The following is a 60,948-nucleotide window of genomic DNA, read 5'->3' on the forward strand; positions in this document are numbered from 1 at the left end:
TCAGAAAAGGCATGCAAACTTAACCAAACAAATCCAAGAGAATTATCATAGAAACTAGGCATGAAAACAAAGCTAACAAAACTGGTTTCACCATTTTATCACTTTCCATCAAAAAGTTATGCAATAAACCACATTTTGGATAGCAAGCACGAGATCGAGATAAAACCCTAAAAAACAGCAAGGAAACATATGAGAAAGTCGCACCACTGGGACCTAACAAAAATTTAGTTTGGAAATTTTAGAGCAATACCCAAATACATAATCATTTTAATCACTTTTGCAAGATAAAACTAAAGATAAATTCACAGCAAGGTAACATACAAAACAATATTTTTCTTGAATAGATCTAAACTAGAGGAATACAATAAAACAAGTTTCACATTTTTCTGAGCTATACACGAATTTCTATGAATTTTGCAAAATTGCTGCTCAACTAAACACACTGAAAAAAATGCTAGATGCACCCACAGTCGGCCAGCCCAGCGGCTGATAGGCGGGGCCCACGGGCCAGCGGCCCACCAGGCCGAGTCAAGGCAAAGCCGGCCTTGACTGCGGCATGGGCGCGGCCACGACGGTGCGCGCGTCGCGCGGTGCGCGCGCGTCGCGCGCGGCGACGGCGAGCGGCGGCGGCGCAAGACGACGCGGTGAGGCGAAGCCGAAGAGAGGCCGGGGGTGCGAGCACGGCGTGGAAGGATGGAGGCGAGCCTCACCAGCTATGACACAGGCGGAGAATGGCAACGAGGGGGCGGCGCAATGGCGCCAGGCGGCGGCGGACAACGTGCTCCTCCGGCGGCCCAGCAGAGAGGAGGAGGAGGCCGGGTGAGGGCCCAAATCGGTCGAGGATGGGGAGGGCTAGGTGGCGCGCGTGCTAGATTGGGGAGGACCTCACCGGCGGCGGCGAATCACGGCGGCGGCGGAGCTGGGGGGCGGCGGCCATAGGGAAGCAGAGCTAGGGTTTGCGGGGAAAAAGAAGGGGCCGGCTTCGCGGACAAAGAGAGGGCGAGGGGAGGGCGGATAAGGACGCTCGTGGCACGAGGATCGCTGGCACGTGGCACGAGGTTGACCGGCGGCATGGCGACGCGTGCCGCGGCAGAGCAGAGCAGGGAAGAGGAGAAGAGGAGGCTGACGGGTGGGCCCGGGCGAGGAAAAAAAGAAAACAAGTTTGAAATTCAAAACGGAGATGTTCCCGGGTTCCAAAATTCTCCAATTTTTTACAGGAAATAGATAAAATCAACAAGAACACAATGCATCAAGAATCACTCGAAAAGCTTTTGTAATTTGGTTGCAACAAAAAGAACAATGAGACTACTTTTGAAATTTCCTAGAATTTTGTGTCTCTTTTGAAAGGTCACAAAATTATGCAAAATATTTTTAAATCAACATTTGAAATCTAGTATTTGAATAAAATTTTTGGGGGCCAAGTTGTGTAGAAAAATTTAAACTTTCTTCACAAGCATTCATTCAAACAAGCATCAATTTAAATTTCAAACAAAAACTCACATACACATGATGCTCCATTATGCCTTGATGATGCTTACGATGATGTTATGTAAATGTTAAGCATGTTTTTACATTTGGACCTAAATTAACACTGGGGTGTTACAGTTATCACTACCAAGTTGGATTTTTATGGTTCTTATCCAATCTTTCACAAATGGTCTTAATGGTGGATAAGCAACATAAAATCCAAACCAAGTTAGCAATTTATACTTGTATAAAGTGCTAACTTGGAATTAATATTTAATTTTCATATCTTTGTAGAGTTGTCATCAATTACCAAAAAGGGGTAGATTGAAAGGCCCTTGTTTGGTTTTGGTAATTGAGTGACAACTTAGATGGACTAATAAGTGTTTATGTTGAGATACACAGGTGATTAGTCCACACAAAGACATTAGTATGAGCAACATGTGCCATGGAGGAGAAATGGCTAAGGGTTGATGATATGCTCATATAGTGTGATGGAGGAACTCATTGCATATGAGACATGACATGGAGTCATGTGACCAAAGTAGAGAAGATCAAGACAAGGCTTGGCTTGATGGATCGGTTGCGATGGTGAAGGGCAAGTCAAGGCTTTGAAGTGAGGGACCGCGTGGCGGTGAAGCTTGGGCAAGACTTGGCGCCGATGGACCGAGGCAACGGTGAAGAGCGAGCAAGGTCAAGATCGATGGACCAAAGAGGTCATGTGATGATATGGAGTGGATCATATCATTCAAGGAAGATCAAGCCAAGTGTTGACTCATGATGATGATCAAAAGGCTTGATGGAGTTTGGTGCTTGTGTGGCATCAACATTTGGGAAGATTAAAAGGAATGCGCAAGGCAAAGGTATGACTTGTAGGGCATTTCATTTCACCAGTCAAAGGTTGTGTAGAGAAGTGCATGACCGGATTTAGGATAGATGGCCGTGCTATCAAGAGGGGCAAACTTGTTTGCATATCGGTCATCTAGTGCCACTTGAGCGATCTAACATTGCGATGTTGCTAGGATCGAGTGGCATGGTGAGATCAAGTGAAAATCCTTTGAAAATGATTGTGAAAATGCTAACACATATGCACATGGTGTTTTTCACTTGGTGTTGTTGGCACATTTGCAAAGGAGAAGGTGTTGGAGTTGATGTTGATCAACTTTGAGAAGCAAGAAAGGTTTTTCGATGTTCTCCGGAAACTAGGTCGTCTCTTGGAGTAGAATACTGCTTTGATCCATTGTGTTTTGGATCAAGTATTCAGTTGATTTGTGTAGCCCTCTGAATTAGCTTTCCATAGAGTCCAAAATCACCTATTTTGGACATCGGAGCTCAGAGTTATGGCCGTTTTACCGAGGTACATTTTTGCTGGAAATGTACTTGAGGACGGTCCGCCCCTGGGGGGAGGACGGTCCGTCGTTGTCTCGTTTGAGCTCGAACAGAACCATTCTTGGCTCTGGATGGTGGTCCAAAATGAACCGCGGACCGTCCGGTCCTTGGGGCGGACGGTCCGCCTTTAAAACCTGAAACGGGCGTAGAAACTTGGTAGTTCTTTCTTGGGTGTCCAAATTGTACTGTGGACGGTCCGGATTTTGGGGGCGGACGGTCCACCTCCTACTGAAATTTCTGGGACAGAAACCTTGTAGGTTCTGGTGGTTTGCACGAAGTGAAGGGCGGACGGTCCGCCACTCAACTTTCAGTTTGCCCAGAGACGCTGTCTCTCTAAGTGTTCGGAGTATCTGAACGGCGGACGGTCCGCCCCTAGGTCGCGGACAGTCTGCGAAGGGCTCTAACGGTCGACTCTGTCACGTAATCATTGTGTTTCTAGCCGTTGGTTTTGAATGGCGGACGGTCCGGTCTCTGTGAGGCGGACAGTCCGCGAAACCTCTGTTTTCACGGGATTTGAGTGTAACGGCTAGTTTGGGGCCTCCCTCTATAAATAGAGGGTGTTGCCGGCCATTTGAGGTTGCTGAGCACCTTGGGGACTTGGTGTCCATGTGTGAGAGTGCTTGAGAGCCCTCCAGCTCACTTGTGGTTAGTGCTAATCATATTCGCTAAGTGAGAGAGCGATTCTAGTGCGTTGCATTGAGAGATTGCAAGAGTGTGGCACTAGGTGATCGAGTTGCAAGCTCGTGGTGCTTGTTACTCTTGGAGGTTGCCACCTCCTAGACGGCTTGGTGGCGTGTCTCCGTCATGAAGCCCGCAAGAAGATTGTGCGGTGCTCCGGAGAAGTAATTGTGAGGGGTATTGTGCTCACCCCGCGGGAGCCGCGAAGAGCAACTCTAGTTGAGCGAGACGTGAAGAGCAACAAGTGGTCTGGCCGGATCATGTGCTAGAGCTCGGTGTGAGCACTCCACATGGGAGAGTGTGACTTGAGAGTCACCACTAGCAAGAGGATCGGCGGCAACCTTGGAGCTTGTCTCAACGGGGATTAGTTTGGTGGCAACCAAGTGAACCTCAGAATAAAAATCACCGTGTCAACGTGTTCATCTCTTCTCGGTGGTTTGCATTCTCCAAATCACAAGCCTTGTATTTACACTCATATATACTTTGTGCTTGTGTAGTTGCTCTCTAGTGATAGCTTGTGTAGCTTGCTAATCATCTTCTTGCTTGTGTAGCTAGAAGTAGAGATCCTAGTGTAACTAGTTAGCTTGTGTAGCTTAATTAGTTGCTCTTGCTTAGTTAGTGTAGCTAAGCAAGTTGAGCTCTTGGATTTCGATTGTGTATCCTTGTCCTTGAGCATCTAGTGAGCTTAGGTTTGGCTTTGTGCTTTTGCTCATTAGAATTGTGTAGGAGCTCCCCTTGTTTGTGAAGTACTAGTGCTTAGGCTTGTGTGGCTTGGCATTAGAATTGTTAGGAGAGCTTTTGCTAGCTTGGCACTCTATTTGCTTTGTGTAGGATCTTTTTAGAGGTGCCTTAGAGTCATAGTTAGAGGGGTGAAGTCTTGGCTAAGTGAATAGTTTCAATTCCGCATAAGTTTCGGTTAGCCGGCACAATTAGTTTTAGAAAGGACTATTCACCCCCCTAGTCCGCCATCTCGACCCTACAGATACCTAATGGATCCTTCTACTTTAAAGTTATTAAAAACATATATAGAATCCTCATTTATTTGTGGCATGTAAGTATTTAATAGTCCTTTCCATATAGTAGAATGGATTGTATCATTCTGTTCAAAGATACAATAATTAAGCAAAATCAGGATAATATATACAAACAAAAAATAAATTGGTAAAAAAAATTACATGTTCGTCCATTAAAATGATATCCATGCTTATAAATTCATCAGGTCTCTTGTTGATTGAATCCCAAACTCTGTTAACTTTCACTTTAATGCTTCACATTTGTCCTTTAGTTGTAAGATCACTCAATTTTGTGTATGTCATATCATCAATACTCTACTTGAAAAGAAACCATATATATTAGCTGCAAAATCATATTAGTTGAAAATACATGATATTTTAATAATTATTTTTGCAAATTTATTCATGAAACAAATTTGCATGGAAGTGTGATAATAGCTTACGGAGTGATCTAACAACTAAAGGACAAATATGTAGTATTAATAAATTTGCCTACTATAAAGTTAAAACAAAAAAATATAGCATTAACTCTGTTGCTGCCTGATATAATTAATTGTAGCTACTCTGGCTGATGCCGCCTTGCACAGATCGTTCACTGAATATTAGAGTTTCATCGACAAAGATGCTTTGCTTTAATAAATTTTATTACTTAACTCATCCCCATATATTCATGATGACCTATGGACGAAAATGCAAGCATGAGAGTACCTTTGTAGGGGGGTTTTGTTACGCTGACACCGCAGCACATGGAGAGGCCAAGAACTTCGAGCAATCTGATGTTCAATGGTTTGAAGATCTCCGGCGAGGTGTAGAGATCGTAGAGGCGAGCCACATTGTAAAAAATAGCGCGCTATAGCGTCAAAATAGCGCCGCTATAGCGGCCAGACGTAGCTGTCGCGATGCTCATTAGCGCCCTATAGCGCTCTATAGCGCCGAATAGCGCCGCTATAGCGGCTAAATAGCGTTTTGGCCAAGCTCCCGATAAATTCTATAGCCCGCGATTTTAAACGTTGATTTTTTTTAAAAAAAAGTAAATCTGTCTTATTTATGAAAACGTGATGATGACGTCAACCAGCTTTCCTCGTATAGATTCTGTTTAGATCTATGATTAATGTATTCATGTGCCGCACATTACGTATATTGGTTGCGGTGAGCCTGGCTAATAAGATAAGGGGTATTTTTTACTAACTTTATTATAATGGTAGTGGTGGGTAATTTAAATTTCTTTTATTTTCTCATTAAGGGATAAGGGGTATTTTTGACTAATTTTATTATATTGGGAGTGGTGGGTAATTTAAATTTCTGTTATTTTCTCCAATTAATGTTGAAATTTCTAGGTCTTGAGAGCAAATGTGGAGGCTCCGTTTGTTGCCAAATAATAAGATAATAATTACATTGGTTGCGATGAGCATGGCTAATAAGATAAGGGGTATTTTTGACTAATTTTATTATAATGACAGTGGTGAGTAATTTAAATTTCTCTTATTTTCTTCTATTAACGTGGAATTTCTAGGCCTTGAGATCGGACGTGGAGGCTCCGTTTGTTGGCCAAATAATAAGATAATAATTACATTAGTTGCGGTGAGCCTGGCTAATAAGATAAGAGGTACTTTTGACTAATTTTATTATAATGGCAGTGGTGATTAATTTAAATTTCTCTTATTTTCTCGATAAGGGGTATTTATTACTAATTTTACTATAATAGCAGTGGTAGGTAATTTAAATTTCTCTTATTTTCTTCTATTAACGTGGAAATTTCTAAGTCTTGAGAGCAAATGTGGAAGCTCCGCTGGTTGACTAAATAATAAGATAATAGATAGATTTAGTTTTTCCGAATGTATAAATAGTCTATTAATTTGGTTGGCATGGCAGCCTCGACCCTCTCTCACCATCACAGACGCCCAAGAGGGAAGGGGCTAGGGATGGGGCTCATCTCCATGCTGCAGCTGCTGCTGCTGCTGCCATGCATTGTGGTGGTGGTGCTAGCAGCGCTGGCCGCCATTCATGTGGCATACGTCCTGCTCCGGCGTCGAAAGCCCAACCAGACAACGCAGTCATGCCGTTCATCTCTCCCGGCGGCGCCACCAGGCCCCGCCGGGCTGCCGCTGATAGGCAACGCCGTCACCTTCTTCGGGCTGCTCCGCCGCAACCCGCACCGCGCGCTCGCGCGCCTCGCCGGGACCTACGGCCCCATCTTCTCCTTCCGGCCCGGCAGGACCTGCACCTTCGTGGTGCTGTCGTCCCCGGCGCTGGCCCGCGAGGCCCTCGCCGAGAAGGAGGCCGCGCTGGCGGCGCGGTTCGTGCCCGACAGCGTGCGCGCCCTGGGCTACGGCGCCGGGTCCATGGCCTTCGTCCCGAGCTCCGACCCGCGATGGAAGCGGCACCGCGCCACGGTGGGCGCCTTCCTCACCTCCACCAGGGGCCCCGCCGCGACGCGGCGCGTCCGGGACCGCCACGCGTGCCGGCTCGCCGCGCGCCTGAGGGCGCGCTCGGGCCGGCCGGTCAGGGTCGGCGAGGCCGTGTTCGCCGCGGCGAACAATGTCATATCCAACATCCTCTTCTCCGAGGACGTGGTCGGCGGCGCTGGCAACCTGCAGTCCGGCGTGTTCGAGCGCGTCGTGGGGGCGCTCTTCGAGGAGTGGGCGAAACCTAACGTGCCCGACGCCTTCCCGTTCCTCGCGCCGCTCGACCTCTTCGGCTCCCGCCGCCGCACCTCCAGGAACCTGGCGCAACTCTACGAGCTGTTCCACGGGGTCATTGACCGCCGGCTAGCCGGCGGCGAGAGGCACGGCGACATGCTGGGACGCCGTCCTCGAGTGCCACGCCAAGTCGCAACTCACCCGATCAGACATCGCCAACCTCTTCACGGTCTGCGGCTTGGGCATGCTACATTGCTACTAATGATCATCAATTCATCATCGAATTCATCATGCGCCGCATGATGAACTCTGAACAAATCATCTTATTATTTCATGTTTTCATGTTCCCACTTCCCAGTAGTGAGCTTTGTTTGTGATACAATTTCCGTCACATTAAATCAGGACATGTTCATCGGCGCGAGTGAGACGAGCAACATCACCGCGGAATGGGCCATGGCGCACCTGCTCCGGCGCCCGGACAATGGAGAGGCTGCGCGCGGAGATCGCGGCGAGCCTGGGGGCCAAGGAATTCGTGGAGGAGGGCGACCTCGGCAGCCTCCCGTACCTCCACGCCGTGGTGAAGGAGACGCTGCGGCTGCACCCGGCGGTGCCGGTGGTGACGCGGGAGGTGGCCGCGAGCGGCGGCGTCTCGTTGGGAGGGTTCCCCGTGGCGGCCGGCACCTGCGTCCTCGTCAACCTCTGGGCCATCGGCACCTGCATATCAACTGATGATGAAACTGTGCATCCCAGAATTACTATGGCAACGCGATCAGATGCAACTACATTGACTAACAGTAGTGAGCCTGCCCATTTCAGAAATAATACAGAATACTGATACATCGCGGAAGTGCATCTCACTGGAAGCTATCCATCTGGCGTCATGGAAATATGCAGAAATATAAGACTGGCACGCTCATGTCAGGTACATCGCAAAATTGTGATTTTAAGCAGTGGCACAAGTTAAATCTAACAACAGCTTCCACTCATATCCCAGTCTTCTAGTCCTCATGCAGGGCCTTCATCAGGTATAGCCTGTTGAAATTCTGACCAGCAACCCTGCCATTGTGACACAAGTGACAATCAATAAGAGTGCAGTATGAAGCTCATGAAATTTTTACTATCTGTTTTAGGGATGGACAGAAGGGAAACATCTCAAGGCAAAATTATCAGTGCAAACCCCTTCTCGGTGGAAAATGTCTCATTTGTTAGTATAAAACACTATTGACATAAGCGAGGTGAAGAAAATGCACCGCTTTATGCTACTAAAAATGAAATAATCAACCCACCAAGTCATTATAGTTTTTACATTTATAACCATTTATGCAAAATAAACTACAGAACGAAACTCCAATTCAGATGAGAATGAAACATCTCATCCCTGTATATTATCAAACAAAGCATGGTACATTTAGCTCATCGACATCAACTACTGAAGGAACGTGCAAACTATTTTGTTAAGACGTGGATCATTTAGAATGCAGATTGTAAGATATGGGGTAAGTCGGACAAAGAAAAAAACAGGTGGCATTTGGAAACTTTGTATAACATATACTGTTTAAATATAAGAGGAATAGACCAAACTTCTAAGAGCATTTTTTTCCTTAAATAGGAGGGATGCTAAGGCCCTCCACAGTGTGGAGTGAAGCCTGTAAAAAAATGGGGTCCCACAGCCAAAAGTGAGCATCACTCCTCAAGAGTTGCAGTGGGCAGCGATACAAGCATCACTAGTAGGACCCACATAACTGCCAATGAGTCTTGCCGTTTGCTGTTCTTTCCTATGCCATGCGAATCAAAGAAATAATTTTTTAAGAGATAGCATCGGTGAATCTACTTGCACCGCTCCTAGTTTTTCTAGCACAAGCATCGGTGGCCGCAGTGGTGGGAGTAGTGCCAATTTCTTCTCTCTCTATTTTGGGCACCACTTAAGCCACACACTGTGGAGGACCTAAGAGCAAACTTTTGTTAGATGATGACTGTAAATGGAAGAAAAATTGGGCCAAAATTGGGTTGTGAAAATCATATCACTAGAAGATTCATACATCTAACAATGATTACTCCAGTACAATAGAAACATGCAAGAGCTATGAAACTCACTAAAGGCAGGTGTAAATGTAATAGAATATATACCCATTGATATGGTTGCAGTAACTGGAGATCTGATTGGTAACAAGATAGCCTTCCAATCGTGATGGCTCAGGAATGGGCTTGAAAATAGGGTTGGAAGGATCTTCTTCTGGCAATGGCTCCTCACCAGCAGCTTTTCTTGCCATGTTTTCTTGCCTGTACAAGCACAAAATACCAAGGAGTCAATGTGAATGAAAAACAAACATGCATTCAAACAACTAAAAAAGTAACTTCATTAAAACTACCATGGTAAAATCCTAAAGGATATGAAATAAATGCATGAGTTAACAATGTACTGTGAATATTGACAACAAAGTAGGCAGTTTCCTACCTTCTCTTTTGAAGCCATGCCTGCTGCTGTGACTGCTGTCTTGAGAGGTTACGGTAATAATATTGGAACTGAATTGCGAGAAAGGCACTCAGTCAAACAAATAGATTATAAAGACTTGGATAAATTATGGAGAAGCTCTTTTGTCAAAAATAAAATAATACCTTGTTCTGCTCTGATGAAAGATCATCCATGCAGCCAATTAGGAATTCCAAATTCCTTTCCATAAAGGGAGCGGTAGACAATTTAAGTCTGTCGAAGTCACACTGAAATACAAAAAAAAAAAGTAATGTAACTCAAATAGCTCTTAATAGAACAGGTGGGGAAAATGTCATACAAGAGTTTTTGCAGGCAAAAAATATGAACCTGAGTAACAGGAGACTCAGGTTCTAGCTCCTTCATGAAGGCACTAACAAGCGCTGAGTTGGAAACTTTAATCTGTGACACAAATAAGACAGAGCATGTAAGGGGTCTACATCCATATAACTCAAATGGAAAATATATGAATGCGTACCGGTATCTCCTCAAAAATATCAACCCATGACAATTTCTTCTCTCTTAACCTGCAACAGTAAATGGACATTTGTATAAAACACTACTTGTATATACAATAGTACAATGACAGTGTATGGATAAAAGAGTTCATACTTCTCTCCAGTTAAACCATTGTTACGGTAAAGATCCATAAATGAGTCCGTAAGCTTCAGGGCTTTGAGAGCTAGCACTCCTTGACTAGACCTAGATGGGTCATAGACAATGCACACACATCTCCTGATGCTCTCCTGCAACAAGCAAATGTAATGTTCAGAATGGAAAACAGGAGAAAATAGGAAGGCATATGATAATCAGAAAGTGGGAAACATTCCAAGTGGGAAATCATCATAAAAGTTCAATCAGAGCTAAATTGAACTGGAGAAGATGCAGGGTCAACATTACTATGCCATCATGAGAGAAGTGGCAGATAGTCCCATAAGCAATAAAATCAGGATTGTTCAATCCTTGTAATGTTAACAGTGGTTAGATGTGGCAAAATATAGGATCATAGATCTTTAATCTACTAGTCAGAAGCATCAAGTTACAATCAACCATAAAGAATGAAATGAAGCAGTGAAAATAGAATTTCTCAAGCTGGGGAACATCAGCGAAAAAGGCTGGATAGGTAACGCAACTTATTTATTTGCCCGTACAGCCGTACCTGATAGTTCATAAATGTTTCAATCAGTTCCACGGTTTGAAAAGAACCAAGCAAGCAAGATTGATACCTGTAAGCATAGACAAAAAGTGCAAATGATTGGCACAGAGAAACATGATTAGCATTAGAAGCCACCATAATAGCAATCTGAAACAAAATGCAGAGCTCCTAAAATGCGGAGCAGTAACAACATCACAGTTGCATAGTGCGTGGTTGATAGCATGGAGTAGTTAGAGATTGTATTTGTTAACACACAGCAAGTAGCATTTGCTGATATATCAAGAGAGTAAATATAGCATATATGCACTGCACAGGAGCCCATCAATGCCGTTTGCCAGTTCCTCAATAAAATACAAACAGCAGCAGCAGCAGCCTGCATACCGCCCCCACAGCACAAACAAATTTGCATTTTTCCACTAACTAGTTCTTCCAACATATGACCATATTCAAAAGTCAATTTCAGTACAAGGTTCCAACAATTTTCACTAAGAGAACTTGATTTAGGCAAAGATAAATCGATGAAATGAACGGCATTTAGATGAACAAATTTCAAAGGATAAAATCCTACACAGAAAACATATCTCAAATTTGTTTAAAACCTCCTACATGCCCATACCCAACAAATAGTGAAATACAAGGAATTATGAAAGACTCTTATTGCTGAGAAAGCTAAGGTTTTCATCAATTACAGGCGAACAATAAGTGACAAGCATATCAGTCATAAATACTCTAAAGATTTTTAGTTGTGCAAGCACGCAATCATTTTGCCAAGTATACAATTTCTGTCAATGTGCATGTTAGAAAAACTCAAAACCACCACTGACTATTTCTGGATTAACTGATATTGCTCAACTTACCATCCAATAGTATTATTGTCAACATTAACTTCTCTCAAGCATCTCATCATCTCAAGCTGGTAATTTGCACCATCAGCATCTGCTTCATCATCCTCTTCTCTGATCTGCAGTAAAAATAATAAGGACAGTCATTAGCCTATGAAAATAAAACACAACCCACCCGGAAGAATGTCACAGCAGAGGAATACACATGCAACTGCTAAGAATGTTAAAGACTCACAGGGAAGGGGAAACAGTTTGTCACTTCGAGCACGCTGCCAACATCCAAACCAAGAAGTTGACCTGTAACCAGAGCAGGCGCAAACTCCTCACAGTGCTTAATGATCTTCAGTACGGCCTGTGTAAAAGAGCAAAACAGCGTGACTGTGACTACAAATTTACCCTATGTTTGTGAAATTAACATTAGAAAGAAAAAATCTTGTCATTATGGGAAAAATTTCTAATACATGGGATCGAAACAGACTCCACACAAACAGATCCATCCCCCGAGCATGCCCTAGCTCCTCAAATCTCAGCGCTCTAACTACCGAATTGAACGAGCAAACAGCAAACCGGATTGGGTTCGGCAGCAATTCTCACCAGGCCTTCCATCTGGACGACGCGGAGCGGCGTCGGCGCCTCCTCGGTGACCTTCGACACGGCCTGCAGGAACGACCTCGCTCCTCCCGGCGCCGCTGCTGCAGACCAGCCAGCCAAACCCCAGGGTTAGAGCGCGAGATGGGATGCGAATCGGACGAGACGATGAGAGCGGGGCAAAGGATAGGGTTCGGGAGCCTCTTACGATTCGCCATGGCTGCTGATTGATCGGTGCTCGACGGCGGCGGCGGCGGCGAGCAGGCGAGGCGAGGGCGCTTGGGAGGACGGCGCGAGCTGGGGGGAGGGGAAGGAGAAGCGGCGGCCGGGGAGTCTAGGGTTTTTTTGGCTGCGGGAGAGCAGAGTCGTGCGAGACCGATTGATGTGCGGCGGGGATGCACTCCTGCCGTTGTAATTTTTCTTTATGCTTTATTAACGGTTTTTTATTAGGACTATGCTGTGAGCGCGCAAAATAAATATAAAAAAATCATAAGTAAGAACTAAAATATTCGGCTTAATCAACCTTACAAAGTTTAAACTGACATAACAATGCATTTTTTTACAAATTGTAGTGGTTACCTTGGCTAAATATAGACTGTGTTCGGCTGGCTGGCGCTAGTGGCTGGTGCTGATTTTTTGTGAGAGAAAAGTATTGCTGGCTGGCTGGTGCTGGTTTTATGTGTGAGAGAAATACTGTTGGCTGGATGCAGCGAAGATGAAGCGAACAGAGTGAAAGAAACGCCTCAATCATTGTCATCTGGTTTATAGTTATTTTATCTCGGTTTGTGAAATGGTTTCGCGCTACTATACCTTAATTTATTAAAAAGTAAGTGAAATTGAAGCCGGTAGAAATCCTCTCAATCTAATCCTAAATGTAGTCTATAGAAATATTTTCAGTCTTTCCAACCACCCCCTCCCTCTTCTCTAATTATTTAATAAAATAGTTTTTCGGTGGAGGTTCAATTCTCTTTTCCCATGCTTACAGATGGCCAACGGGCCAGCTCGACACGGCCCGACACGACGTCGGGCCGGCACGGCCCGAAAGTGGTCAGGCCATCATAGGCCGACGGGCATCATGGGCCGTGACGCGTGGGCTTCGTGCCTAGGCCGATTTTTTTGTGCCGTGCCGGCCTGTGAAGCACGGCCCAAATCACGGGTCGTGCTAGCCCATGGCCCGAAGCCGCCGTCGATCTCGTCCTCGAAACCCCAGATCTGGCCGTCGAGTTCGACGGACACGTCCGGCGCCCCGGCGACGCCGGCCTCCTCCGCCGACCAGCGGCAGCCCTAGCTCGTCTTCTGAGGCCTCGAGCAGGAACCCCAGCTCCGATTGGTGCGCCGGCGGCGGCGGCGACCTCATCGAAGCTCCCTATCTCCTCGAGGCTCTGCATGATGGACGCCAGATCGCCGGCGACGGCCGCATCAGCATCATCGTCGAGCAGGTCGAGCAGGTCCTCCGGTCGCAGCCTCTTGGCGCCGGCCTCTGGCAGCATGCCGTCGCCGACAGACCCGAGAGGCGAGAGCCGAGTGGAGTGAGCGGCGGCCGGGGTGGGCAATTTTAGGGTTTGCTGGTTAGGGTTTGTGGGAGGGGCACAGTAGTTTTATATGAGGGGCTCGGATTCGTGGGCTGGGCCGATGCTGGGTTGGGGGAGCCGTTGGGAGCATCGGGCCGCCGACGGGCCGACCGTTTTGAGCGGGCCGTACCCGTGGCGGGCCTCGTGCCTGAGGTGAGGCCCAAACACGGCCTGCTCCACTGGGCTTGTGCCAGTCCGGGCTCGTAGGTCACCGAGCCGGGCCGTGCTTGGGCCGGGCTAAAAAAAGGGCCTCCGACCGGGCTATCGGGCTCGGGCTGCATGGCCATTTATACTCATGCTCAAACTTTTGCAGCTGAATGTTTTTTTCATCCCATCTTGTTCCTTCACCGTGTACTTGTATTATTATTGTTGTTGCTGCTGCTGCATGCAATATTTATTCCAAGTGTATAAGATTTACATCTGGATTTTACAAATAGACTTTTGCATAATTTATTGCATGTGTATTTTTTTTTTTTGGAGTTTGGGTGCAGGTGCGCATTTGGGCCTAGGGCCCAAAAGACATCTTATATCCTCTTGAAACCTTCCTAGTCCAATTCTTTTCACCATGGACCAGCCCTATCGTCGGCCCAGCAACAGCAAAACAGACAGGCAAAGAGTCGCGGCCCACGCTCGCGCCACCGCGCGTGCCCTGTCCGAGCTCAGGTTGCCTCGCGGCTCGCGCCTTGCTATCCTGCCGTGCGACGTGCAATCGGTTGGTTTTTACGAATCCTTACATCCTCCTGATTTCTTTTTTGTTGCTCGCTCGTTAGTAATTGAGTGATTACTCCATTGATCTTAGGATGGATTATTCATCACATCAGTGTCCTTATTGCTATAGATCGATCTCGTGTATATGCACATGTATGTATAAGTTGATCGGGAGTAGAAATGATCTTAATTTCGTAATTATCATGCTACTAAAACGCAGCTTGTGCAATCAATTCATCTTGCTGAAGAAACTACGTTGTACAACTTTAGGGTTTTACCTATTACCATGGCCCATGGGACACACCAAATAGCGTAACTCAGCAACAACAGCAACCCACCCAAACCCAAGTGGGTCGAATCGTCAACTCAATACATTTGTTTGCATGTACATTTGTTGATGGTGAATCGTACGTGGGTGACTTCACAATCTCAATGGCCTTTCACAGGTATTCATACGAGCAAGCGAGTATTCGTACGTAAATATACGAGTGTTCATGTGTACTGCAAAAGGAAAGAAAAAAAAAACTTGCATCTGTGATGTGTGCCATCGGAACAGTCAACCGCACATCTCGTGATGGATCGGAACCAGATCGGTTGGACCATTGCAACTAATGGCGTCGATGTAGCTGCACAACTTTGGTCCCTCCACATTTTAGGTCACTAACGCGTGAACTCAGATCTACGCGTCAATGACTGTGTTGACACTCAAAATTGGCACGATGTAGGTTTTCTGGACAATATGGGTAGGACCGGTCAGACCTCTCTCTTGAACCGGTCAGACCGGTCTAGACAAGTTTGTCAAATTGCAAATTGGACTGCACCATTGCGTAGATCTCGTCGAGACGATCGAAATGCATATATAGAACGTCTAATTAGGAGTCCGGATGAGAGAGTTATGCCTCCCAAAAGACCTGCACCCCGGTCAGACCGGTCCAGAGCGGTCAGACCGGTCCGAAACGTCCAGTCCGAGTTAGGAGTTGTATTTTGACACGGGATTTGATAGGGTTCCGACTCCTAACGGGTACAGACCTCCCCACCCTATATATATGAAGGGCCACGGCCGATTGAGGGTAATCCCAATCGATTCACACAATTACCTTTATCTTTTATCCTCCAAACCCTAACTTCTCCAACCCCATCTTCTGTTCTTCGCTCGTCTCCATGGCGTTCGATGGCGTTCTGAGTGGCTTGCCGACCTCAGAGCAACCCTAGATCCACGAGCTCCGACGGGGTCCCTCCCGAGCTCGAGGTTTTAGGTTTTCGCGGCGTTCTCTGTAGAACCGGTCTGATCGGTCGCCATAACCGGTCTGACCGGTCTGTGCGCAGGGAGCTCGTTGGTGAAGATCGTGTCGACGATCAACGCGCGTTCTAGCGCATTCGAGTGTGTTGGCGCAAATTAGTGTCAACACACTTTTTGGCGACTCCACTGGGGACAGATTAATCTGGTTTTTAAACCGATCTAATCTAGTTCTCAAAGAAGATGGGCGTCATCACCGACCTCGACGAAGGCAACATCTCCACATCTATCGAGGAACTCAGCGAGGAGGAGCGCCAAGAGTACTTGGTGGTCAGGGAGCACTTCAGAGCACAATTCTTGAAGGGATTCAAGAAAAATCAGCAAGGCCAGGTCACGAGAGTTCAAGACTTCGTGATGCCCTCCTTCACGCTCAAGAATAAGCAAGTCGAGGTAATAAGCGATGTAAGCACTTCATCTTCCGACTTGTTTAGCCAATTATCATCTATTATGGATAAGAAAATTGCTGATATATATAAGCCCATGAATGATTTAAAAGATCAAATAGATATCATGAAAAAAGGCAAATCCGTAGATGATAATTGTGCTTTCCAAACTGCTAATTCATCGGCTACGCCAGCATCTGTTCAAGAACCACTATATAGCATGCCGATGAACTATTCTGCAGGGCAAACATCACCATTGCAGCTGGTACAGCCGAATGTGGCTGGACCGGTCAGACCGGTCCAACAGACCGGTCAGACCGGTGCGATGGTGGTCAGCCCAGTAACATCTACACCGAACACGTCTACTCTTTGCTTGGCAATCCTTAACCGAACCAATGAGATGACAAATTGTGTGCAGCCTTCTCCTTCACAAGAATCTGGTTCTCCACATGAATCTATTCTTGTTAATGTACATGGAAATTCTACGGGGCATGCACCGATAAGTTCGGTTCAGACGATGGTACAAAATAATTCTATAGAACATCGTCTTACTTCTGTAGCACAAGCATCCACGAGTGGTAGATGCAAAGCCGATCCCGCTAGGTTAAAAGAGGATCTGGCTAGTGCGATGAAAACTAAATTCGGTGTGGATATAGGTAATTCTACATTATACCAAAAGCCATATCCTGCTGAATTTGATTTAGTTTCTTTTCCTGCTGGTTGGTGTGTTCCTAATTTTGTGAAATTTAGTGGTGATGATAATAGAGCACCTTGGGAGCACATTGACCAATATATCTTACAACTGGGAAAAGCTAGTTTTCATGAGGCTTTGCGCATTCGCTTATTTTCATTATCTTTGACTGGAACCGCTTTTTCTTGGTTTTCTTCATTGGCCCCGAATTCTATTCAATCTTGGAATCAGTTGGAACGTAAGTTTCATGATCGTTTTTATAATGGGCACAATGAAGCTAAACTGTCGGATTTGGCATCGGTTAGGCAAGGCCAAGATGAGCCTGCTTCGGATTACTTCCGATGGTTTAAAGATATAAAGAACCGATGTTTCAATTTAACAGTTTCTAAAAAGGAATTGGCTGATTTGGCTTACAATGGTTTGTGTTTTTACTTGAAAGAAAAACTCAATCGTTTTGATTTTATTACTGTTAATCATTTGCAAATGAGAGCCATTGGTTTAGAATTTAAATTTAAGAATGCAAAAGATACTTTCAAAACTCATCAGTCCATGCATGTTGATTGTAAATTTGATTCGGACGATGAGAAAAAGGAAGTTGCTGAGTTTATATGGCCATCAGAAGCTAAGCCATACGCTTGTTCATCGCTTAAGCCGATTCCAAAGAATCGGCAAGAACAAGCTCGTTTCACTTTTGATGTTTCTAAGTGTGATCGTATATTTTATGAATTGCTTAGAAGCGGAAACATCAAGTTGTCACATGTCATACCGCCACTTGAGGAGCTGAAGCGGCATGCATATTGCAAGTGGCATAATACTTTTTCTCATGCAACTAATGATTGCAATATCTTTCGTCGAAAAATCCAATCGGTCGTTAATGAAGGACGATTGGTAATGCATGAGACAAAAGATGACAAAGCATCATTCCCTGTCCATATGATTGATTTGGATAATGTCAAGGTACTCATTCGGCCGGAACAAGCCGAAGGAGCAAAAGGAAAAAATATTATCATTGGTGAGCCAAGGCCGAAAAATATCAATGACAAGATTCAGACTAGGGAAGTGACAATGGAGAAGACTCCTGATGGAAAGGAGTCATTGAAGATCACTGTCAAAGCTTCAAGGCCCGGGGGGCAAGAAAGTTCCTCTCAAAAGACGAGTCGGCCTGCAACTCAGGCACGACCGGTCAGACCGGTCACCTCAACCGGTCAGACCGGTCAGACAAAAGGCCGGCCCAGAACTTTCAAACCTAAGCGCCCGGAAGGAGGTACTCAGAAGGTTAATGAGTCAAAGGTGCATGGGAGTTTTACAAAGCAGAAGCTCACCTTCGCTCAGCTACTGCACAAGTACACAAAGGCCGTTCCAAAAGATCGGCCACTAAAAAAAGAACCAAGTTCACCTCCGCGTGAAGGAAAGCGTTCTTCTCCTAGGGGAGAATCCAGCAAGCGTAGGGGTGATAGCACTACAGTATTGCCTCCTCAGAAGGTGTATGCTGCTACGTCGTGGGCGTCACCGGCAACGGGTTTTTCTTGTCCTACATGGGGGCATGAAGGAATTTGGATGTATTGTTATCCGATGCTATACCCACCATCTCACCACAGGGAGGAGGATCACAGAAGGCCTGTGTTCGACAAGGTTGCACGACCAGTGCATGACCGATTGAGATCCAACCAATCAGGTCAGAGGCGACAGCCTGCACCGGTCAGACCGGTCGCCGCTGACCGGTCAGACCGGTCTCATCAGAGGCCGGGCAAAGCTCATTCTCCGAGACAGGTTTACCGTGTCAAGGAGAAAAAGGAAGAGGTACAACCCACTATTGATCCAGAGAAAGCTAAAGTCGATGATGTTGTGCAAATTGGCAATATCAAAGTGGTTGTCAATGATGCGGGTACAAGGCCGATGATTTTTGGTAAATCGGTCAATCCTTCTATCCAAAGGCCGATCATGGCCAATGATCATGAGGCCAGCAGCAGTAACTCGATATCAAAGTACTTTCAACCAAGATGGTGTCCTTCAGGGTTGACTCGTACTCAAAGAAGGAAGCTGCAACGTCTACGTGCTCAGGAGAAGAAGGAAAAAGAGTTCAAGAGGCTGAGGGACAAACAATCCAACCACTACAAACCAATGGTCCCTCAAGGCAAGGTATGGAGGGTCAAAGCAGTTGACCAGCCAGCACGGCCGGTCAAACCGCCTCAGGAGACCGGTCTGACCGGTACGAGCGACCGGTCTAACCGCCCAGAGCAACCGGTCAGACCGGTTGAGGTTTCAGCAGAACAGAAAGCCGAATTGGCAATGCCCGTTTCGGTTCCTTGCGATGGAGAAACACCACTAACATTCTCGATACAAGGCAATGAGGAGCTAGTGGATCATGAGGCTACACCAAAAGAGCAGCAATATGGAGCTCGACGACATTTAAGTGCTCGGGGGGCAAAATATTGGCAAATGATAATTTACCTCATGAAATTTCTATGCAACAGATCAGTTTGCAAGGGGCTCTCAAGACTTTGATCAAGTATTTGAGGTCTTGAGCTGGTTGAAAATTGCAACAACAGTGGATAAAAGCCGAATTAGAAGTTTTACAATTCGAGCTAGAAAATTGGCAAACTATTTGTAATAAGGCATATTGATGCTCTTACTTCTATTCTTCGGTTAAAGAATGAAACCGAATTTACTTGGGGGGCAGAACAGCAAGAGGCTTTTGTAAAGATCAAGGTTTATTTGTCTTCAACACCTGTGCTCAAGGCGCCTAGGAGAGGGGTTCCTTTCAGGCTTTATGTGGCTGTTGAAGATAATGTCATTGGGACTGTTTTGACTCAAGAACCGAAGACAAGGAGTATGTCATCACTTATATAAGCCGACGACTTATTGATGCAGAGACAAGGTATACTCTTACTGAGAAGTTATGTTTGTCTCTCTATTATGCTTGTACCAAATTGAAGCATTATCTACTATCTAATACTTGCATAGTAGTATGTCAAACCGATGTGCTCAAGTGCATGTTACAAAAGCCGATTTTAAGTGATAGAATCGGCGAGTGGGCTTATGCTTTAGTTGAATATGATTTGGCTTGTGAATCCTTGGAATCTATGAGAGGCCAAATCATAGCGGATTTCGTTGTTGAGTATCGGATTAATGATAAGCATGCTTTGGAAATCGGCTATGTTATTTGCACACCACGGAATTATATTTCAATAGATCGGTTTGTGATGATGGTCAAAGAATTGGTGCTGTCTTGATTTCTCCAAGTGGTGGTATTTTGAGTTCTCAAACCGATCAAAGGAGGATTGCATAAATAATCAAGTTGAGTATGAAGCCCTCTTATTTGGCTTGGGATTTTTTGCAATCTACGGGCGTAAAACGTGTTGAAGCCTTTGGTGATTCACTTCTGATAGTGCAGCAAGTATTCGAGGTATGCTAATGATATAATGGATATTTAAATGCATATCTTGACAAGTGCCTCAATATTATTTCTTCCTTCAATGAATTTGTTATAAGATATATACCAAGGGAAGAGAATGGATAGGCTATTGCTCTGGCTAAGCAAGCATCTGGCTAATCAATTATGAAGAAATATTTTCATATTCGAAAGCCGATGCAAGCAAAGGCCAAGTTGCAGGTTCTGGACGAACCGGTCCGACCGGTCGATGCAACCGGCCAGACCGCCCAGACTGGTCTGACCGGTCATGAGACCGGTCTGACCGCCCAGATTACTGGAAATACCAATTCGGCTATGAAAGGTGATTCATCACTAAAGCCGAAGATCAGGACTGGAGGGTTCATATGGTCTCCTATCTAAAGATCCTGGTCGTGATGCAAAAAGGGATATTCGGCGGATAACACTCAAAAACATTTTAGTCAATAATAAGCTCTATCGTTGAACAGCCGAAGTTTTATTTCTTAAATATTTAAGCTCGGATCAGGCCAGAGTTGCCATGAAGAAAGTTCATCAAGACGTTTGTGGTACACATCAATCGGCTCCCGGGATGAAGTGGTTGTTTGATAGAGCTGGTTTGTATTAGTATACCATGAACTTTGATTGTTTCAAGAAGTATAAAAGGGTGTGAAGAATGTCAGCGGTTTTCCTACTGTGTTGATACATCCTATTATCAAATCATGGTCGTTCTGAGGTTGAGGATTGGATTTTATTGTTAAAATTAGTCCTCTATCTTCAAAAAGACATTGCTTCGTGGTAGTTGCTATAGATTATTCTACTAAACGGACCGAAGCAATTCTTTTGAAGAACATGATTCACAGCCGAGATAATTTATACTCAGGCTTATTCTACTTTGCACCAGATGACATGGCCATATACACTATCGTCATTGAAAACAAGACATGATTGGTGCGTAGGTGCTTCTCGTTGTTCAAGTACATTTTTGGGCTTGGAGATTTGTTTCTTGGTACGCAAACTTTACCAAGAAACAGGGAGGCATATGTTGACACTCAAAATTGGCACGATGAAGGTTTTCTGGACAATATGGGTAGGACCGGTCAGACCTCTCCCTTGAACCAGTCAGACCGGTCTAGACAAGTTTGTCAAATTGCAAATTGGACTGCACCATTGCGTAGATCTCGTCGAGACGATCGAAATGCATATATAGAACGTCTAATTAGGAGTCCGGATGAGGGAGTTATGCCTCCCAGAAGACCTGCACCCGGTCAGACCGGTCCAGAGACCGGTCAGACCGGTCCGAAACGTCCAGTCCGAGTTAGGAGTTGTATTTTGACACGAGATTTGATAGGGTTCCGACTCCTAACGGGTACAGACCTCCCCACCCTATATATATGAAGGGCCACGGCCGATTGAGGGTAATCCCAATCGATTCACACAATTACCTTTATCTTTTATCCTCCAAATCCTAACTTCTCCAACCCCATCTTCTGTTCTTCGCTCGTCTCCACGGCGTTCGATGGCGTTCTGAGTGGCCTGCCGACCTCAGAGCAACCCTAGATCCACGAGCTCCGATGGGGTCCCTCCCGAGCTCGAGGTTTTAGGTTTTCGCGGCGTTCTCTGTAGAACCGGTCTGACCGGTCGCCATAACCGGTCTGACCGGTCTGTGCGCAGGGAGCTCGTTGGTGAAGATCGTGTCGACGATCAACGCGCGTTCTAGCGCATTCGAGTGTGTTGGCGCAAATTAGTGTCAACAGACTGGAATCAGGGAAAGACTCGTCCTAAGTTCTGGGCATTTAATTTGTCGTGCAAGCACGGCAGACAGCAGCTTCGGCGCGTCAGGGCTCTGAATTGTTAGCGTCCTTGAACTCCCTCAGTCCTCACAGAAGCTCGGAGGTATACATATGAGAAAATTCCTTGCATGGCCCTAGAAAAAATAATGCTTCCTTGTATGGCCTTGGAAAAATAAAACTTCCTTATATGACCTTCACTTTATTTTCTATTCCTTCTGTGGCCTTCCCGTCACCTTCCGTTACAAAATCCGTTAATATCACACGGAGCCCCCGCCGGCCGTCAGCTCCACATCCCCCACCCCCGCGATGCAGGCCCCGGCGTTGTCCGCCGCCCCGTGCCCCGTTGACCTGTGCCGTTGGAGGAGTCGCCACCGCCGCCGGTGAAGGCAACGACGCCCTGCGCCCGCCTGCCCGCCCCGCCGCACGCGCCATGGATGCCTGCTCCTCGCCATGCTCGTCGCCGCGGCCGCGACCGCCTCCCCCGCCACGTGCGCATAGACGCGCCACTCTCCCTTGCTGCGCGTGCCCCTTCTGGACCTCGAAGCCTTGCCGCTGCGCACGCTGCGCGCCGCCGGCGCCTCCCCGTGGCGGCGTCCTCCGGGAACACAAGCGGGGCCGTCGTCGTCGCCCACGAGCGCGGCGCTGGCATGGATGGCAAGCGCGGCCGCGGCGACGAGCATGGATGGCAAGCGCGGCCGCACCCGAGGTGGATCCAGCACCATGGATCTCGCGCGCGAGCCCCGACCCTGCGCCGGCCGCGGGGAGGAGCAGGATCCGGCAGGCGCTCCAATCATCCTCCGCTCGCGCTCACCAGGGGACAAGTAGGGCGCCGCCGCCAAATCTCGCGTGCGGGCCCCTGCTCAGCGCCGGCCACAGGGAGGACCTCCCTGCCATGGGGAGGTGCGGGATCCGGCGAGCGCTCCATGTCTCTACTCGCGCTAACCAGGGGAGAAGCAGGGCGCCGTCGCAAAAGAGTTGGTGCGTCAACCGCGCGGCGTAGCAGGCGGCGGAGGCAGCGGCGCGGCGTAGCGGGCAGCGGAGGTAGCGGCGCGACGTAGCAGACGACGTCGGTGTAGCGGGCTATGGCGCGGCGTAGCGGTCGGCATCGGCGGAGGCGGCTGCCCGGCGTGGCACCGGAACACCGCGTCTCTGTGGACCACGGGGACGTGGAGCGTTCTCGGTGGATTGGTGGCATTGGCGTGAAGCAGAGGTGGGACCGGACGGCCGGCGGCAAGATTCCGTCACGGAATTTTCTAACGGCAGGTGACGGGAGGCCATGGAAGGGGTAGAAAAATAGAGTGGAGGGTATACAAGGAAAGGAAGTGCTATTTCCTTTAGGGCCATGCAAGGAATTTTCCCTATACATATACCGGAGTGTGTATTCCTCAAAAGAAAACGGAAATGCTCCCTTCCCTCTAGCATTGGCCCAGTGTCAGGGGGCAGTACTTGAGAGGCTAAACTGGGTTAAGCCTGCCCCGTGACATTACCACTTACCCATAATGTTCATAGTGCTCTGTGTCTGTGACGCCCTGCATTTGCCCGAAGAAGTTGTTCCGAGGTGCGGAACGATCACCAGTACGTCGCCGTCGCGCTCGCCGCGCCACCCCCTCTCTCGCCGCCGGCCTCGCGTCCCCGGCGAGCCGTGGCGCGAGTCACTGGTCCGTGGCTGTTGGGCGACGCACGGTCGGGCACCGTCGCATCGCATGCGTGCACGCACGCGGCAGCGCTCGAGCTGAACGTACAGGTCGCCGTGCAGGTAGGGGTGGTAAAGGGCCCAACATTTTCAACTAGAAAATCTAAGGATCGGGTCCTAAAAAGTCCGGGCTCTAAACATATGTATTTTTGAACTAAAAATTTTAAGGACCATATTGGATTGTGAAGAGGCCACTAGGGCCATGGCCCATTACCACCCCTACGTGCAGGGCGGGCGGGCGACTCCGACTTCTTGCTCGCGGGGCCGGGGTCTCAACTCTCAAGAGCCCCTGTCGGCGACGCCGGCCAGCGGCAGCGTGACGCGGAGAACGTGGAGCTGCATGCTGCCGGGCATCCCACACTCACGCAGGGGCAGGGCAGGGCTCCTTCTCCCAGCATGTCCGGCCGCGGCCCGGGAGGCCCCAGATCGCGCCGGCGAGGTCGGCTTCGTCCCCGAGACCCCGAGAGAGGTCACGCTCGAGGCCGGGTTCGTCACCGCATCACCGAACCAGCTCTTCGCCAAGACCATCACCGGGGGCGCGCGGGAGGAGCTCGTACGTGTTCCCCGCGGAGGCTCGTGCTCTCCCAGCAGAAACAGGGCGATCGGCCCGCCGCCGGTGTCCGGCAGATCATGCGGAGACCGCCGCCGCCGCCACCGATCGCCAATGTTGATGCGCTTCCTACACGGCTACACTCATGAGAGATGTTTGATTTGTGTACGTAAGGCGGCAGGCTCGGGCACCAGTGTCATTATTTTCATATGGAAGCCCCCCCCCCCCCCCCCCCCCCCGAAACCTTGCAAATCGAAAAAAAACCATTCATTTCAGACATTTTGCTAACCACGGTAATCAGATATATCCCTCCCCCCTGGGCCATGAAGTTCATCGCACATTTGCGATATCCACACTATACTAGCAATATGCAAGGGAAGGAAAAAGCCAGAGAACAGAATTGAGCTAGGGATTACGCTATCGCAGGTCTATCAGGGTGCTTACCAGCAATCAGAAGACAGACGGCCTGAACAGAAACATCAGAGGGTAGTAGTAAACTTAAACTTCAATTTTTTTTCCTATATATCATTAGCCACATGCCATAAATACACCGGAAGAATGATGGATCTTTGAACAAAGAGTTTCACATCTACAGTGCGCTTCAGAACACCAAAGCCACGGCGCAAAATTGAAACGGAAAATTGTAATAAACGGGAGGCTACAGAGGCCTGCGCAATTGACCAAAGCGCCGGGAGCAATCCAGAGAATGGCAGATAGATAAGGATCAACGGCAGTCTCATGTTCTCAGCCCTCTGTCCCTTGTACTGTGATCTATCTGGGTCAATGGCAGCCAGGCCTGCACAATTGACCACCAAGGAGCTGGCCCCCCCCCCCCCCCCCCCCTTCTGTTCTGATAAAATGGAGAGAGTGGCAGATAAATAAGGATCAAAGTCATTCTCAGGGATCTCAATCTCAGCCCTTTGTTCTTAGTATTGTGATGCTGCCTTTCCCCCCATCTGTCTTGATTCTTGTCTTGCCAATCACTGGCTTGCCAGAGAAAGATGAAGTTCCCAGGATTTCAGGAGGTTTCTTTGGAGGAGCACGGAGTCTCTGATTAATGTCCTGCAGAGTAACATCACCTTCCTTCCAAGATGGTTTGATGAGATTAAAAGGGTATGCTACGGTTGTAGTTATGTTTTGCTTCGCCTTGACTAGCGATGAGCTTCCTCCTAGTAAGCCAGCAGAACCAAATGATCAGCGTTCATAAAACTGGAAGTTCAAGTGTGCTCCAAGTCATAATGCAGTATCAAACTGAAATACCTTTAGAGACTTTGAGTGCAGAAAGCTTCCTAGTTTCCTGCATTATGAAACTTTCTGTCACTGGTGCAATCTCACTTGATCCTGTAGCCAGATAGAAAGAATAGGTAAGCTGCTTGGATAAACTGCTACATATCGGTGTCAACAAGGCACTCAAAACTACATGACTGCCATGGAAAACTGCAGCAGCTACGAATACACCAAAATACAACTGCAACAAAGGAAAATAGGAAACAAATAATTCACATTTTATATAACATAAGGGACTTGGGAACAAACAAATGTGGGTCATCTGAGTCATTGACACCGGGCAAGGGTGGCAAATGTGCTGCCACTCCACCCACAAGGATGGCAAATGGTTAATTACTCCCTGTGCCAATGGAATTGGAAACCCAAGCATTGACTAGAAACTGTGTTGAAAAAGTAAGTGAAAAATTGGCAAGAAAATGCTGTTGAAAAAATGATGTGCACTGACCTGAAATACCAGCTTGATCATCGACATATGCAATGCTCTCCTGGGTACAAGGCCTGCATCAAACACGAGATGAAGATGTCATGGTTATATCAAGTAGTGATACATCAGTTTAAAGTGGTTTCAGTGGAAACAGAGAGGAACCAACATTTGATCAGGCTCGCCATACACTGGAGTTCCATAAGAGCAATGTTCCAAATGGTTATCTTCTTGCCAGTAGGATGCTTGATTTGACAAGTTTATTGTATCTGATGTGAAAATTTCAATTAGCAAACAGAAGAGGGACGGTAGTAGGCCACTTTCAACATGGTGAAATACAAACCTATATTATTTGAACTGTACTGTGTATCACAATTTAAGCTCTGTGGTTCGTCGGTACAAAGCAACGAAACCTCTGGTACCTACGGCATGGATCAACAAAGGAAGCGTAACTGTGTGATAAGTAATGAGCAGCAGAAGAGAGATTTGAAACATGGAGAGGAGCTACCAAACAACCTCAGATGCGACAAAGCATAACTGTGATAAGTAGCGAGTAGCTGAAGAGATAGATTTGAGACATAGCTAGGAGCTGGTGAACAACCTCAGATGCGTCAAAAGGAGATGCGTTTTCATGAGTTCCAACTTCCGACTGACTAGATTCCGGAGGGTACTCCAATGTACGTCTTCGCTTTGCTTCCCGAGACTCCTCTGGGTCCAGGGTCTCCTTGCAGGAGATATCTACTCAATCGACAAAACAAACACCTCAACTAAAAATAGCATTCAAGAGCGAAAGCAGTTGATAGCTGTCAGAAGAAGAGGTTTCTTACCTGGCATATCAGCGAAGAAGTCACGACAGTCCCTCAGCGGAGTTTGATTCCCAAGCAATCCCAGTAGCTCATCGTCATCTTGATTGAGGCAATCCCACACGAACTTAGCAGCATCCGCTGTAAAAGGAGATGAAACATAGTAAGAGATCAAGTCCAGACAGATACTCTAGAGTTTGTTTGCAACGCAGACACAGGATGTGGATGTGAGTGAAGTACCATTACTCGCATCGTCCGCTTCGCAATGCTCTCCTGCTTGCCAATCCCAGAGACTGCTGCGAGCGTTACAAGATCGAGTGTAAGTACGACAAATTCCATAGAAGCGGTTCACTGGAACAGCAGGTCAATTTCGCAAGCACTCAGTTCAGGGGAGAGCTCAGATAGGGATCGCACAAAAATATGTCAGGTCATGGAGCAACCCCTGTATGTTCTAGCCAGATTTTATCAGATTTTCGTTTGTCATGTGAGGCGGATGAACCAGCGAACTCCACAATCAAGGTCTACACCCATCTACAAGCGATACATCAGCTTGATTCTCACCGATCGGCAATACAACAAGCAGCACGCGCCCCCGCACCCTCCCCATCGGAGCTACGCCCGGTCTAATCCCCCCCACCGGACGCAAACCCCGCACGAGCAAACCGAATCCGGCCGAGAAATGGGAAACGCGCCCAGGGGCCCGAGGGCCGCCCCACGGATCATCACCCCGATCCGCCGGGAGCCGGCGCGCCGGGCCAGATCGCCGGCACGGCATGGTTTCCCCACCGTCAGATCGAGCAGCGAAACCCGGCCGGCGGCGCGCGGATCTCCGCCCGCCGCCAGCTCCGCACCGGGCGGCGGCGCATCGGGCCCCAGCCAAAACCCCTCCTCCCATCCATCCATCCCATCCCCCCACCCCAATCCCTCCCCGAGACACGGAGCCGACAGGCCCCCCGCGAGAACCGCGGACCCAACAAGCAAGGGCGAAGCAAACACGGCCCGGGGACCCCTCACCCACATTTGAGAGCCATGGGCGCCGCCGCTCCCTCCGGCGCCGGCGCCGTACGGGTCCATCGATCGGCCCGGCCGCCGCCGCCGCCGCAACTAGCCGTTGCAGCGGCCCCCACCGGATTCGAGCGTGCGCGGTGCGAGGGCGGTGGATGCGAGAGCATGCCCGGGCGACGCCGCGGCGGTCTGCTGCTAGTAGTAGGACTCGCTACTGCTGGCTGCTGCCGCTGCAGCGGTTGCGCCGCATTTGTAGTGTGGTGGTGGGATTGGGGGGGGGGGGGGGGGGGGGGTCGAAAAGGGGAAGGGAATGGGGGGTGGTGGGCGCAGATGGGCTGGGCGAGCGAGAAGGCCGTTGGGCGCGACCCCTCGCCCCTCGGCCTTCGCGCCGCGTGCCCAGCTCAAAATCCCCCCACCTCTCGCTCGCTGGCGGCTGTGTCTCTGCAGCGCCCTGGCTCTGCCCTGTGGGCGCCAGCCAAGCCAGGGCAGCGAATTGATGGGGCCTTCCAAAAGCCCAGCGAGCGATGCCGCTGCTCAGCTCGGTTCCACTCGCTCTGCGTTTCGCGTTCCTTGGGCTGGTACCTTGCCTTCCCATTTTTTATTTTTCATGGTGTCTTGCTTATTTCCGTACATGTCAAACTGTAAATTATAAACTGTATAAGAAGAACTGGGTATGGATTTTTTAAGGAAAAAAAAGCATGTGAATGTGGTTTTCTTGAGGGTGGGTCGAAAGCTAGCGCAGGTAGGGTTTCTTCGAATCACGGGTCATAGAGGGAGGTAGCGGTGGGCGGGATGGTCTCGCACGGAGGTGGCAGGTGCTAGGTAGCGCGCCGAGGAGGCGCCCTCTTGTGGGTTGGGGAGGACAAACAGTTAGTAAGGAATAGGGCGGGTGACGGCGGCTGAATTGGATTAGCAAGAAGGTGGGTGGTCTCGATGGATTCAGTAGCAGGCACGCCGCCAGAGATGGGAAAGGGGGGATTAGGGGAGAGAGTAGAGGAGGAGCGTGCGGGGTGGGTGAGCCGACTGGCCAGTCGAAGAAGAACGCAAGGTAGAAGAAAACCGATCAATGCTTGGTGGGTCGTGGATGGTTGGATTAAGAGCCAACGGATACGATATCTCATTCTTTTTTAGTTTAAATCGACCTTCCTTTCCTTTTTTCGATCCATGTAAGAAAATGGATATGGTAACACATAAACAAATTTCACCGTTATTCAAGTTGTTGCAATAAAATTATGGAAAAAATTACCTTTCTTACACTATACTTCATATGAGCAACTGCGCACGTGGTTATAGTTAGTGAGGAGGTGCAGCGCCCGCTATGGGTGACGGAAGACAAGGGATAGGGTGATGGCAACATTGTTGTTGGATTAGCATGGATATGGACGGTCTCGATGGATCCTGTAGTGGGCACACCGTTGGAGATGAGGGAGGATGGACGGATTAGGGGAGCGAGTAGAGGAGGAGGAGCATGTAGGATGCATGAGCCGACTAACCAGCCGAAGAAGAACACAAGGTAGAAGAAAGCTGATTAGTGCTTGGTGGATCATGGATGGTTGGATTAGAAGCCAACGGATAGGATATCCTATTCCTTTTACAATACCAGTACGAAAGGATATGGTAATGCACAAACAGCTTTCCTATACTATATTATGAGCAATTTGCGAACATGGATTATGATTCGAGTAGGTGGAGAGTATTGTACTGTTTGGTACTCGGGTTAAGAGGTATTGTATTCATGGCAGGTGGCAGACTGATAGTTTGAGCATTCATCTTTGAATAGTCTCCAAATTGAGTGCTATATTTCAGACTGTCATTAATAATTGCCTAAACTTCATTATGTATTCACCAATTCAATTACCTACAAAATGAGTATTGTTTACTATTTGCATCTGGTGCAATTGCTAGCATGAATGTGGATCCTACAGTCCAACATATTTAGGCCCTGTTTAGTTGGTGAAAAATTGTTGGTTTTGATATTATAGCATATTTCGTTGTTACTTAACAAATAATGTCCAATCATGAACTAACTAGATTTAAAAGATTCATCTCGTGCTAATCAGTTAGACTGTGTAATTAGTTATTTTTTTCAACTGCATTTAATGCTCCATGCATTTGTCTGAACATTCGATGTGACGGATACTGTAGAAATTTTTTTGGGAACTAAACATAGATTGTACTAGTTTGAACTATTATATTTATTGGCTGATTTAAAATTGCCTTTTGCATATGGATGTAACTGTATGAAAATAAAATAAGTAAACGTTGACAAAAAAACCCCCAAAGGTTGGGAGGTGTCGTATCATGAGCAATTGCACACGTGGATCATGGTTCAGGTAGGTGGAGGGTATTGTATTACTGACACTTGTTGAGAGGCAACGTGTTGGTGGCAACTTAGTGTCTCGTTCTAAATTGAGTACCATCTTCCAGACTGTTATTAAAATTGACTAAAGTTCACTTAAGTGCTTACCTTTTCAATTGCCTCAAAGTGAGTACTCCCACACCCAAAATATAGCGGTTTTTAGGTTTTTAAAGTCAAATATTAAACTTTGACTATAGGTAGTAAAAAATTATAAAGATTGACAACATAAAAATGATATTAGTTGATTCAAAATAAAACAAACTATTGTAGAACATTTTCTATTAAAAAATAAAAATAAAAACTCATGTTAGAAAAAAATTGCAGATTTACAATTGGGTAGCACAATTTGTCAAATCTTGCTCTTCTATAGAATTGATATTATGTAGAAATGTAATGCATGTACTCCCAGAGTCTAACACGGTGAATATGACACTGCTTGAAAGAGTTGCGCCATTTCAGAAGCTCAAGGCTTTTCAAAGCCTTCTTCACAAATCACAATCAGCAGAACATAATTATAGTATCTATCAACTAATCCATCTCCATGATGCAGCGAGCTATTTTCCATTTCATGTATAGTATATTCTCTATGTTTCCCAAAGCTAAACATACATGACTGTGATCTATGCAATGTGTCCCAGTTGACAAATGAACTGCATCCTTGTTGCAGATCTCAGCTCATGTACATAGTATACTCTGCACGTTATAATGCTGAAGAAAAAAAGAGAGACCAATCTAGCAGTCAAGCTGGTAGAGTGAGATTAACGTTGTTCTTCCAACTGCAAAATATATCACATATATATAGTTATGGAAAGTTCTTGTGACATTGTCATATGAACATTTAGTAAATGAGTATATGAATGTTTTAAGAGCATAATAGCTATTTACCTGTTGATGTAATAATAGAAGAAATCTGCATACAATAATGTCTGCACAAATCCTGATATCCAAGCTGGTAATGTTAACAATAACACAGAGATTAGATACCGTATGGTGAAACCGAAACAAAACAACACAATACATAGATATCATACTTATCCAATGTACATAGTGTGGCTCAGTGAAGTAGCGGTAAATCCAGTTGAGAATATAGAGCGATCGGTATGCGCTGCATATAACAGTCAATTTATAAAATGAAATAGCTATCTTTCCTAACAATAAAAACTGAAAGTATATATCAAACTTGACAGAAAAATCGTATGATATGTATCTGTTACGACAAATATTGGTTCAAGTTTCATCATAAATATTGTCTAAGGAGGATTATTTGAAAATACAGATGTCAGAATTACTCCAATTTATCTTGTGTATTCTCTAGACGAATTCTGTGAAACTGAAAACTATTACTGACAGAGCCATAGTACCATAACCATACTGATACAACAAGGCTGCATTTTAGGATTTTTCCTGACTGGAACCATATGAATCCTGACTAGCTGCTGTTTCATGAAACAAGAACAGAGTTGCTTAGACTATACACCAGCACTACTAGACAGACTTATGATAGCTCATATTATAATAACCATGTTCAGCTAGATGACCCAAACGACAAAAAAAAATATTATCATGTTCATCATTTGATACTTTTACAAGAAAAATAGCATTGCAGGTCTATACTATCCATGGAATAATTGAAAAATAAAATTAGCATGAGAGTAACCAAATGATTCTAACGTATGAATTAATGATACAAAAATGTTCAGCAGTTGGCCATGTCAAACTTGAACCTAAAAGAAAACATTAAGTTAATCATATATAGATAAAAAGTTTCTAGACAGCACAGAATTTATGTGGGAAAAGAAAATATCATACAGTGCTTCAGCCTTCATCACCGAAACATGGGCTAGCTATACTACAAATACTACTAAGGCCAAAAAGTAAAACTTGGGTTATAACCACTTTGAAAGTGTGTGCCACTGTAAAGAGTCATATTTCTGATAAATCATGCAAAATAAGATAAAGCTTTGTCTGGACTGAAAAAATCATATAGAAAAAATTAAGCCTTACCCAAGGAAAAATACATATTGCCCAGTTAAATTGTCGATGTTTCTTGTACGCTGTAGTAGCACAAGTTGAGGAAGAATAGCAACAGCCTCCAGATAAATGGAAAACGTCCACATTACCTAATTAAATCCCGAAAAAGAGCCTAGTAACTAGTTATAGAAGTACCACCTAGATATATACTACCCTGTTTGAAAGCTTATCCTATGGTTCAGAAAATTTTGTTCGATATATTACCTCCTTGAAAGTGAACTGCTCGTGGATGAGCAAAGCCAATATAAGACAGGGTAGAACAAGAAACTGATGGCGGAAAGTGTCATGATCCTTGTCATATGATCTCTGGACCAACTTGTGGCGCCTCATATACCAAACAATTGAGAATGAGCTACCCAGGAAAATGAGCTTCATGACCGTATTGTACAGGGATACGAAGTCCGTGAATATGTCCAAGTAGCGAGTGGCGAAAACAAGAGCATACAACTCTTGTGTCTTCAAGGAAACGCCTAAGCAACAAAATTGGGTTTTATTCATAATACGTCTTACATAAATAATATAATTATTACATATTCAAAACAAACATAATAATTGCCAAAACAATTAGCATTTCGCCTGGATGTGAACTGTATGCATGATCACAATAAACCGCAAGAAATTGGACTGGCGAGTAACCTGTGTTACCACCCGTGTCTTAATTTTTTTGCCGAGTCGGATACCCCGCACCCGTATCGGATTCTGACACCCGTGCCGGATTCCAAGTGTTATTTGCCGTGTCCCCAAAAATTCTAACGAATCAGACACCCGCACCCGAGTCGGACACCGACACCCGCACCCGTGTCCATGTAACACTGCGAGTAACCATTCCAAAAGGGAACAGCTCTGGAGAGGGGAATTTAATAAAAGTTACTATAAGTTCATTAAAAGTTTCGTAACATCTGTGGAAGGTGGATGTGTTCAGTTAAAATAAGCAAGAACCAAAGCAACAACAGGCGAATACAATAGAAATCCAACTTCTTATACCAAATGAATAGAGAAAAATCATATTATACTCCTAGAATGCACCAACGTAATACATACATTTGAAAAGGTTTGCAATGCCCCGAGCCCCTGACAAGCCAGTGGACAAATGTGGCAATGTGCACCGATTTATCAGTAGAATGTACTGATCACAGAACAGAATTTCTCCATTGTAAGTTTCAAAAGTATCTAGCTACCGAACTCAATACATAACTGCAGACTGCAGTTGATTTAACATATCGACAAAATCTAAGACTCAAGGCCATCTCCCAGGCCAACGCTGCAAGTCTGTATCTGGAGGGGAACATGATCCCACATTTCCTCCAGCAACCTAATACCTACAAATACATAGTACCAAAGAATCTCCCGAAACAGAGAGAAAAGATAAAACGTCTCAAAAAAAACCCTCCAATTGCAGTGTACGGCCACTATTGCCTTCTGAATTTCCACCGTAGAATTACCTAAAACCTCAAAATGCATCAAAATACAGGCAATCACATGCCCTCCAAGATGAGCATTCCCCCGCCTCCTACCCATATAGTTCCAGAACCGAACCTAACTAGCTCGCGAAATAATGCAACGAGCAACCTCTTGAGCTGCCAGCGGGCAGCCTATTCCACGATTCGGGCAGGCAACGATACGGAAGGCAGAGAAAACTCGCCTAACAAGATGCACTATCGTGGATGGGGGGGGGGGGGGACTCTCACCGGCGCAGGACTTGATGGTGTGGATCTTGAGCAGGAGGACGAGGACGCTGATGAGGTGCGTCATGTCGCCGGCGAGCCTGAAGGCGTTCATCTCGCCGGCCTTCCTGGGATGGGGATCACCACGCTTCCGTCCTCATCCGCGCGCTCCGGCTCCCCCTCCCGCCGGCGTCTCGGGTGTGGGTGAGCCGCCGCCCGCCTGCCGATCCGCGCCGCGCACGTGGGATTCCCGGAAAGGTGGACGAGGAGAGAAGGCGGGCCGAGTGGGGACGAAGGAGAGAGGTGCCGCGCGGGGACGGCAGGATCGCGCTTGCGAGCTCTCAGCCGTCGGATGAAATCCTCTGCCGTCCGTTAGATGGGGAAGGTGCTTGTGCGAATTTTGAGTGTAAGAGCATTCACATTTGATGAGATTTGTTTCCAACATTTTTTGTCATGTTTGAACCAGGGGTGAAGCCAGTTGAAAATGTTGTTGGGATCTTTTCTATTTCTTGCTGGATTTTTTTATCTTTAAGAAACAATGCATAACAGTAATTTACTAATTGTGTAGAAACCCATCAGGGTGGACCGACCCCAACGCAACCACACAGCTCTGCGCCTGATTTGAACATTCCCATTTACAGTTTCATTTAAATACCTATGAAACCCTTCCATCATGGTTAGGTTATTGTCTGATTTGACAGGGTAGATACCTACCATTTTTATTAAGCTCATTTTAGATAGAATTCTTCATCACCCGACTTAGTTTTGGTGATATTTGCTTCGTTCTCTTGTACTAGACACATGCTCGTGGGAAATAAGTTCATAAGTCCATTCTTCAAATCAAAGTAAGTGCTTAGTTTCTGAATTAGTGGCATCAAACCAAATTGCCGGTGCTGTTTGCCTAAACGATTTTCTTAGTTGGCGCGTGAGCGCTGCTAGCACATAGCAACGAACAAACATGCTAGTCTTAATACTTGTGCTTTATTAGCTGATTATGTTCCTCCCGTGAACGGACGTCTTTATGGAACATGGGTGTTCGTTGGCAACTGTAGCAGCGAATGGCGAGCCAGCTCTAGTTGAAACCACGTGGACTCTTTTATGTCCTCTCATTTATCATCTTTTTATTTTTTTCCGCTTTGATTTTTTTCTGAGACATGAGCAAGACGCCAACGGTGCATTTTTTTTATAAGTTGGGATGTCTCCATTGAACTTCTGTATGCACACATATCTCAGATTTCTAATACCACAAGCTCTATGTACATGTTCTTTTGTGTATGGAGTCAAAATGCTCTCAATATATGTTTTTCCAAGTTTACAGGCTTATAATTTATGTATTTATGATTTTAAAGTTAGATACGTAGATAAGTATCTAACCAATATGTGTGAAGTTTACAATTTAGTTAAAAGTTTCTAACATGTGCTTATAAAGTTTTGGACCTACGGAGCACAAAGTTCGAAATGTGCTAGTACAAATTTTCTGCAGCCATGAGCGAATCCACCAACCAAGTCAAGAGGGGGTTCACTCTCCATTCTCTTCTTCTTTCTCCATTTTTCTTCTTCGTCTCCCTTTCTTCTTCATTCTTTGGTCCCAAAAATGGAGGGGGGGGCTTAGGAGGGGCAAAGTTACCAAATTTTGAATACAAAGTTTTTCACATGATGTTAAAAGCTGGACATGTCAAAAATTTTGAATATATCATTTGAAACTTTTTCATATCCAATCTTAAAGATTTTATATGTTTACTTAAAAGTTTGAAATGTATAAAGTTATTTATACAAAGTTTCTCATTCATTGAAAGAGAAAATAGTTAAAGTTTTTACTATATGCTTTATAAAGTTTTGTATATAGGAGTACAAAGTTTGTAAAATGCTAGTACAAAATTCTTGGATGCAGGAGTGTAAAGTTTTGAAATTGTAAAGTTTCAAATCTAGGTGTACAAAGTTTATAACATGCTTACAGAAAGTTCAAAAATTTGGATAAAAATCACTTATATTTTTTGTGCTAATAACATAAGTTTTTTTTTTGTATTGAGTCAAAATGCTCTGAATATATGTTTTTCAAGTCTATGGACTTATAGTTTTACATATTTATGATTTTAGAGTTTGGTATGTAATTATGTATATAGGTACTCAAACCAATATGTAAGAAGTTTCAGATTTACCCCTCAGATAAAATTTACTTAAAAGTTTCTAACATGTACTTACAAAGTTTTGGACCCACGGAGGATAAAGTTTTGAAATGTGTGCTAGTATAAAAATCATAAATTTTTCTGCAGCTGTGATTGAAAAGTTTGAAACTAAAAATTTTGGAACCGGGATGTCTAAGTTTATAATATGATAGTAGAATTTTTAAATGTTTTAGTACAAAGTTCATAAATTCAGAGTCAAAGATAAGAATTTTTGGATTCTTGAAATATTCTGAAAGATGCCATCACAAACTCTAGAATTTATTAAAATGCAAATTTTGGAGTTAGTTTTGAATTTTTTAACTAGTGTCTTCAAAGTTTCTAAATTCAAAGTGCTACCAAATTTTGAATGTAAAGTTTTTTCAAATGATGTTGAAAGCTGGACTTTGTCAGAAGTTTTAAATATATCATTTGAAAGTTTTTCACATCCAATCTCAAAGATTTTAGACGTTTACTTAAAAGATTGGATTGCACACATTTATTTATATGAAATTTAAAATTTTCCTCAGATAAAATTTTACTTAAAAGTCTCTAACATGTACTTATGAAGTTTTGGACCCATTGAGCATAAAGTTTTGAATGCTAGTATAAATTGTACAAAGTTATTGATTTTAGTGTTTTGTATTTTATAATGATGTGGACTCCGGTGTAGAAAATTTGAAAATATGTTAGTAGAAAGTTTTTTGAATTTTGTGTGCAAGGTTTGAATTATAGTTTTCAAATATCCATATATAAAGTTTTGTATCTAGTACCATAGTTTTTTTATAGAGTTCTTGGTTTAGTGTATAAAATTTTGGAATTGCAAAGTTGGGGACTCCGATGTAGAAAGTTTGAAAACATGTTATTACAAAGTTTTTTATTTTTCTAGAGTGCAAGGTTTGAATTAAATTTTTGCATTTGAGAGTACAATGTTCGATATATGCTAGTTGTAAGTTTCAGATATAGGAGTAGGAAGTTTTGATATATATTTTTAAAATTTTTTGAATGGTGCACCAAATTAAAATGTTCTCTATACATAATTTCAAAGATTCTATTAGCAGCACAATGATTTGGATTTGATAGTATAATGTTTATAATGTGCACACGCTAGTAGAAAGTTTTCAAATTTGATATGTGAAGTTTGGAAATACAAAAGTTTAAAGTTGCATATACCCACTACGAAGTTCTAAATATCCGATTTCAAAGTATTTTTTGAATTTCAGATAGATAGGGTTTTGATATGTATAAAGTATCTAATATTATATACGATCCCAAAGTGTTTTTTTTATTTTTGTTCATCGGATTTTTTATGTAGTCATGTGGATGAGAAGGATATTTTCTCTATGATACTTTTACTTCGATATAGATGTCAAAGCAATTCCCCCGCCCGTGTACTACCCACCTTATCCGCTATCCCGAAAGGTGAAAAGATATACACTAAGATCACTTCTGAACTAACTTCAAAGTATTGTGTAAAATAAAGTAAAAAAATAAATAAATAAGCCAGACAAGGGAATAGGAAAGCAAAAAACACGTGCGCTGCTAGCTTATATGTATGAGCGCGCATTGGTAGATGTTTCTAATATTCGTTCGCTGCTAGCTTGCCACAGCGAACGCTCGCCCATTAGTGGCTCCCTTGCCTAAAGCAAGAGAAGAGGGGAAAAAAAGAAAAAAAAAGAAAAACCATCGGCCACTGCACACCAGGTCCCTAGTCCAACCCACCCGTGACCAGGGTTTCAAATCTCGGCCGGGAACCGCCGGTTTTCGGGTTTTTTCCAACAGTCTGGTCCGGGACGGTAAATCGGATTCGGTTTTTTATATTTTATACTTCTAAATCCAAAAATACAAAAGTAACTTTTTGTGCTATGTTCCCCCGAGAAAGAGACCGCGGCCGCCAGCGCCACCGCTCCCCCACCTGACCCATCTGCAGAGTCCCCACTCCTAAACCCCCGCCAGCTAGCGCCGCCGCCGGCGACATGGCCGACGGCGCCACGCCCAGGCGCAAATCCGTGCCGGACTGGCTCAACAGCCCGATCTGGGCCGCGCCTCCCTCGTCCCCGCGCCACCGCTCCCCGCCCCGCGCGGCGCCCTCCCCGCCCCAGCCGCCGCCGCCTCCCGTGCCCCCGCCCCAGCCGCCCCGGGATCCGGTCCCCACCCCTCCCCCGAACGCCCCCCGCGACGGCGACGGCGACGGCTCGGACGACGACGGCGAAGGCGCGGGCGCGGGCGCGGCCGCGGCCGGCCGGTCGCGGGCTCACCTCGTCGCGGAGTTCAGGGTCGCGGTGAGTGCTCTCGGCGATCGGGATGGGATTCTTACTGATTGCTGAGCCACTTGAGTTGGGGGAGCGTTTCGGGCTCACCTCGCTTACCTTGCGGCTCTCCCCGCGACTGCTGCAGCTTGACAGGAAGGTGGTGGATCTAGCGGAGCTGCGGAGGCTCGCGTGCCAGGGCGTGCCCGACGCCGCTGGGTTGCGGCCCGTCGTCTGGAAGGTCCGGAAATCCCCGCTTATGCTCTCCTAGTCTCCTCTATTCGCTACGTAACTGAATGTTTTCCCCGATCGAGTGCTAGTTATATTACTCACGTAGTCACATACTCAGATGCTAGAGAAATGGCATTGCCTATGTTGGAGAACATGTTGATGGTCCTGTACTAGTTCCGGAGCGGATCGTCACACCTAGATGGGCAATTTTTCTCTGTCAACTCTTTCAAAAGTTCATATTGTATATGAATGCCGATCACATACATTTTCCTTTTGAGTTGAACCCCATTTCCATCAAGGATCAATAAAAATACCACAGCGGTGTTACAAGAGCCTGGACAGGCAGGGAGAGTTTGTCAGCAGAGTGAGAGGGGAGGGCTAAGCTAGAGATCAAAGGTGCAGACAATGCTACCTTGACATTTTCCTTGACACTGGGTGTTACCCAATCACTCCAGAAGGAAGAGGGTGTTCCTGATTCAGGCCCCCCTATCCTGGACCGTCAGATAACAACCGTGATGGAAGAAAAACAGTACTAATTGACTAGATTACATCTTTTGATCTTAGGGGTGTGTGCGCATGTGTGTGTTGGGGTGGGGTGTGGGTTAACACGAGCCAGATGATTACCATACAGAAAAAACAAAAGACTAGGCTACTCCGGCACCAAGATGATAGATGCAAAAGCAGCTTAACCTCATGTGCTCCATTTTGGCCCTATGTACATGCCATCTTATTTCCTTTCTTCTATGCTTACTATTACTTAAGAAGTGTTCTTCACCCTAGTTTGGAATGATTACAGCAGTTTTGGTTAGCAGGTAGGTTGACCAATAAGTTCCATGCATTTTTTTTTCATTGACGCACAGTCCACACTATAAACAGTTGAGTAGAAACATTTCTTTGGCAGTATCACATCATGATATTTTGGGGCCTAGTGGTTCAGTAGAAAATTTGGCAGTATCACATCATGATATTTTGGGGGCTATTGGTTAAATAGAAACTATAACAGGGTATTTTTATACCTAACTGACGAGACCCCAGGGTTGATTGTCAGTTTTGGCATTATTGTGTTATTTGTGCTGAATTATATTCCATTGCACGTATCATTTCGGATTTCTGCCATATTTGGCTTTGGTTTCTGTGATGGAAAACTTATGTTATGTGATTGGCTTCAAACTTAACGAAATTAAAGAAGAGCATTTATTTAATTTTTGTCAGTTTTGGCATTATTGTGTTATGTGATTGGCTTCAAACTTAATTTTTTCTGGGCCTGCTGGGGGTGGGGGAGGGTGCTAATCAGTGCTTTAAAGGCGACAAGGCGAGCTGGGTACGCCTAGGCAGTGACGAGGCATGGCTGTTACCCAAGGCGAGCTGGGTTCGCCTGGACGCCTAGGCGACGCCTTTAAACTACTAGTACTAATTATGATCTTTACAAATTTTCTCCTTGTTCGGTACACTACAAATTTATTTGACTTTTTTGATAGTTAGCAGCTTCTCTTGGGGTACTTGCCAACTGATCGTGCTCTATGGCCATATGAACTGGAGAAAAAGCGGTCCCAGTACAGTGCTTTCAAAGATGAGCTTCTGGTTAACCCTGTAAGTTTTTCATGCATATATAATTTCACAAGTTGTTTACTATTGCTAATGTGTGTTTAACTATATGATTTATTGAAGAAAGACCAATCTCAGCCATTAGCAATAGAGCTCAGCTTTCATTAGAGGAGTAAATATATTACATTTTTACATTTTGGACAATCAATCACGCATATGGCCAGTATTTTAGAGTGCTGCAGATTTGTTGATTTGTCTATTTTATTTTACTTGTTTATCCACCTGTCTAGTAATACATTTATGTTCTGGTCAGTCAGAAGTTACTCGAAGAATGGAGGAAATGACTCTTTCCAAAAGGGGGAAACATGACGCTGAAGGAACTGGTGTGCTACCAAGGGCAGAGATTGTTCGTGATGAGCATCCTTTAAGCCTTGGGAAAACTAGTGTTTGGAACCAATACTTTCAGGTAACTTTAGTGAATAATAAAATTACTTGCTGGTGGGTGCTCCATTTTTGTATTATATGGTTCACTCTGGAGTGTGGAGTCTGGAGTACCATCATTGGTATTGTTCCATATAGTAATTGCTGATGTTGGCCCAACTATTTTTGCCATGTGCTTATCACATACAGTTTTCTTGCAATGTGAATGAACTTATGGTGATTCAACTCTTTATTTATTGTAATTTGCATCTTGTAACTGTCCCATCTGTCATTAGAAAACTGAAAAATAATGGTTGTGAATTTTCTATATCTGGTGAGCGGTCCATATAGTGACCTGACTAAAAGTTTTCACTCTGGACTTGAAAACTGAAATCCTCATGAACTTAATAAATTCGTGAATTGCTAAACTGTTGTTCTTAGTATACGCTTTGCAGCTTTAATTTTGTTTGATTTCATATTGCAATTTGCTACTGTTCAGTATTCACTGACCCCTTTGTTTGCACTGCTAACCAACTTTTATTGTGAATATCTTTCCTGCAGTTTAAACTAAATTATTGACCATTCAATACTGCAGGAATCTGAAATTATAGAGCAGATTGATAGAGATGTTAAGCGTACTCATCCTGAGATGCAATTTTTCAATGGGGACACTTCAGATTCCTTGTCTAATCAGGTAGGTATATCCTTACATGAGGTCACTTTTTCATTTTCATTCACATTGTTTTCGCTATTCTTGACATGATGTGTTTTGTTTTCAGGAGTCACTGAAGCGTATACTTACCATCTTTGCAAAATTAAATCCGGGTATAAGATATGTACAAGGAATGAATGAGGTTTTGGCACCTCTCTTTTATGTTTTCAAGAATGATTCAGATGAACATCATGCTGTAAGTGTCCTCTGATGTCACTACATGCTTACACATAGAAAAATGAAAATTTGTTCATGCTGGTTTGCTGATGGAAAGAAACATTGATGATATCAATCCTGTGTGATATTTCCTGGCCTTAATCTCCCATGATGGGTTAGTCATTGTTTTCTTTAATTTGGATTTTCTGAAAGATGGCATGCTTGTTGGAGTGTGTTTCTAATCTGGTGTAGTACTTCCTCCAAATGTTTATTTCAGCTTCTGAAACATGTCGAGGCAAAGATAATTTGAATGCTGATGACCAGATGTGCCTTACTTGTGAACAGGCTTCAGCAGGGGCAGATGCATTTTTCTGTTTTGTTGAGCTGCTTAGTGGGTTCCGAGATAACTTCTGCAAGCAACTTGATAACAGTGTGGTCGGCATACGCTCCACAATCACTAGACTGTCGCAACTTCTGAAAAGGCATGACGAGGAGCTCTGGCGGCATTTAGAGGTTGTAACCAAGGTATTTACTCGAATCCCGAAGAACCCTTTTCTCGTGATTGAGCATATGGAGTATATGTACATCTATTCCCATTTCCAGGCTAACACCCGCTGTGTTCCAGGTTAATCCTCAGTTCTACGCATTCAGATGGATCACCTTGCTGTTAACACAGGAGTTCAAGTTCAGTGACTGCCTCCACCTATGGGACACTCTCCTAGGCGACCTAGAGGGGCCTCAGGTCATGGAACTACCATCTCCAGTTCCATGCTGCGCGGTGCATTTTGAAGCACGCTAGACTAAAACTATCTTGCTCCGCATGCAGGCTACCTTGTTGCGGATCTGCTGCGCGATGCTGATACTTGTCCGGAGGCGGCTCCTGGCTGGAGATTTCACCGCAAACCTCAAGCTCCTCCAGAGCTATCCACCTACAAACATCGACCACCTGCTGCACATCGCTAACAAATTGCGAGGGCCGCTTCCCTACTGATCATGTTTCTGGTTCCACTTCATATGTTTTGATGCCGGTTCATACGATCCAAGAAATGGTGCACTTGAAGCTCTGTAAATGGACTTCCCATAGGCGCTGGGTGATTGTTGATTTGAAATTGAGTGCGCTGGTTCTCGTGCAGTGTCCGTTCGATGCCCTTTGTAGCTTGCTTGCTGTGTTCGGCTGAACACGAGGCACCACTACTGGGAGCCCGTGCATTCAGCAGGCCAAGTAAAGAAGTGCACAAAGGTTTGGCAATCTGTCAATTTGTTTCCTTCAGTGGCCTTGCGTATTTTCCTTTATAGGCTGGGACCTTGGGTAGTACTTCCTCCATCCAAAAAAAAACAAGTATTCCTAGGAATTTTAAGCCAAATTAAGAAGATAAAATGATCATGTTTGCCTCTATTTATTACCTATATTTTGACACATTGATTTTTGCACGCACATACACTTTCTAAATAGGGTAAGATGACTTATTTTTTAGGACAAATTTTGAATCCTAAATGACTTGTTTTTGGGACAGAGGGAGTACGTCTTGGTATTGGTAAACACAAATGCCTCTTTGGTGTTGTCAGGTAAATCTCGCAAAACGATCGGTAGAATTATCTAAAAAAACTAATGGATTTCAAAGCTACATCACTTGAGTATTGATGATGCTTGCCAGGAAACTACATATTTGAAAATGCACTACGAAGTGAAATATTAAAGGTGTATTGTTTGGAAAAGCAACTTTGAGCTAGATCCTATTTGGATCCTAGACTATTTTTTAGCATTTTCCCTTCAACAAAAATTAGTACTTATTTTGTGATGCTACGACGTAAGGCCCATCGATTTCCATGACTAATTTTTAGCCATCAAACTGAGAAAATTCCTTATCTAATATTAGCAAAGTTACTTATTCTCCAAATTTGATTTCCAATTTAACCTTCCATTTTCAGCGGTTGCGGTTTTAGTGAAAAGATCATTTTGCCCCTGACCTGCCAGATACGTTTTGATAAAGGAAACCCCCCACCCCAATGGTGTTCTAGGTGGCCAGAGCTTGAACTCGAGGTCGGAGAATCGTTCTAGCGTCTGACGGCTGAAGGAGGAAGACAAATGCCGTTTTGGACTAGGGGCTGCAACCAAGTTGACGACCCAATTAGCTTTTAGTCCATTGCAGTATTCCTGCACTGAAGTGGACGTTGATTCTTCGAGCGCCCAACCAAGAAGAAACGCATCCGTGCTCGTTCATTCTTGATAGTAGTTCTTACGATCACGTTGCCGTTGGGTAGGGGGTGGGTTACCCATATCCATACCCACAAGTTACCCATCTCCAATTAATCTATACACAAATGAGTGGATAATTACCCGATGAATATGGATAATCCAATGGGTAGACAATAGGCCTGTTGGTTGTAATAGATCTCACATAAGAGCCGGACCCTAAAAATAAAACATCGCATTCACACTATAAAATTTTATCAAAATTGACTGAAATTTATTGGAGATGACTCAATATGATCTGCAGCTATTCTGTGCAAAGCAGTGTGGCTAGACCTATATGTGAACCCCACGTCAAGAGCCGGACCCTAAAAATAGAACCTCACGTTCACACTATAAAATTTTATCAAAATCGACTAAAATTTATTGGAAATGACTCAGTATAACCGACAGCTACTCTGTGCAAAACAGTGTGTCTAGATCTACACGTGAGCCCCACGTCAAGAGTCGGACCCTGGAAATAAAACATCGCGTTCACATTATAAAATTTTATCAAAATTGACTGAAATTTGTTGGAGATGACTCAGTATAACCGGCAGTCACTCTGTGCAAAACAGTGTAGCTACACGTACATGTAGGCCCCATGTCAAGAGTGGAACTACGAAATATAAGAGAATAGAAAAGAACTAACTAACATGTACATGGATAAAACGGGTATTATCTATATATACCCTACCCTTATCCAAGTTGAGATGGGTAACCCATACCCTACCCAAATACAACGGATATGGATTTGGGTAAAGGTAGTGGGTACCCAATGGCAACTTGATCTTACGACTAACCTGTTTGCTTGTTAATTTCGCTTGTGCTGCTAGATGAATGAGAAGGTGTTTTGAGTACTATCGTTATTTGTGGCGAAAGTCAAGTCTGCCCCACCAAGTCTGAGCCAGCTACGCCACTGGCCATAAGTGGAAGTTTTTTGGTTACCCGAAAGAGAAGATGTTGCTCTACATAAAAGATCATTAAGTTTAGTATAATATTTGTTTTGTATAAGTAAATTTTAATAGCTCTTAGTTTACATCAATAAATCTTAATCACTTTTGAAAATTCCAATGTCATTTTATCATTTAAAATAAACTAATCCCCAACTTAATACATTATTAACCAATAGCCAATCGCATACAGAGAGCCAGGCTCGCGGAAACGGGCTGCATTTCAAAAGGCAGTAGCGAACCAATCACGCCATAAAGGGTGGCTGGAAGGATGGCACGGATGAGAGATTGAGAGATGAAAAAAAAGATGGTAATGTTCCCACCTCCAAACCATAATCACAAAGATTCAAGGTCCAGGGACGAGGAACAAGATATGGTCCTCGTGAGAGATTTTTATAAGACGAGAACGAAAACGACTCCGAGTTTCCGGGTAAGGACCATACCGTCAACCCCAAATCCTCCGAGTTTCCGGGTAAGGACCATACCGTCAACCCCGAATCCTGCGACTATGCTCCAAACCCATTCCATTTTGCATCCTTTGTTGTGAGAAGGAAAGAAACAAAGATTCTAGCGAAATATCAAACACAACGAGATATATGGTACAGCTGAAGTTTCACATAATCCTGAGATGACATGCCAAAATTACCCATCGAAGCACAGAAATTACCATCGTAACAAGAATAGCCGCCCGCCAGATGGAAGATTATTCTCATAGGATGGGGCATTAAGATGCAATCAAGAACCGTCACCTATAAAATGCTGCCAGCCAAAATAATGCTCACTTCAATAAAAGGGTCTCGCGATGCAACAAATATTTCTTAGTTGATAAATAAAAACACATGTGGTTCTCTACATTTGTACTCAGCCAGGCCGGACCATATCACTACACCGCAAGGCAATATTCCAATGGCTTCCAGCAAAGCATAGACAACCCCAGGAGCCAGCCGAAACAAAACCCATGGGTACCAGTGCTACAAAAGGCCAATCATCAGTACATCAACTACTTAGATGAGCTTCAATGGCGTATCCTCCTCTCTAGCAGTCCCAAACTTCATTACTAGTAAGAAAACCGATATCGTTGGCAGGATGAATGAGAGTTGTCACAGAACTAGAACAAAATTATTCTCGCCACTGGTGGTGCAATAGGTTCGTCCAGTGGAAAACCCCAGCACAAGCCACCAGCCAAGATGCTCCATAAATATTGCCGTGCAGCTATATCCCTCTCAAAAATGTACTTCGGTGAGGCAACAACACAGCACTACTCCCCGCTTTTCTTGCTTCGGAAATTCTCCCTCATTGCGGCAACCTTTTTCTTGCACTGGACTACAGTCTTACCAGGGACAGCAGCAGCAACACGCTCCCATCTTTGGCTTGCGTCCTTAGGAAAAGCCTTCAAAGCTTGGACAAGAGCCAGCACTTGTGTCTCTGTCCAGGCATCTGGATCTGTTACAGAAGGTGCAACATCTGGAACAGGATCAGCAGCTGATTTTCCATTGGCTGTCTGGCTGCTAGCCGGTTGTGCCACCGCCTTGGATGAAGCAGTCCCAGCTCCTTCAGTTGATGAACTAACTGTTTCATCTCTGGTTGAAAGCGGTGAAGCAATGGATTGGGCTGGTTTCCGCTTCTCGAGGAAAGAGTCAAAAGCTTTTGTTGAGTCTGGCTTCTGCAGAAGAACCGTCTTCGTGGCCTTGAGAATCTCTTCAACAGATCTGCCTGTTCCAATAAACTCAGAAATAACCTCCCATCTCCTTGAAGTTCCTTTTGGATACTTCACCATTGCCTTCCTAAGCATTTCAACCTCTTCCTTTCCCCATGGTCTCTCTTTTTTCTCATAGCTGTTCAATATGCTGCTGCCTTGTGCTGCTTTTCCTCCTGTAGAGTTGGATTTTGAAGCAGAACTCTCAACACCGTTTGCATCACTTTTCTTTGCTTCCTTTGAGGAACTTTCTTTGTGAAGTGCACTGCTCAGCAACCTGGCCTTTTCAGCTGCATCCTTACCCTCCATACTGTCACCCAGTTTCTTTAGCTGTTCCATATCAAGTGAGGCACATGCTGTTTCAACATCTTCATCTGACAGACCAAAGTGGCTCTCTGCAACTACAGGTGCTGCAAGTGTGCGCAGACGGGTTTTCTCTTTGCGGAGCAGCTTCTTCTCTTTCTCCTTCAGCTTCTTCTGATTGAGAGCAACTTCTGCAGCTTTCTTAGCCTCCTCCTCTTTCCTTTTCCTTTCCTCTTCAGCAGCTCTTGCCGCTTCCTCCTCCTGCTGTTTCTTTGCCAGATACTTCGCCTCCTTTCTCCTCTGCTTCTCAGCCTTCTCCTCATCCTTCCTCCTCTGGATCCTTGGGTCTTTCTTGTAAGCATTGTCAACAAGAGTACGCACTCGTGCATACTCTGCCTTTTTAGCCTTCTCTTGTAGCTTTGCATTCTGCCTCTCCATCCACCTCTTATGTTCACGAGATTCAGCTTGCTCCAAGTCATATTCATCATCATCTGGAAACTCCCTCCAACTCTTGAAGTTGTACCAGAAATTGTAGAACTTGTCAACTTCCTCTATCGGAGTGGCATCATCTCCAAGAGAAGGAATAGGCTGGGTAACAGACCAGCGTCCGTTTCTCATGAAGGCTGGACCAAAAACCTTGAAGAAGTCTTGCGGGGCACAGTCTGTTGGGATATCATCATCAAACTCATCTGTTGAGTCATAAATCCTCCTCTTTGTAGGATCTATGAGAACTTCATAGGCCTCCTGAATGGACTTGAAATGGCTCTCTATCTCATCCTTTTTTGCTTGTTTTGCCTCCTCAGTTGTCTCTGCAAGAATCAGAGCAGCTTGCTTATCTGGATGATGTTTAAGTGCCATATCACGGTAACTCTTCCGAATCTGATCTTCAGTAGCCAAGAATCTCAAGTGTCCCAAACCAAGCAATGCATAGTGATCCTGTTGTTGACTGCCAGAAGATTTCTTCTTCCCTTTGCTGCTAAAGGTATCAGAGGCAGTATTAAAATCTTGGCTCTTGTCATCCGATGAAACGCTGCGATCATCAGTTTCTGCATCTTCTTGCTCTCCAAGACCAAGAAGCTTCATTGCCGCAGCATGGAACAAATGACCAGCAGGTTCATATTTCAAAGCTTTTGTGGGCAGGCAGTTAGATGAAACATACAAAGGCGCCCCATCTATGATCTCCTGGGAGTAAGTGATCAGAAGACAACTCTTCTTGGACTCCATATGAACAAAGATGCCAAGTTCTTAACAGAGATACTGAATCAAGATGTACAACTGGATACAACCTGCAGAAATACATGAGCCAATTAGCCAAAAAGTTAGTAAAAAAATCAGTTCCCAAACTGAAAAGAGTATCAAACTAGGGACAATGAATATGAGTAATCAATACAACCAAATGGAAATTACATGACTTGAATAGCGATATATAATGTTCGGCATGACATCTGCTATCTAGTGAAGAAAAGGGTGGTAGGGTATAATAAGCAATACTCCCTCCGTTCCAAATTATAAGTCATTCCAAGAATCTTGGAGAGTCAAAGTTTTTCAAGTTTGACCAAATTTATATGATAAGATAATAGCATTTATGATACCAATTAAGTATCATTAGATTCTTTGTTAGCTATATTTTCATAGTGCATCTATTTGATGTCATAAATCTTTATATTTCTCTCTATAATTTTGGTCAAACTTTGAGATGGTTTGACTCTCCAAGATTCTTGGAATGACTTATAATTTGGAAGGGAGTAACTTACATACTAGGACTGACTCAATATTAATGCATAGTACATCTTGACAACTACTGTTATGTATCAAAGCATTCAATTAAGGTAAAGCCATCATCCTTGTCTACTCCTACAAGCATCGTTGCCATTAAAATATGCAACCTGGGAATTTCAATAAATGCAGGCCCTTTTTCGATTGACAAGGCTACAGAATCTATAACTGTTCCTGCACAAGCCCTTCTGTGCCTCAATGGAACATGAAACGCTACAATTGAGCAAATGAAGTCTCCTTTTCATACTGCAAGGCTACAAAACTCGTAATACTTAACAGTGAGTCCACAAACCAGCTGAACCCCTTGGCACTGGAGATTCATAAGCACGGAGGGACATTTGAACAAATGCAGAACCTTTTGTTCAATTCGCAAGGCCAATAACTCATAATTCTGCAATAAAGAGTGGACTGTTCCGATTACATGCAGTAGCTAACACAACCGCTGATCAAGGTTACCTAGACTCAAATACACTATGCACACAACCTAGAACGAGTTACGAGACCATCACATCTGATCCTAATCATAAAAACTAAGACAAAGCTAACAAGAAGCAGGGTCGGGCTGGATACCTCCCCCGCTCCCAGAGTCCCAGGAATTCACATGTCCACACCGAGTGCGTACAAAAGGAATAAAAAACGAATCCCAGGTGGAGGGAGTATCGTTAAATTCCCTACGCGTGGACTCATTCGCACTAATCGGGCGGCTTAACCCCTTCCTCGCAAGGAATCGCAAGAAAAAATCGAAACTTTGAACATGGATCGGAACAAACGGAGCCGATGAATCGAAGTAAGCTAGGTTGGGGGGCTTCCTTACCGGGAGAAGGGAAAGCAACCGGCCCGGACGGATCTCCTCTCCGCTCCGCTCGGCAGCTCGATGGGAGGCGGCGGCGCGCGATGCGACGGGAGAAGCAGAGGGAGAGGGCGGTGGTGGCGGCGACGCGGAGGACTGGCCACGCGATGGGGGCGTCGGGGGTGGAGGCGGTGATGCTCGGGGACGCGGCGGCAACCATAAAACCCTAGCAGCCGGCGATAAATAGGGTGGCCAGGTGGGGAGAAGAGAAGCGAGGATGGCTTCGTTGCCGGATGCCGCACGCCTCTTCTGACCCTCACGTCTCTCTCTCTCTCGGGCTGGGCTCGGCTGGTTTGCCGCTCCTGGGCCTCGGAGGCCGGCCGAATGGAAGGAAGGGCCCAACTGATGAGTTCATTTAGCCGGAGAATGGAAGGAATCTTTTTTTTTTTGGAAAAAATTGCTAAAACAGTTTGGCTACAAGTCTGTAGTGAAATGGTAAAAGGCAGTATGGAATTTTGGCTGAAGGGAAAAGGGGATACTCTACACTCTACAGCAAAAGCACCATACCCTGAGGATTTAAATTTGTGAAGAGTGGCACAGGCTTAAGGTCCACTTAAACAGCTGCATCCCTACTCGACTTAGGGCACCTGCAATGGGGCAAAAAAAGCAGGCAATAGGCAATAAATGCAGCCTTATGATCAGGTAGTAACCATTGTGAAAGCAAGTAGTAACAACTACCAGGTAGTAAGCTTGTAGCCTGGTAGTAAGAATAGAAAATGGTTAAAATGTCCTCTCTCTTCCGTTTCCCTCTCTCCAACACAAGCAGTTGCTACTGGCACATGCACAAATTGAAGGGAAGAAAAGAAAGTATTTTTTTATTTATCATGTGACCGGCCTCACAAAGGCCTACTGTCTAGACCTGCTACTTATTACCCAAGATACATTGCACTTGCCCTTACAAGACTTCCATGTTTTCAGTGACCTGACCCCCCCCCCCCCCCCCCAACACACACACACACACACACACACACACACACACACACACACACGACAGCAATAACAAATGAGCACCGGTGATGATCACGACTATATATAGTTACCATTTACACTGGTAGCCCAATTCAGGGAACTTACAGTCAGCTGATGAACTTACAGGAGTCATGAATGGGGTTACACAGTCACACCATCATTATTTGAAGGGTAAACACCAACCAATTTACATAATGAACTGGTATGCATCTAACAAAGATGCTCGGAGTGGCGCCAGGAGCATAGGGAGAAAATGTGGTTCAGCAAGGAACCTTCACTCCGAGCGTATCCCTCCCATGAAGGTCCTTGGGTCAGGGCAGGTTCCACTGAACTGAGCCTGTGAAAAGTCGAACCCGGGGTTCTACACATGGTAGATAGAGGAATTAGAAAATGTGCACGCACATTGAAACTCCAAACACATATGGTTAAAGCTAGAGCATGTTATGAGTGATTTTTACTTTGGGTAGATTTGCACTAGAATAGTCTTATTCAGATTGTTCTAGCATTCAAGAGGGCCTTGCAAAAAGTTGGCATAAGCATGAATAGTTTCAGCTACACCTTCTGTAAACACCGTGGTAATTTTTTTTGCCATATTTGCTCTTTCTACCAAACCTACAAAGTCAGGGTCTTTCTATCTTTTTTTTTCTGATATTTGACAACAAGAAGTTGACACTATGATGACACTCTTAACAAACTTCTGATATTTGCAATTAGGCTGTTTCTGAGAAATTGCAGAGTTAAGTACGATCAGAGTCAGAAAATTGCTAAATGCTTATAACTGCCAATGGCTGGATGATATTATCCTCATTCTTGGTATTGATGATCACATTGTCTAGGGAAGGGATGAAGTATAATTTTTCAGCATTCACAATAATCTGAAGATGTAACAAAGTTCTTGTAAGTGCAAAAGCTTATTTGCTAGACCAAGTATTATCCAAGTCCACCAGATTACATGGTAGCAACCATTTTCAATATAAACACTCCTCACACAAGTGAATGATTCATTCTTCTGGGGCCATCACAGTCAGTAATCAGATGGAAACAGATACAGTTTGCAGCAAGACTGATCAGGTCCAACTCCAAGAAACCAAACACTTTTGCACATATTGGCAACCATTTCTCTATACTATTCTGATTTAATCATCTTATCTTAATTCTCTATTCATTTCTCCACATATTGGCTACCAAAATAAAGCATGACCAAATCAAATATATACAAAAAAGATAAGCACAGCAAGAAAACTATTACAAAAAAATATGCACAGCAAGAAAAGTAGAAAACTAGTACAAAAGGTTGAGTATACCTCTTCTTGAAACCTTTGCAGCATAAGCCGTTTTTGCTCTTGATCTGCTGCATATGGATCCAAGATACCTTGCCCTTGTATGGGAGATGACCATGTCTTGCCCTTCTCTCTTTTTTGCAGTGTGATATGCATCTCACCATCCTCTGTATTATTGTCACCATTGTCCATGTTAAGAGCAGAGAAAAGTGCTACTGACTTAGGGTCTGTTTGGGAGCACTCCACTCCACAAACATTTGTCCAAACACCTTAACCTGCTCCACTCCACTCCACTCCACCAAATACCAGTTCCACTCCACAAAAAACCTAGAGCTCCTCTTGAGGTGCTCCACCAAAACCTGGAGCTGGTGGGGTTGGGAAAAATTACCCACTGCCACTGGTTACACGGCCCTGGGTACCGGTTCGTGGTAAAAAAATAGAAAAGTCAACTCTTCCCCGCCGCCGGTTCCTCCCGCAGCGTCGGCGCATCAGGCTGCCCCGCCGCCGTCGGGCATCCCTGGCGCCACCACCCTTCCCTGACGCCGCCCTTCCCCGCCGAGATCCCGCAGCACCGGCGGCGCTGAGCTCGTGAGCCGCTGCCTCCCTTCCCCGCCGCCGCCACCACCCTACCCCGCCGCCGCCGCCGTTGGGCATGTCCAGCTCGTTGAGATCCCGCAGCGCCGCCGCCGTCGAGCTCACGAGCCACCACCGCCCTTCCCCGCCGCCGCCACTGCCCTTCCCAGCAGGCGCCGCCGGCGCCAAGCTCGCGAGCCGCCATCGCCCTTCCCCGCCGCCGAGCTCGCGAGCTGCCACCGCCCTTTCCCGCCCTCGCCGAGCCTGCAGGCGCCGCCGCCGCCTAGCTCGCGGGCTAACACGCCCAGGTTGCAGCACGCACGCAGGAGGAGGAAGAGGGCTTGGTGTCTATGACAATTTGGGCCCATATGAATTGGTAGAGTGGAGTGCAGCCAAACATAATGAGAAAAAATTGTTGGAGTGGAGCTGAAAGGTGGAGTGGAGTTTGTGGAGTGGAGCTGGTTTTTTTGGAGTGGAGTGCTCCCAAACAGGCCCTTAAATACAAGTACAGATATATCCATAGAAATAAACTTCATGTGAGTGACTGCAGGTTCTTGCTATAATATCCTTATTCATCAAAATCAGCGAAAGCATTCACTAACAAGTCCCGGGTGACTGGCTGTTCTAAAAATAACCACAGAACAGAACCGTTCTGATTGTTAAAGGCAGCAAAGATAGTTCCCAAATTCACCTACTTCGTAGACTGAAAGAAAGGATGTGTTTTCCTATGTTATTAAGTTGGCTCTTCAAGTGAACTAAACCAATAAAAGAATTATAGATGAGGTGCACTAAAGTTAGTTAAGTTTTCTACTTCTCCACTAACTCTGATTATATATATAGAAAAAAAAACTAAAATCAGCCAATAGTTGCCATCACAGTGAACTCAAAAGACAAATAAATCTTATTTCTATTGCTACCTTCATTCTCAATGGATGTTGTGTGAATAAATGCAGTTAAATTTTAACATCTCTGACCAGTAATATAAAGAAATTTAATAAGATTTCTAGCATACATCATTTGTCAAGAAAGACACATCTACATCATCAAATTATGATAATTATTACCAACAGACAACTTAAATTTTTTTGTTGAAGTAACATGATGGAGACTTATGGTGTTATCTGGAATGACAAGTAAAGTATGCCAAATCAAGAGAAGTATTACTCATCAACAGTTTCTACTTTCCACTTCTCAGCTAACCCTGAGCAAAACTACAACCAACCTCAAGTTGCATTCATCAAGTAGACATTGAATGGATAAAAGCATTATGCCAATTTCAGAATTAGCAGGGCAATCAGCTCACATTGCAGATGAATTAAAAGGCGCCAACAATTTCAAGAATTGTTCTCGCATGATGTCAGAAATGCTGCACAAATCACGCCACAGCATGTCACAAGTCCACAGCAGTCAGAGAAAACGATAAATGTTCAAGAGCGAGAACAGCAGAGGTGACGGGATTGGGCCACACCTATCGTCCAGAACGAAGAGTCCGTCTTCACGGGGTGCGTCAGGTCGTGCTGCAAAATCACCGAAAAAGAAAATGAATTCCCAACCAACAAGCGACGAAATCCAAGTGGGTAAAAAAGCGTCTATCAGCAGGGAATCGAGTGGAACCGAATCGCATGGGGAGGATGGGGAGAAGCACGGACGTTGAGGTATGGCGGGTTGCCGCGGATGCCGACCTCGACGTGGCCCGCCTGGATGGTGCAGCGGAAGAGCTTGGTGGGCACGCCCTTGGGGAGCTCGATGTACATGTTCACCTCCTCCAGCGTCTGGTCCCATTCGAACACCTTCTGCCCTGCTCACGGCGGGGGATGGGGATCAAACCCTAGGTCAGAGGGGGTGGGGCCTGGGGGCGGCCCCGAAGAAGGGGGCTAGGACGCGGAGGTTGGGGGAGGCGGCTCACCGTTGTGCACGAAGGCGTGACGCTTCTCGGGGGCCAGCTTCTCCGCCATTGCTGACAGCGTCCGGCTCTCCTGACGCTTCTGGAAGAGTCTGGGACTCCGGCGCTCGAGAGACAGACGAGACAAAATGCTCCACTGTACAAAATGCTCCACTGTACCACTTTTAACTAGCGGGTCCAATACTATTACAATTATTCTAGGACTTTAGAGAAATATAATTACAATTTGACTATTATGAAACTTGCCATTATAATTCTTCGTACATCTGAAACCGTTGTGTACATATATTTCGTATAGATGAAAACACTCCTGCTACATCACTCTCTCCACTCAATAATGAGTGGGCCCCGCTAATCATGTTCTTCTTCAGCCAACATCGTGGTGCTCGGCGGCGGGCTCCAGCGTCGGGTGCACGACCTGGCGGGCGCCTTCTTCAAGTCCACGGGTAACCCGCTGACATGCAGCGCTGCGTTGCCCACGCCATGGCCGTGGTCAAATGGATCCAGCCGAGTTCCTCTTTCTACTCTCGTCCCGTGCTTCTCTCTGGTGCAGGAACAGGAGTGTCGCAACCCTGCTGTTCCGCCGTCGGAACAGAGCACTGCTGGCCGTCGCGGCTCCAGGGCGGAACGGGAGCGCCTCCTCATTCCGATTTCATCCTTCCCTATTCCTACACACAAAAATACCACCTCATCAATCTCTGGCGTCTGGCCATCACGGTTCAATTGGCTTAACAGTGAGCACCACTGTACCTTTATCTGCCTTACCAGCTCGTGCCTTCCCCCTTTTCTTGCCTGAGTAGAGCTCCCCGCGATCTTCCAGAGCCGTAACCATGGTCGTCCATGGCAGACCCCCTCTCCCATGCCCGGAGGGAATCCTCTCTCCCTCCTCCTCTCTCCCCATGCCCTCGGTTCTGAGAACGGTGGCCAGGAGTGCTGTTCCACCCGTGTCCCCAGCCATGGAGGCGGAGAGGTTGAAGAAGAACCTGATGAGTGGGGCCCACACGTCATTGAGTGGAGGGAGTGAAGCAGAAAGGATGTTTTCGTCCATACGAAATGTACATACTCATATACAGCTTGACAGCGGGCCTAGGCACTTGAAAAACGTATAAAACGGCAAAGTTCGGATGTGTGAAAAGTTATAATGGCAAATTTCAAAATAGTTGAATTGTAATGACATTTCTCCAAGAATAAAAAAACTCTTTTATCTACTAGAATGTACCGCGCTCTATATTTGATGTATATGTATATTTATTTTTTTTACAACATGTTCCATCCATAACTATTAAGTTATATCTTTATCTCTATCTCTATCTCTATCTCTATCTCTCTCTACTATTTCTAATGCAATCAATATTTTCTTGGTTTGTCAATCGGAATCTTAATTGGAGTCTGGATAATTCAATTTGAATTCAAATCGGAATTTGGAAAAATCATTAGAATCCTAAATAGAATACGAACAATCGATCTCGCACAATCACGACACTACCTGTACGTAAAATAAATAAATATAAACTTCATGATATTACGTAGGTTTATTATATTACTACTAGTAATGCACCGGTACTATGCTAGTTATATTTAACGTACGCTTTGATAGTATAAGTACTAACGTTATTTTCTAAATACAACATACATGATGTTCAATTAAACATAGAGAATTTAACACTGATTATAGCACAAATATCACATCCAATTACCACGTTTCCATGATAACCCTCCTTTTCCTTGCCTCATCCTTTACCCCCACGAAGTTTGAATACGACCTATACACATTATTGTATAACATTTTTTATATACTTACCCGCGAAAAAAGTATCCTAAATTCGTATGATAGTGTATTACAATTTGCTACCGACAGGTGGGCCCACCACAAACACATCGCCTCCTTTCTTCCCCACTTCCCCTTCTCCCTGCCTCCAGTCCTCCAGTGCTCCTCCCCCGCGCCGGCACGAAACCCTAGTTCCTAGACCTGTGCCGCTGTCCACCTCCCCTCCTAGAGATAGAGAGAGAGAGAGAGATGTACTCGGACCAGATTTCCACCGGCCGCAAGCGTTCTATCCACGAGCGCCTCGACGGCGACCTCCCCGGCGGCGCTGGCGCCGGCGGCCGTACCCGCCACATGGCGTCCAAGAGGTCAGTACAAGGCGCAGCGCCGCTCCTAAATCCTTGCTACGCTCTTGTTACGGCAGCGGTCCCCCACCTCCCTGATCGCGTTGGTAGTGGGCGTCTCCAGATTGGAAATCTGCCCTACCCCGGGCTTCTCCGTGTGCTTGAGAATTGCAGAATTAGGTTAGAGCGCGGGTTTTGGCTATTCTGTTCTGAAGAAGGTAGTGCCTTTAGATTGGTTGCTTTGTTCGAATCTTCCATGTGTGCTCGTGCTGCGTCCATAGGTTGTGTGCGGATTAAGGGTGCGGAGTGGATTTGAGTGGTTCATGATTTGTGTTGTTATCTAGGTGGAACAAAGGGAACTGTTTACTGTTGCAGTGCCGCCTTGACGATGCCAATTTCGCGCGGCAATTGTCATGTTTAGCAAGTTCCTTGCTGATGCTCAAAATGAGAATCAGCGATTTTGCTTTCGAAGCTACTTGGAGCATGGGCTTCCATGAACCCGAGGATTTGTGTATTCATACTGATACCATGGATTTGTGATGGTATGGAGCCAAATTGGTTCCTGTTTGTTAGTTATCAGTGGTTGACATAACCACTTTTTTTCTGTTCAATCATTTACTTTTATGTAATGGAACGTCGGGGAATGTCGTTTAGTGAATATCTTGACTGCAGATCTAAGAAATTCTTCCACGCTGACTAGTGAAAAATTGGGATTTATTTTGGGAAGTAAGTGTTTCATCCATGTAGCAGTGAATTATGGGGTCGATATGTAAACTGTTTAAGAATCAACCACTTATGCTTTTTATGCCTTCTGTTTTTGGTAGGATATGTTTTTCCTTCTCAAAAAGAACCCTTGAAATGTAATATGGCTGTACCATGAGCAATTTTTTTGGTTTCTTTTTCTCTCTCACTTGCTGATCTCTTCATACTGCCATACTGGTACATCAGGAATTAGCTATGGACGTGTTTAAGGCTCATATAAATGGTATCAGAATAAATACTGGACTATCAGCATTCTCCCTTGCTGATTTCTGATATATCGATTAGATCCAGGGTTTTAAAACCACTTCATTCTATAGATAAATTTTATCAATCTGGGCGGACAGCAGTTAACTGGGGATTACTAAGTTGTCTGCATCTAATCTTGATCAATCTTTATTTCCTCCATTTTTCATTCAAACTATCAACAAATTCCAGCTTCTATGGTTCTGATAGACCAAAATCAGCTCAAAATGTTTCTCTCACCTGAGCTGAGCTCCTTTCACACCAACAAGGGTTATGTCCAGGATTTTAAAAAGTAATTGGGGCACAATTTTATTTTGTGTTGTTCTTTGTTCCCATTATACTTAGTTGTCTATGTAATAAACTGTAGGATCCTTATAAATTTGTTTGCTCTGTGCCTCTGTAGGCAACGGCAGATAGATGAAAAATGGAAGCATGATCTGTATCGGGAAGATGATGGACCAACTTCAAGTATCTTTTTTTGTCATCATATGGCAATCTATTTTATACCCATCTCCCATTTAACACATATCTATATGTGCTTTGTCTTAAGAATCAATCGGTCCAAGGGATTTACGATTGAAGCTGCAGATGAGAAGTTCTCAACTAGGCTTTACCAGCGCAAAGAGTTCTGGTGTGCGTGATCTACGCGAGAAGCTGTCTGGAACAATGCACCCGCAACCATCGAATGCTGACCCCCCAAAGCCAAAGCCAGTATCAGAAGTTGTCAAAATCTCAAGGCGTGAAGCAGCTGATGAAATGCCCGCGCGCCAAAGTCAGAAAGCATCAAAACAGCCTTCAGCGAAGAAGACATCTCAACCTAAGGTATCCATGCTACTAACAATATTTGCCATATATCCATGGTATATAATTTCCATCTTTTCTGCTCTCCACATGCTCTGAATTTCATTTCTTGGTCAAAAGCTGGAAGATATATATTGTTGTCATTATTCATTTACCAAAGTCCAGCACTAATGTTTGGACCCTTTGGACTAAAGTGGTACTGTTTTTTGGGTTGTGCTTGCTACATTCTACTACTACATATAAAAGAATAGTAACATCTGTGCAATTACTGTCTCTTTTTTGTTTCCCTCCAATCCTCTTGCAATGAACTTATGTGTCCCTCCTATCCTCTTGCAACGAATTATGAAATTCAGAGAGTCCACTAGCCATTGCCATTTGAGCATATGCATCTTTTCTAGTTGGAAATATGAACTTTGGTACCAGAAGGGGAAAAAAATAGTTTAGGGGGAGCATTAAAGTGCTGAACTCTTGTGTATATAATTATATCTTTACCAATTTTAGAGATAGCTATTCTTTTACTGTTTTAGATGCTTTTAAGGAAGTGATGAGCATTTTAAGGAAGTGATGAGCATTCATAAATGTATCATCGATCAGAGGGTTGTGCTAGGTTTATAAATTGAGAATTTGTAACAAGGACAGTTCAAATGGTTTGTGTAATGCTTCTGTCATATTAATTGATTATAAGTAACTGAGTGTTGCTATCATGGTATTCTGATTAGTTGCTTTGGAGTACAGGCTATCTACCACTATGGACCGATTTAAAATTGTTCAACTTTTGCTTCCACGTAGTGTAGAATTAATTAACTGTTCTTATAAACTTAGCATGCTATGTCTTGGATTTCGGTTTTGAGTGTCCTTGATGTTGAGCAGATGACTCTGCACATGATATTATTACACAGTAGCTGAATTTCAGTATTTGGAGAACGTGCTACATTCTGCAGGATAACTGTGCGCTAGTTTTTCAGTGTTGTGCTTTACATTCAGCTCCAACATCTTTTTTTTTTGGGGACTTCTTTGCAGGCTGAAAGTCCACTCGACAATTTCCTGAGTTCACTTGGGCTTGAGAAGTATTCAATTACCTTCCAGGCTGAGGAGGTCTGACTAAATTTCTGAACTGCCAAAACTTTTCACGTTCTCTTGATGTTATTTTCTTGGGTTAATATTTGTTCTATCATACAAGGTTGACATGGCAGCCCTTAGGCATATGACTGACAGTGATCTGAAGGCTTTGGGCATTCCAATGGTAAGCACTTTACATTGATCTCTGCTTTCTGAATATGAGTTTGCTTGCTTTTATCGGTGGATTATTGGATCCTCATTTTCCTAATTTAAAGAGTAATGCCAGTCTTTCATCCTAAATAAGAGTAGCTAGGATATGTGAATGGGGGCCATTTTTGCTGATTAATCATATAACCTTGCACATACGCATAAGCTTTGCTGTTTTATTTGGGGAAATGTGTGTTGGCCTATGCTGAAGTTATTGGAACCTGCTAATTAACAATAATTTTGCATTTATCCGATAACTAATTAACAAAACCCCCCACCGTTAGCAAACCATCAGTTCTGTTTCATTCATCGCCACAATAATTTTGAGCTGAAGAATTTGAACTCATGATAAGTGTTTGTTCAGGGTCCTCGGAAGAAGATTATCCTCGCCTTGGAGTCCAGAGCATAGGACTGTGGCAAAGGAGCAAATGTAGAAAGGTGGTGGAGATTTGCAAGGCATGCTCATGTGCAAGTTTGACAAACCTTTGTATGGGTCTTGGAAAGTGTACAACGACGCATGTTCTGTCCTGTTGGGATGCTCAACCAAGTTAGGATGTTAGAAGGAAGGCCATGTCGCCAATGATGTAACTTATCGGTCACCTGTTAATTAAACGGCGCCATATACATGTTGAGGCTATTCGGTTGGTCTTGGAGTGCTGTTTTGTATGACTGCATTGTGAATTCTCCCATGGGGGTGCAATGTTGCTACGATTTGGTTTTCAAAGTAGCTAGAATAAAAAGGTCGGGGGGGGGGGGGTGGTGCGGTGCGGGGGCGCAGAGGATAATCAAATGCTTGTGAGATGGAAATAGCGTACACGGATGGTTTTTTGGATCGGACTTTGCAGAGGTGCTCATTAGTGACCACGTTTTTTACCCCGGCGTACCAGAGCTGTTGATCTTGTTAGAGCAACTCGGAGAGCAAATGGGTTTCCATATGAAGATTTAGTCAGCGGACATCAAAAATCAATCTTCAGTAGGGGGGGCAAATGGGCTACCATTTTAGTAGGCTTTTCAAATCCACCCCTAAATTTGGTAGCTCTCTATTTGGATTGCCAACTGTGGGTCCCACCAATTTCTTTTTTTCTTTTCCTTTCCCGATCCCCTTAGGCCCCGGCCACGCCCTGCCGCCGCCCCCGCCCCCGCCCTCTGCCTCGCCACCCTCGCCTCGCCGCGGCCGGGCTCGGGCTCGTCCTCGTGGGCTGCAGCCTCGAGAGGCTCGCCGACGGGGCATCTCACCAGCCCGTTCCTGAACGCGCCGGCGCCTTGTCCTCCTCCGCGAACACCTTGCAGCTGCCGGAGCACGCGTCGCACGGCACGAACCGCGCCCCGCCGCAGAGGATGCAGGGGTCCTGTGCGCCGACCAGTGCCGCGTCACAGGCCTGGAGGGCGGCAGCCAGCTCCCCGGACTCGTGCAGGCGGCAGACCTCCTCGTCGCCGCCTAGGTGCCGGCCGTCCGCGAACACCTACGGGAGCGGCGGCGGCCGGGCGCCTCCGCCGCCGAGCGCCTCCAACTGCATGATGATAATTGGGCTGGGAGTGTGACTGGGAGTGGAGAATGATAGGTGGGGTCTAGATGTCAGTTGGAAAAATGGAAGCCCAATTTACTCAATCTGCTGGAGTGGAGGCCCATATTTGGGTGACTAAAATTTAGAAGTGGACTTCTAAGTGGACATTTGCTCATCCAAATTTAGCAGTCTTACTGGAGTTGCTCTTAAAGCTCAAAATTGACGCTCAAGCATGATCATACTGAGCTAAACAAAATATCCATTCCCGTAACGAGCAGGGAGGGAGATGATCTTCTGGCTCCGCGTTCTGCTCTACACATTCTAAGGGCACCCGCAGAGGTGTAGAGAGCATA

The 60,948-nt window shown here is 45.1% G+C and overlaps 8 protein-coding genes across 10 annotated transcripts; 3 read left to right on the forward strand and 5 right to left on the reverse strand.

Moving 5' to 3' along the window:
* Window positions 1-6,466: 6,466 nt before the first annotated feature.
* Window positions 6,467-8,018, forward strand: LOC120640065 (cytochrome P450 76M5-like). The gene is made up of 2 exons (XM_039915957.1): window positions 6,467-7,329; window positions 7,586-8,018. The coding sequence occupies exons 1-2, from the start codon at window positions 6,467-6,469 to the stop codon at window positions 8,016-8,018; spliced, it is 1,296 nt and encodes a 431-aa protein (XP_039771891.1).
* On the reverse strand, window positions 7,913-12,664 carry LOC120640685 (eukaryotic translation initiation factor 3 subunit H-like). The gene is made up of 12 exons (XM_039916585.1): window positions 12,466-12,664; window positions 12,264-12,361; window positions 11,905-12,021; window positions 11,685-11,788; window positions 10,831-10,897; window positions 10,284-10,417; window positions 10,150-10,198; window positions 10,002-10,073; window positions 9,800-9,901; window positions 9,639-9,706; window positions 9,311-9,463; window positions 7,913-8,239 (listed from the first exon to the last, which is right to left on the reverse strand). Exons 1-12 carry the CDS (start codon window positions 12,473-12,475, stop codon window positions 8,182-8,184), a joined length of 1,032 nt encoding a protein of 343 aa, XP_039772519.1. The 5' UTR covers window positions 12,476-12,664; the 3' UTR covers window positions 7,913-8,181.
* Window positions 12,665-24,824: 12,160 nt separating this feature from the next.
* Window positions 24,825-28,094, reverse strand: LOC120640686 (protein XRI1-like). 2 transcript variants are annotated; one of them, XM_039916588.1, is made up of 9 exons: window positions 27,861-28,094; window positions 27,083-27,135; window positions 26,867-26,983; window positions 26,641-26,777; window positions 26,383-26,461; window positions 26,209-26,308; window positions 26,064-26,116; window positions 25,592-25,672; window positions 24,825-25,500 (listed from the first exon to the last, which is right to left on the reverse strand). In XM_039916588.1, exons 1-9 carry the CDS (start codon window positions 27,914-27,916, stop codon window positions 25,244-25,246), a joined length of 933 nt encoding a protein of 310 aa, XP_039772522.1. In that variant the 5' UTR covers window positions 27,917-28,094; the 3' UTR covers window positions 24,825-25,243. The 2 variants fall into 2 exon arrangements, with proteins under 2 accessions (XP_039772522.1, XP_039772520.1); XM_039916586.1 differs by having other exon boundaries at window positions 27,083-27,138.
* Window positions 28,095-30,619: 2,525 nt separating this feature from the next.
* LOC120640687 (ER lumen protein-retaining receptor) lies at window positions 30,620-34,270 on the reverse strand. The gene is made up of 6 exons (XM_039916589.1): window positions 33,926-34,270; window positions 32,442-32,707; window positions 32,211-32,326; window positions 31,238-31,311; window positions 31,092-31,155; window positions 30,620-30,982 (listed from the first exon to the last, which is right to left on the reverse strand). Exons 1-6 carry the CDS (start codon window positions 34,014-34,016, stop codon window positions 30,946-30,948), a joined length of 648 nt encoding a protein of 215 aa, XP_039772523.1. The 5' UTR covers window positions 34,017-34,270; the 3' UTR covers window positions 30,620-30,945.
* A 3,691-nt stretch (window positions 34,271-37,961) lies between these two features.
* LOC120640688 (TBC domain-containing protein C1952.17c-like) lies at window positions 37,962-42,728 on the forward strand. Of its 2 annotated transcripts, XM_039916590.1 has the most exons (9): window positions 37,969-38,345; window positions 38,461-38,553; window positions 40,029-40,133; window positions 40,402-40,554; window positions 41,104-41,202; window positions 41,288-41,416; window positions 41,722-41,901; window positions 42,002-42,118; window positions 42,203-42,728. In XM_039916590.1, the coding sequence occupies exons 1-9, from the start codon at window positions 38,040-38,042 to the stop codon at window positions 42,365-42,367; spliced, it is 1,347 nt and encodes a 448-aa protein (XP_039772524.1). In that variant the 5' UTR covers window positions 37,969-38,039; the 3' UTR covers window positions 42,368-42,728. The 2 variants fall into 2 exon arrangements, with proteins under 2 accessions (XP_039772525.1, XP_039772524.1); XM_039916591.1 differs by lacking the exon at window positions 42,203-42,728 and having other exon boundaries at window positions 37,962-38,345; window positions 41,980-42,119.
* A 2,581-nt stretch (window positions 42,729-45,309) lies between these two features.
* Window positions 45,310-49,425, reverse strand: LOC120640689 (dnaJ homolog subfamily C member 2-like). Its single transcript, XM_039916592.1, has 2 exons — window positions 49,149-49,425; window positions 45,310-47,844 (listed from the first exon to the last, which is right to left on the reverse strand). The coding sequence occupies exon 2, from the start codon at window positions 47,780-47,782 to the stop codon at window positions 45,818-45,820; it is 1,965 nt and encodes a 654-aa protein (XP_039772526.1). The 5' UTR covers window positions 47,783-47,844; window positions 49,149-49,425; the 3' UTR covers window positions 45,310-45,817.
* A 763-nt stretch (window positions 49,426-50,188) lies between these two features.
* LOC120640690 (nudC domain-containing protein 2-like) lies at window positions 50,189-54,070 on the reverse strand. Its single transcript, XM_039916593.1, has 5 exons — window positions 53,913-54,070; window positions 53,656-53,804; window positions 53,475-53,523; window positions 51,458-51,600; window positions 50,189-50,514 (listed from the first exon to the last, which is right to left on the reverse strand). Exons 1-5 carry the CDS (start codon window positions 53,959-53,961, stop codon window positions 50,428-50,430), a joined length of 477 nt encoding a protein of 158 aa, XP_039772527.1. The 5' UTR covers window positions 53,962-54,070; the 3' UTR covers window positions 50,189-50,427.
* Window positions 54,071-55,756: 1,686 nt separating this feature from the next.
* On the forward strand, window positions 55,757-59,807 carry LOC120640691 (ankyrin repeat and SAM domain-containing protein 6-like). Its single transcript, XM_039916594.1, has 6 exons — window positions 55,757-56,042; window positions 57,427-57,491; window positions 57,574-57,845; window positions 58,845-58,919; window positions 59,005-59,067; window positions 59,455-59,807. The coding sequence occupies exons 1-6, from the start codon at window positions 55,927-55,929 to the stop codon at window positions 59,497-59,499; spliced, it is 636 nt and encodes a 211-aa protein (XP_039772528.1). The 5' UTR covers window positions 55,757-55,926; the 3' UTR covers window positions 59,500-59,807.
* The last annotated feature ends 1,141 nt before the right edge of the window (window positions 59,808-60,948 follow it).

This window comes from Panicum virgatum, chromosome 7K, assembly GCF_016808335.1.
Source record: "Panicum virgatum strain AP13 chromosome 7K, P.virgatum_v5, whole genome shotgun sequence".
Classification (NCBI taxonomy): domain Eukaryota; kingdom Viridiplantae; phylum Streptophyta; class Magnoliopsida; order Poales; family Poaceae; genus Panicum; species Panicum virgatum.

What these genes read in the sequence shown, in the direction of transcription:
- LOC120640065 (XM_039915957.1), top strand. Translation starts at nt 6,467, where the DNA reads ATGGGGCTCATCTCCATGCTGCAGCTGCTGCTGCTGCTGCCATGCATT. An exon ending in CGGCTAGCCGGCGGCGAGAG is followed by an intron (nt 7,330 to 7,585) that starts GCACGGCGACAT and finishes ACATTAAATCAG; the next exon opens with GACATGTTCATCGGCGCGAG.
- LOC120640685 (XM_039916585.1), bottom strand. An exon ending in GACAATAATACTATTGGATG is followed by an intron (nt 10,898 to 11,684) that starts GTAAGTTGAGCA and finishes CTATGCTTACAG; the next exon opens with GTATCAATCTTGCTTGCTTG. An exon ending in TTTCATCAGAGCAGAACAAG is followed by an intron (nt 9,707 to 9,799) that starts GTATTATTTTAT and finishes CTCGCAATTCAG; the next exon opens with TTCCAATATTATTACCGTAA.
- LOC120640686 (XM_039916586.1), bottom strand. Translation starts at nt 27,916, where the DNA reads ATGGACCCGTACGGCGCCGGCGCCGGAGGGAGCGGCGGCGCCCATGGC. An exon ending in GGCGCCCATGGCTCTCAAAT is followed by an intron (nt 27,139 to 27,860) that starts GTGGGTGAGGGG and finishes TAACGCTCGCAG; the next exon opens with CAGTCTCTGGGATTGGCAAG. An exon ending in TGCACTCAAAGTCTCTAAAG is followed by an intron (nt 25,501 to 25,591) that starts GTATTTCAGTTT and finishes CTGGCTTACTAG; the next exon opens with GAGGAAGCTCATCGCTAGTC.
- LOC120640687 (XM_039916589.1), bottom strand. Translation starts at nt 34,016, where the DNA reads ATGAACGCCTTCAGGCTCGCCGGCGACATGACGCACCTCATCAGCGTC. An exon ending in CAATATGTATTTTTCCTTGG is followed by an intron (nt 31,312 to 32,210) that starts GTAAGGCTTAAT and finishes TGTTATATGCAG; the next exon opens with CGCATACCGATCGCTCTATA. An exon ending in TTCTATTATTACATCAACAG is followed by an intron (nt 30,983 to 31,091) that starts GTAAATAGCTAT and finishes TATATTTTGCAG; the next exon opens with TTGGAAGAACAACGTTAATC.
- LOC120640688 (XM_039916590.1), top strand. Translation starts at nt 38,040, where the DNA reads ATGGCCGACGGCGCCACGCCCAGGCGCAAATCCGTGCCGGACTGGCTC. An exon ending in TCGCGGAGTTCAGGGTCGCG is followed by an intron (nt 38,346 to 38,460) that starts GTGAGTGCTCTC and finishes CGACTGCTGCAG; the next exon opens with CTTGACAGGAAGGTGGTGGA. An exon ending in TGCGGCCCGTCGTCTGGAAG is followed by an intron (nt 38,554 to 40,028) that starts GTCCGGAAATCC and finishes GATAGTTAGCAG; the next exon opens with CTTCTCTTGGGGTACTTGCC.
- LOC120640689 (XM_039916592.1), bottom strand. Translation starts at nt 47,782, where the DNA reads ATGGAGTCCAAGAAGAGTTGTCTTCTGATCACTTACTCCCAGGAGATC.
- LOC120640690 (XM_039916593.1), bottom strand. Translation starts at nt 53,961, where the DNA reads ATGGCGGAGAAGCTGGCCCCCGAGAAGCGTCACGCCTTCGTGCACAAC. An exon ending in GCAACCCGCCATACCTCAAC is followed by an intron (nt 53,524 to 53,655) that starts GTCCGTGCTTCT and finishes GTGATTTTGCAG; the next exon opens with CACGACCTGACGCACCCCGT. An exon ending in CTCTTCGTTCTGGACGATAG is followed by an intron (nt 51,601 to 53,474) that starts GTGTGGCCCAAT and finishes ACAATAATACAG; the next exon opens with AGGATGGTGAGATGCATATC.
- LOC120640691 (XM_039916594.1), top strand. Translation starts at nt 55,927, where the DNA reads ATGTACTCGGACCAGATTTCCACCGGCCGCAAGCGTTCTATCCACGAG. An exon ending in TTACCTTCCAGGCTGAGGAG is followed by an intron (nt 58,920 to 59,004) that starts GTCTGACTAAAT and finishes CTATCATACAAG; the next exon opens with GTTGACATGGCAGCCCTTAG. An exon ending in AGGCTTTGGGCATTCCAATG is followed by an intron (nt 59,068 to 59,454) that starts GTAAGCACTTTA and finishes GTGTTTGTTCAG; the next exon opens with GGTCCTCGGAAGAAGATTAT.